The sequence below is a fragment of the Haliotis rubra genome, unplaced genomic scaffold (assembly GCF_003918875.1).
Source record: "Haliotis rubra isolate DU_JTF1 unplaced genomic scaffold, ASM391887v1 Scf225, whole genome shotgun sequence".
NCBI classification, from domain to species: Eukaryota; Metazoa; Mollusca; class Gastropoda; order Lepetellida; family Haliotidae; genus Haliotis; species Haliotis rubra.
The window spans coordinates 23,551-85,138 of NW_025766281.1; the positions used below are offsets into that span (position 1 = coordinate 23,551).

At 40.9% G+C, this 61,588-nt stretch overlaps 4 protein-coding genes and 1 long non-coding RNA gene across 7 annotated transcripts; 1 reads left to right on the top strand and 4 right to left on the bottom strand.

Moving 5' to 3' along the window:
• Window positions 1-7,613: 7,613 nt before the first annotated feature.
• On the bottom strand, window positions 7,614-24,122 carry LOC124277625. The gene is made up of 3 exons (XR_006898876.1): window positions 24,111-24,122; window positions 23,476-23,479; window positions 7,614-7,704 (listed from the first exon to the last, which is right to left on the bottom strand). It is a non-coding gene; the product is annotated as an uncharacterized LOC124277625 (long non-coding RNA).
• On the bottom strand, window positions 13,265-19,397 carry LOC124277624 (caspase-3-like). Of its 3 annotated transcripts, none has more exons than XM_046713346.1 (2): window positions 19,206-19,397; window positions 13,265-14,757 (listed from the first exon to the last, which is right to left on the bottom strand). In XM_046713346.1, the coding sequence occupies exon 2, from the start codon at window positions 14,678-14,680 to the stop codon at window positions 13,550-13,552; it is 1,131 nt and encodes a 376-aa protein (XP_046569302.1). In that variant the 5' UTR covers window positions 14,681-14,757; window positions 19,206-19,397; the 3' UTR covers window positions 13,265-13,549. The 3 variants fall into 3 exon arrangements, with proteins under 3 accessions (XP_046569302.1, XP_046569303.1, XP_046569304.1); XM_046713347.1 differs by lacking the exon at window positions 19,206-19,397 and adding an exon at window positions 17,117-17,234; XM_046713348.1 differs by lacking the exon at window positions 19,206-19,397 and adding an exon at window positions 17,107-17,227.
• Window positions 24,123-26,973: 2,851 nt separating the features above from the next.
• Window positions 26,974-33,488, bottom strand: LOC124277638 (39S ribosomal protein L19, mitochondrial-like). The gene is made up of 6 exons (XM_046713359.1): window positions 33,336-33,488; window positions 32,656-32,800; window positions 32,341-32,465; window positions 31,088-31,222; window positions 28,228-28,415; window positions 26,974-27,420 (listed from the first exon to the last, which is right to left on the bottom strand). The coding sequence occupies exons 1-6, from the start codon at window positions 33,418-33,420 to the stop codon at window positions 27,160-27,162; spliced, it is 939 nt and encodes a 312-aa protein (XP_046569315.1). The 5' UTR covers window positions 33,421-33,488; the 3' UTR covers window positions 26,974-27,159.
• LOC124277636 (serine/threonine-protein kinase 40-like) lies at window positions 33,460-59,761 on the top strand. The gene is given in 10 exon segments (XM_046713357.1): window positions 33,460-33,529; window positions 33,996-34,268; window positions 52,651-52,736; window positions 53,536-53,670; window positions 54,547-54,783; window positions 56,056-56,224; window positions 57,184-57,328; window positions 58,252-58,371; window positions 59,277-59,475; window positions 59,477-59,761. Coding segments are annotated over 9 exon segments (1,389 nt in total). The 5' UTR covers window positions 33,460-33,529; window positions 33,996-34,054; the 3' UTR covers window positions 59,561-59,761.
• Window positions 40,940-48,385, bottom strand: LOC124277637 (phytanoyl-CoA hydroxylase-interacting protein-like). The gene is made up of 5 exons (XM_046713358.1): window positions 48,194-48,385; window positions 46,311-46,611; window positions 45,083-45,159; window positions 43,740-44,022; window positions 40,940-42,456 (listed from the first exon to the last, which is right to left on the bottom strand). Exons 1-5 carry the CDS (start codon window positions 48,203-48,205, stop codon window positions 41,795-41,797), a joined length of 1,335 nt encoding a protein of 444 aa, XP_046569314.1. The 5' UTR covers window positions 48,206-48,385; the 3' UTR covers window positions 40,940-41,794.
• Window positions 59,762-61,588: the final 1,827 nt, after the last annotated feature.

A 61,588-nucleotide genomic window follows, 5' to 3' on the forward strand; every position in this document is an offset into this window, starting at 1 on the left:
CCCGCCAGACCTCAACCCATTTGGGCATGCCTCCGATAAACTCGGTCGATGTGTGTACACACCCAGCACCAGTGGATCTCCCAGGACTCCGCAGAGCTCTAGAAGAGGAATGGAATGAGAGTCCGCAAGTTTTCTTTATGAACTTGATAAGGAGCATGAGAACACGGTGCCCCTGTATCTTGGACGCGCGAGGAGGGTACACAAGATATTGAATGACCGAGTGCATCATGTTTGTCATTTTCATTTTGGGGGGTTGGTCTGCACAACTGTTTGAACTTTTTTGTCGGTATGTCACGATGTGTCACGTTTATCAACACATTAAACATTATGATGACACTATAGGTTCTATTATTTCTGCGAAACTTTTCATTACATGTGCTCTAAATCATTTGAACCTTCATTAATGACGCCTAGTATATTTAATATGTGTAGCAAAGTTGTATTTTGAACTGCTTCAGCGACTGTCTGCAGTTTGGCCGAGCTGTGTTGACGTTTGAAATGTCCGGGGTTCAAATTTATATTTTATTTTTCGGCAATTTAATTAGGCCACGCAAGAATTAGTACTGTTTGTCAAAACTGACGTCACTCCTTTCTGAAAAGGGTATAATTTGACGAGACTCAGTTGACACCTTCCAAGTACAAAGTTACCTGGAGTAATACGGCATGGCATTTCTACAAATGCAAATTTCATCCTGAATGGATATTGTGTTAAGACAAGATGTATCAAAGCGCACTAGGTGACCGGGAATAACTGCGAACGTTCAATCTATATTCATGAGGAATTTCAATCCCTTTGATATTATTTACTTTAGTGATTGTTACATAACCCACAGTTTAACGGCTGGGATGTTATACCGGTACAACCCACTGAGACTAACAGACAACAAGGTGATGCAGATGACATGAGACAAAAATTCAGGATCGTCTACTCCCAAGAAATATATATCAAATAAATATGAAATGTCAATCCGTCTCGACTATCCACCAAACCAGATTACAATTCGTATAAATGGAAAACTAGCAAAAAATATGAATGGATCACTCAAATTGTCCTACTGGAAGCACCTGTAGCAAGTAATGAAGCAGCGTAGGAGAGGTAAACTGAGTCCCACAATGGAAGTAGTATGTATTATTATGGGAAAAGAGGCTGTATGTCATACTGTCATCGTCCAGGTAACCAGGGAGAGAAAGGAAAGCGGATTGCGGCGTCTTTTTATTGAAAAAATATGGATGACGTTCAATGACCTCCAACGGGAACGTCTCATAGTGCAGTGGCTATGGGTGAAATCGTTACTTGCCGGGCTAAAGCATGAAACTTTGCAAAGAGCTGGGGAATATCATGATAAAACATATTTTTGGGGGGTGCCCGATTTTTGGGGCCCACTTTCCGAAAAATCCAAGATGACGTCCCAAGATAGCCGCCAAAAATCAAAGATTTTAAATTCTAACACTATTTGACTTTTCCCCGCTTGATTATAGTAGAAAACCTTGCACAGTGGTAGGGTACATCATGACAAAACATATTTTTGGTGTGTGCCCGATTTTTTGGGGCCTATTTTCCCAAAAATCCAAGACGGCTTCCCAAAATCAAAGAGTGCTGAAGAAACAGAAGAAGGCTGTATTAACGCGTGTCACCTCGGCCAGCCGTGACGGCAAAACGTCTCCTCATGGACAGGTGAACACTTTAGTCGGAAGTCGTCGCTATTGGACAACGGGTGCTTGCCGAAGTTCATGCAAGGCTTGGTGTTCATTCATTTAATGGCGCACTCGTCTTTCCAGCTCATCCCAGATGTGTCCGATCGGGTTCAAGTCTTGGGAACGGGAACACCTGACCGTGACAACAACACCGGCTTTATGTAAGAAGTTGCGCGTCGGAACAGTTGAGTGTTGCGTTGTCATGTTGAATGTCCGTCCGAGAACGTCAAAACGTGGTCCCATTACTGTATGGCAGTAAGATTCTCATCGACGACAATCAGTTTGGATCGACCGTTGGCACAAAGTGCTCCCCAAACCATTACACTGTCCCCTCAAAATCGGTCAATCTCACGAATCTCACGAGCGCAGTGTAGTCGATTCCTGATGGCCTTTGACGACACTCTACTTCTTAACAATTGGGGCGGTGGGGTAGCCTAGTGGTTAAAGCGTCCACTCGTCACGCTGAAGATCCGGGTTCGATTCCCCACATAGGTACAATGTGTGAAGCCCATTTCTGGTGTCCCCAGCCGTGATATTGCTGGAATATTGCTGCAGTCACAAATCTCTTGCAGAGATGACTTAATCTGATATGTACGTCATCTTCTTTTGACATCACACGGAGCTTTTCAGGCCTTGTGCAGATTGGCAGCGCCGCCCTTCTGTTGTCTTGGCCCTCAGACTATATTGTCTGTTGACAGCAGCCCAGGGTTCGTGTAACTGATACGGCGGATTACCAAGCAGTCTACTCTCAGTGGCACTCTCACGTTGCTGATGTTAGTGAGTCATGGCATGCTCGCATTTCTATTAAACTCACAATTTTGATGCGTTTTCCTGTTTAGGAATGTCTGTGCGCTTGCATTCTGGGACAATGCCGAGGTGAACACGTGATTGTTGTGTTTCGACAACGTTTTCAAGTCGGTCGCCAAGACTATGTTCAAATAGCCTACATATCATTGCAGTGTTTGTCACAATAAAGTTAAAAAGGATTACCATCCTCATTGTAATTACCAACAATATGGTAGTCAAGTTTCTATTTTTTGCTGAGTATATATACAGATCATGGTCTATGAATCTCGTGGATTTGTTATCTGCATTGGAAACATGCAACCAAGTGATATATCAGTATGTTTTTTATATGTCAACCTACTTATTTTGCTTCAAAATAAACGATATGTAATATATACTAAGCAGCAAAAGAAACGTCAGTTTGGAATTTTCCTTCGCAGAAACGGATAACTGTAAACTCATTTAATGTTTTGATTTTATATTTTTGACAACATATCCAACTGAACCTGAGCAAAGACATTCCGTCCCGAACTCAGAATGGAACCCAGGAAATGGTCTCAAAAACGCAACCTGATCTCGGAGATGGTACAGTGTTCTCCATGTTTTTCATGCAACTCATGCTGCACGTGCTGTTCACAAGGACTAGCCCTATAAAATTCACCCCCAAACATTTACATTACAACGTCAGCAGGATGGCGCGACTCACGAAAGCTCAGAGGAACCAGGCGCTAGAGAAGACTTGAAGCTGGCCACACTGCACAAGCCGTTGCCAATCACTTCCAGGTCAACGTTCGGACCATCTACAGGCTGCAGCAACGTTTCCGGGCCACGTCTTAACAGCGGGAACCTCCATTGCCGTAGACCTTACCGTGGACCTATCCTCACCCCTCGTCATCGGCGTGAACGTCTACAGTTTGCCCTACAACACCAAAACTGGCGATACAGGCAATGGAGAACTGTTCTGTTCACAGATGAGAGTCGGTACTGCGTATCAACTGCAGATGGCAAAACAAGAATATGGTGACGACGTGGCTAGCGTTACTCAGGCCAATGCGTTTTGGAAAGAGACTCATGGGGAGGTGCAAGCATCATGATATGGGGTGGAATAGGCCTGAACCAGAGAGTTGGTCCTGTGGTGTTCCAGAACCTTAGTCCAGGGAGAGTAGGCGGCATCACAGAGGTGCGCTACATCGACCAAGCTCTCAGACCCCACGTCATACCACATTTCGCACGTCACCTGAACAACATTTTCCGGCATGATAACGCCCGGGCCCATACTGCCAGAGCTACACGGGACTTCTTACAGCAGAAGGGTGTCAACATTATGCAGTGGCCAGCCCTTAGTCCTGATTGAAACCCAATTGAACATCTTAGGGATGAAATTCAGAGGAGACTGAATAATGTCATGCCAATGCCAATGGCCTTCATCAACTGATTGGTGCACTCCAGGCATAGACGCTATGCTGCAGTTATTGTCGCTCGTGGTGGTCACACTTGATACTGAAGTCAAGAGTCTGAATGAACTGCAAACGTTCACGTAATGTCTTGAAATTGTGCTGAGTTATTCATTGATGTGTCAAGATATTGTACACATTAAATGTTTTTGATCTGCTTATTATGTCCATTTCTGTAATGATTTGATTACAGTGCCTATCAAATTTCAACACCCTATCAACACCCAGCACCCAACACCCAAATTCCCAACACCCAACACCCAAATACCCAAATACCCAACGCCCAAATACCCAAATACCCAACACCTCTACACCCAACATCCGAATACCCCAACACCCAAACGACCAACACCCCAACACCCAACGACCAACACCCAACACCCAACACCCAACACCCAACACCCCAACACCTCAACACCTAGCGACCAACACCCTAACATCCAAATCCAAATACCCAATACCCAACACCTCAACACCCAACACCCAATACCCAACACCCACACCTAAATACCCAATACCCAAATACCCAACACCCCAATGCCCAAATGTCCATTAACCAAATACCCAACACCTCAACACCCAACACCCAAACACCCCAACGACCAACACCCAATACCAACACCCCAACACCCAACGACCAACACCCAACACCTCAACACCCAGCGACCAACACCCCAACACCCATCACCCCATCACCCCAACACCCAACACCTAACACCTAACACCTAACACCCCAACACCCAACACACCAACGACCACCCCCCAGCCCCGGATCCACGTATGCTGCAAACAGTGGTTCAGCGCGTGTACTGGTGCTAACATCTGGCTCACGTCTCAAGGTTTTTCCCATGAAATGAACTATCAGGAAGTCAAGCATTTTGCCGATGTCCGATTCTGCTGTGAAAAAAAACCGCTTTCTAATTTAATTTGAGCTTTTGTTCTGAGTTACGTTATGCCGATGACGTGATATTTCGGTTTTCTTTTGTTTACTCGTTGGGAATCGTTGTGGGTAAAGGGAAAAAGTCTAACATTCGTATGTGTGTAATGTTTTTCAGATTGTAATGTTAGATCTCAGTAGTCACATATGGCTTATGCTAAATGTCTTGAAATGTCTTCGGTAGAACCAACGGATGTTCTGTAAATAATGCGACTTCTGGATCTTTCATCTTTGTATTTTCTGCAGTTCAAAATGCGGTGAATCGATATATCCCCAGATTACAGTACTATTAGTGTGGTAAGAGTTAGTGAGTGAATGAGTAAGTTCAGTTTTGCGTCGCTTTAAGCAATATCAGCAGAAATGCTCTTCACACATTGTACCTATATGGGGAATAGAATTCGGGTCTTCGGCGTGACGAGCGAACGCTTTAATGTGGTAAGAACATATTGTCTTTTACGAGAGTGAGGTGTTAAAGAGTATTGCAGTTATATAGCAATGTGCGTGTACGTGTGTGTGCATGCACATGTGTGTGTAAGCGCATGCACGTGTGTGTGTGTGTGTGTGTCCTTGCGAACCAGCGTGCGCGTTTGAGCCTTCATATCGCTACTAGAACTAGCTCTGGTTTTATAGTACGGTCCCACCATGCTACCGTTTGTTTGTTTTGTTTGTTTTTGGACAAGACAATCCAGTGATCAGTATCATAAGCATCGATCTACGCAATTTGAATAGGATGACATGTGTCAGCCAAGCCAGCGAACCTGACCACCCAAACCCGTCAGTCGCCTCTTACGAGGAGCATGGGTTACTGAAGACCAACTCTAACCTGGATCTTCACGGGTCACCGTGATACCATTTTACACGACTCAAACTCTGTATATGGACTTTTAGCCGACTGGTGCTTCGTTTATCCCCGTTTAAGCCAGGGACACAACGAGTGCCATATATTGTATGTGGTATGACCTGGCATCGAACTCCCGAGCTTTCTTCGTACCGGTATAAGGGCGGTGGGGTAACCTAGCGGTTAAAGCGTTCGCTCGTCACGCCGAGGTCCCGGGTTCCATTCCCCACATAGGTACAGTGTGTGAAGCCCATTTCTGGTGTCCCCCGCCGTAATATTGCCGGAATATTGCTAAAAGCGGCCTAAAGCCATACTCACTCACACTCGTCACTGTATTTTTGTCAAATAACCCTTCACAGAAGAAAAGAAGAAAATTCATTTGCACTCAAAACTGGGGTGTCCCTTTTGTTTTCGCTGGCGGCCGACACGCCTGGCCTAGTGGTGTAGGGCGGCCCAGTTGACTGAGTGGGGTTGCATCTGAGTGTGGGTTCGAATCCCGTATTGACCCCATTATGTGTCAAGGTTTATCAACTCCATGCCAACGCTAGTTGTAACTCCACAGTGTAAACGCCTGAGACCTGTATGACTTTTTCCCACATTAAGCCGCCACGTTGTGACATAAATGGAATACTGTTAAAAATGGCGCTAAATCCACCACAGTGACACATGTCTACTATGGGTTCATTCAAAATACGTTCCAAACATATATTTTTTATGATTTCCTTTTCCCGCATGACTATTTTGAGATGAAGCTTGAGACAAAATGGGATATGTTGTCTTTAACACGAGCATCAGTTCCACCACCTATGGGTTGTGACAGACGTCCGCTGATGAAGAACACATGTATTCAACATTATGCCGGAAAAACAGCTGCGTTGAGTTGGGCTTCACGTCACATCGGCATTATTCCAGCCAAAAATGACGAGATCAAGTCTGTATTCATAAACATTTTAAGTACAAAGTCCAAATGAGTTTCATTTTAAAAACATATATATTCATATTATTATTTAAATATAATAATATATTAGATTATTATTCAAAATCAGCAAATGCCATAGCACCTAAATTCAAAATCAAGCAATTCACAGGTCATGATACAGGTCAACTTCTCACGACGCTGGAGCAGTGATGTTGTGGTGCAAACATATGCAGGCCTTAGTGTCGACGATTGATAAATTCAATCTTTGACCAGTGGGATTTCTGTGAGTAAACGAATGAATGTGGTTTTACGCTGCTTTGAGCAATATTCCGTCAACATCACGGCGGAGGACACCAGAAACTCATTGTTGATGAAAAAGAAGTCGCAAACATGTGTTTGTAAACGTTTGTAATAAAAATGAAAACGATACATGAAAAGTGCATACAGAAAAGATTTCAACCTGATGCACGTGCAATGTGTCTGACACATGAGTAAAGACATCGACTATGAAAGGCCAAACCAAATTATTCATTTCATTACGAAATTTACGACGTAAACGAAGATAAATATATGCCATGACTGAATGCTACTGACCTAAATATCGCCATTGGACGTGTGGAAGCATGGGAATCCCAGTCTGCCGTTGAAAGACACCTCAACATCCACCACAGCACCATATCCCTATTATGACATCGATATACCCGCTTCAGTTCGACCCAAGATCGTCCCAGAAGTGGAAGACCAAGAGTGACCACTCTTGCTCACAACCGATTCACCAGGGTGTTTCACCTACGTCACAGTTTTGCTACAACAACGGACACTGTAGGACAGGTGCCTGGTCTTCGAAGAATTTCCGACAAACCATCAGAAATCATCTGAGAGAAGTGGGAATTCGTGCATATCGACCAAATGTTGCACCTGCCCTGACACGACTACATCAACAACGACGTGTCAAATGGTGCAACAAGGTACAGGCATGGAACCTGGGGAACGCATGGAACGCGTTTGGTTCAGTGATGAATCGTGTTTCCTCCTGCAATGACGGGATGGGAGAAAACGTGTCTATCAACGTAAACTCGAGCGTTTGATTTGTTGGAGAAAGCGTCATGGTGTGGGGGATCTTGTCCTACACGGGTATATCAGAGTGGTGGTTCAAGGCAATTTTACAGCAAATCGCTACATCTACCACATCCTGCGACCTCACCTCTTCCCACTTTTCAACCTCCAGAACTCGTGTAACAGGTGCCTATCTCGCCAATGTGAGTAGTGGTACAGAAAGTAGTACATATGTCAGTCGAGACACAGAATCCGGTACATGTGTCAGTCGAGACATAGACTCCGGTACATGTGTCAGTCGAGACACAGACTCCGGTCTGGTACATTTGTCAATCGATACACAGAATCCGGTACATGTGTCAGTCGAGACACAGAATTCCCACTTTTCAACCGCCAGAACTCGTGTAGCAGGTGCCTATCTCGCCAATGTGAGTAGTGGTACAGAAACTAGTACATATGTCAGTCGAGACACAGAATCCGCTACATGTGTCTGTCAAGACACAGAATCCGGTACATGTGTCAGTCGAGACACAGAATCCGGTACATGTGTCAGTCGAGACACAGAATCCGGTACATGTGTCAGTCGAGTCACAGACTCCGGTACATATGTCAGTCGAGACACAGACTCCGGTACATATGTCAATCGTGGCCCTGAACTGAGTCATCACACAGCATATAGTACATCCTTGAACCGTGGCATAGAGCGTGATAAAGGTGACCAGACTTTACCCTATATTTACTGCTGTAACGCAACACTGTGATAATGCAATAAAGGTAACGTTATATCTCTTACAGCACGTTAAGTACACGTGCACAAGCTCGTGTGTATGGTGCAAGTTCTGTCTGTTGATGCCACGGAATCAGACTACTCAGTGCTCATTATGATTCATGGAGGCAGAAATCAACTACTGACATTTGAAAGGTGAGTCACCAAACTGGAAGTAATTTAACTTCCTGGTCTTGAAATCCACTGTCCACAAGAACATGATAAAAAGTGACAACAACGGAAAAGTGTCAGGGTCGGGTGAAAGTTGGTATTCTTGTATCGATTTACACAGTAAGAAAATTTAGGGTATCTTGAAATAAAAAAATTAATACGAAGTATGAGAATTATATAAAGTGATGACGCCAAACATGCTATATAAGAACGTTTATGTCCGTGAAGCTTCACACCAGAAAACACCCTATAGTTTTTACCTGTTTTTAAAGGAATTGAGACCCGTGAAGATCCGGGGTAGAATTGATCATCAGCAATCCATGCTTGCCACAAAAGGCGACTATGCTTGTCGTAAGAGGCGACTAACGGGATCGGGTGGTCAGGCTCGCTGACTTGGTTGACACATGTCATCGGTTCCCAACTGTACAGATCGATGCTCATGCTGTTGATCACTGGATTGTCTGGTCCAGACTCGATTATTTACAGACCGCTGCCATATAGCTGGAATATTGCTGAGTGCGGCATAAACCTAAACTCACTCACTCACTGAAGGAATTGACGTTGAGGTCAAGTTCGAAACCAGACACTAAACGACGAATATAGCACTATCCTCGGGCTACCGGAATGTGAGTTACGATTAGAAATCGTCGTCGGGTAGCACATCTCGATGCTTGACGGCCACATATTGTGTCGCCGATTGCAAATCGCCACCTTGCCAAGAGACGTTAAGGCTCCTTCACACCTATTTCGAATTGACAGGAATCAAGGAGAATCAACCAGAAGATATATTTTTCCAAAATTCGAACCGCATTCGGGAGAGAATGTCAAAATAAACTCTCTTTTTTAAGCTTTGTAAGACTGCCGTTGGAATACTTAGAATGCACTTCGAACCCGCCTCAAATGATTCTTGCTCATTCAGAGTATAATATATTTCGAATGCAGCTCGAATGAATCAGAATACAGTAGGAATATTTAGAATGCCGGAAGAATACACTCAGAATACTTACGAGTACGAGTCCGGTTCGATTGCTGCGTGAATATCATTCGAATTTCAGTTTGAAAGTACCTCAAATGCTGTACGAATGTACATAGAATGCATTCAGAAACCTCTTGGAATGACCCTCCCGAATATGGATATGTGAAAGAATCCATACATAATGCAGCTCGAATATTTCAAATGCCCTTTAAATGCACTTAGAATGTAACACGAATGTCCGAAATGCATCAAGAATGCTGCCGGAATGTTCCACGATGGGGTATAAAAACCTGTTCAATCTGGACTATTCATCAGTCTCTGCCCAACTCCTATACAGTATGGACCCCTTAGACCATGTTGCGTTGCTCCAGATGGCTGTCCTCCAGCAAGCCCTGATTGAAAGAGATGTGGAAGAGACAAGGTGAAGAAACAGGAGAAGACCCAGGAGATTCCAGACCAGACCATGGCTGACAAAGGAAAGGAGGAGGCTGTATGGACATTGCACAAGACTGATTGAGGAGCTCAGAGTTGAGGACACGCAGTCTTTCTTCAGCTACCTAAGGATGGAACCTGCCATGTTTGATGAGTTGGTGCAGAGGATGGGGCCAAGCATACAGAAGCAGGATACCTATACGGATGAGAAAGGCGCTACCTCCAGGCTTGAAGCTAACCATCACATTGACGTTCCTGGCTTCAGGTGATAGGTACCCCAGGATCATGCACAGTTTTCGCTTGACAAGAAACACAATCAGCCTAATCATCCCAGAAGTATGTAAGGCCATTGTGGAGGAATATAAGGATGGCCACTCCAGAAGAATGGGCACCCACTGAAGAGGTCTTCAGAAACAAGTGGAATATTCTGTGTTGTGTCGTTTGTATTAAGCGTGTGGGTCGACATGAGGTCTGTCAGGACGACGACGTCCATATTCACCATACACGAATCGTCATTGCTCATCTTCAGCAGCACAACAATCAACAAACACACTGTGGCTAGAATTGATACCAGACCTGTCCCACACTCACCATATCTGGGACATGACTGAACGTGGGTAGGCGCGGCAAAAGTAAAAACAGACTGCCTCAAACGCAAGTGGGAGACTTGTAGTTTGTCTCGTCAAGTAACTGATCCGGGAAACTCGAGGATAAACATGCTTGCCGCTTCTACAGATTGTAGCTGCTCATATTCATCTCACATCCTTCTACCCAAATGTTCATCTCAGACCCTTCTACTCCTGAATTCGTCTCAAACCCTTCTACCCAAGGGTTCATCTCAGACCCTTCTACTCCTGAATTCGTCTCAAACCTTTCTACCCAAGGGTTCATCTCAGACCCTTCTACTCCTGAATTCGTCTCAAACCTTTCTACCCAAGGGTTCATCTCAGACCCTTCTACTCCTGAATTCGTCTCAAACCTTTCTACCCAAGGGTTCATCTCAGACCCTTCTACTCCTGAGTTCATCTCACATCTTTCATTATGTGAGTGAGTGAGTTTTACGCCGGTTTTAGCAATATTCCACGGCGGGGGACACCAGAAATGGGCTTCACACATTGTATCCATGTGGGGAATCGAACCGGGGTAACGAGAACACGCTTACACACGAGGCTACCCAATCATCCTAAGTCTGGACATTCCACTGACAACAGCATGAACACCGATTTACGAACTTGGGTTAACTCTAATTATACAATAAACCCCTTCTGGAAACTGCAATTCGTTGTCATCGTTTGCGGTTCAAGTCCGGCCACCACAATACCTGATAATTGTTACCAGGATTGTAGGATTGTGCAATCATTGACATCTGCTAGAAATACCTTTTCTCTTTGTGTTTAGGTGAATGAGTATCTCCCGAAAAGCATTCAAAAACCCACGTGCAAGGAACGCAAGTCTGCATAGAAACATTCAATTTTTTACACTTTGGTATTAATCTCTCTCTCTCTCTCTCTCTCTCTCTCTCTCTCTCTCTCTCTCTCTCTCTCTCTCTCTCTCTCTCTCTCTCTCTCTGCTACTTTGCTTTCATTCATAACCCAACCAGTTGAAGGGAGCTAACTCCAGACCAGTGACTTGCTTGACAGTATCTTTAGAAGTGTCATAAAATACTTCTATAGCGCCATATCCTCTTCTGTCTTTAATCTTCTTTCGATTTCTGTTGTGGTTGAGGTGTTTTCGTTTTGGTTCGTGTTTTGATGTTGCTGTTGTAGTTTTTGTGCTGACTTTGAAACCCGCACCACTCTGCTATTGCTGACGGTATCTTTTTCTAGTGTTCGAATCTCACCTTGCCACATGTCCCGATACAACCACTTCATTTCATGACCTCATGTTTGCCTCTTGAACGGAGAGAACCCGTGAAGTTCTTATCGTGAAAGGCGACGAACTAGATCGTGAGGTGTGATAACATTCCACTTCAACAATGTAGGTCGATTCTAACACCACGACTCACTGGTTTGCCTGGTCCAATTTCTGTCCACTTCTGTTGGTTGCCGTCTTGTATAGCTAAATTTACTGTTTTCAATCTCATAAATACTTAATATCGTCAATGAAACCCCAAATTCCTGACAATCATTGCTTGGCATGACTGGGTGCAGGCAACTACGCTTATAACCAACTTAAAGGGACTACTAATTATAGTTCGTCCAATTCCAACCTATTTGTTGATTTTTACTAGTGATGAAAGCTTGGAATTGACATTTCTTAACAATTTTGAGGTTTTTGGAGGCCATCTTGGATTTAGCCTCGTTCTGAGCCTGATCTACCAAACTGAGATGTCCATTACACATTTTTATATAGAGAGACATAAAGGAGTTGTATCAATATGGTATAAATTGTCGGCTCCTTGCTCATGGCCTAAATATATAATTCGTTAGAGCCGTCAGTCCGTTATAAGATTGTTCGTTAGAAAAGTAGTTCACTCTATGTAGAAATGAACATGTTTGTTTAACAACCACAATCAGGTAATCAATAACAAATATAGAATCACATGAGAACTGGGGCGGTGGGGTAGCCTACTGGTTTAAGTGTTCGATCGTCACGCCGAAGACCCGAGTTCGATTTCAGGCATGGGTAGTATGTGTGAAGCCCACTTCTAGTGTCCCCGCTGTGCTATTGCTTGAATATTGTTAAACCTTACTCGCTCACTCATTCACTCCCAATTACGTAGATCGATGCTCATGCTGTTGATCACTGGATTGTCTGGCCCAGCTTTGATTATTTACGGACCGCTGCCATATATCTGGAATACTGTTGAGTGCGGCGTAAAACTAAATTCACTCACTCACTCATTCCGGTGGTTGATCCCTGGATTGTCTAGTCCCGACTCGATTATTTACGGACTGCCGCCATAAAGTTCGAATACTGCTGGGTGCGGCGTAAAATTGAACTCGCTCACTCATTCTAGTGGTTGATATTGTGAGCAAGAAGCCACGCCGTCGGGGTAAGTTGACACGCCATCAACAAACTCGCAGAGCCTCACCACCCAATCTTATGACATACACAGAGTACGACAGACCAGGTATAACCATGAATCCCCTCACGGTCTGGTGAATAACAAAACAACAAAATTGTGATTTGTCCTGTTTCAGTCGACATGTCCTTTCAGTTGTGACAATGCAAATAATTCAAATTATATTTATTCCGTACAAATATAGATAACTTTGTATCCTCTGGGCAGTTTGCATTAGAGTCAGAAATTTACTCTCTTGGAACATACTCTCGACTTTACATTTGACATGGGCAGTCTCGTTGTGAAATTTTATTCATTTTAACCCATTCGTACGGAAGCAGAAACATCATCATTACTTTCCCATCAATGCATATCAACACAATATTATGTACAGCTGTTCATGAGTGCAATTTCAGTGTCTTTCAATAGGCAGTGTCAAAGCTACTATTATGATAAACCCAACTCATTCACTCACTCACTCACTCCATCATTGCAACACATCCAGGAGTACCGTGTTAGGCATTCACATAATGATTACACTGGTTGAAAATCAGCGTCTTTCTGAGCGTCGAGGTAAACCAGGGCACCTGCTTCCTGTTATTGTCGAATGTCTGATCGGACACCTCGTTACACACATCAGTGAGAATGTCCACAAGGCTTCTGTTAGCCGAGACATCGAGCTGCTTCACCAGAGAGTTGACGAAGTAGGAGCCAGTGCTCGTGTGACGGAATGATTCATATCCAGGCTCCGTAGAACATGCGATGAGGAAGTCCGACCCATCTGGCAGAACCTTCGTGAACTCCTCGTCCAGTATGACGTCAGACTGGACAACCCCCCGCTGGGGTCTCTCGCCCTGACACGCCTGGATGAAGAACAGCTTTGGTTTGCCGGCCAAAGAAGGACAACCTCTGTTTCTGAAGGTGGATGTGATTTCCAGAATCGGAACCTCTGAGTTGTTTACTCCAAGTACGGAACCATTCTTGCCATGAGACAAAATACAACAGATGAAAATATCATAGTCTGAATGGTCTTTTAGAGATATCTTCTTTGTCTCCTTAATGATATCACAGTCACTGAGATCCACATACATCTTAACCTCCATAGCGAAGCTCTGGAACAATTTCTTCAGGTTTTTAGCATCAATATCAGACCCCATCCTGTAGGGTAAATAATCATTCCCGTTGGCATCCTCAAATGTTTTGTTGTTGATAATCACACACAGTCCTCTGGGTCTGGCGTCCATCCTGTACAACCGATCCCTGTCCGCAAGATCCCCAAGGACAACGTGCTTCCGGACCAGGGCTGGGATAGAGAAGCACAGCTTTCTGAGGGTGTTCACGTGAAGGATCTCCTTCCTACCGTTGGTGACTGTCAGGACTTTCATCCCGCTGTCTCGCTGCCTCTTCTCGGGGAAAACCATGATGCTCACGTGACACCTCCCGTCCGATTCGTGGACACCGAGCTGTTTGAAGGACTTGATGCCGATGAATTTCATTTTGAAGGAATGGTTCCTGATGTTGACTCCGGATACCTCAATGGTCTCGATGTTCTGGGGGTTGCACGAGTTGTCATTTTTAAAGTTGTTGGAGACCAGGTATCGGAGAAGATCAGTTTCTGTGTAGACATGGATGAGCTTGTCCTCCATTGATATCGGTCAGGGAGGTTATGTTTTCGAGTGTTTGTGCACACGCTCCACTGGGGCTTGTCATTCCAGATCCGGGCCTGAAACAAGAATTGAATAAATACTATCAGCAGAGGGCTAAACTTGATTGTGTGTTCGAATCCTAGTTTGTCAGCGACATATATTCACGAGTTTCAGGAGATGTGGACCTAGACTAACGCTAAGTCCCTGAATATATATGATATTGATAGTAACAAATAAACCCATTTAAATATTGAAAAGGAGCCCTCGTGAGCTGGGAGATTCAGAATTCCTGAACCTGGGGACATCTAGACATGCTTTATTAGGACTTTAGCATTGCAGGGAGGGCTGGGTGGAAGGGGAGATAATCTGGTTCAGGACTGGGAGACTGATCAATGGGGACGATCCGCGCAACGTTACCGTCACATTTAACTGACACGGGGTTATATACTACTCACGCTTTGCTAAGGATCACAAAAATTCTTTACTTAAACGTAGATTTATAATTTGAAACTGTATCCATTTAAAACTGGATAAATAATAATATGGTAACACCTCTTTAGGAAAACAGCCACTTTAATCTAACCTTATGCACCTGATTCATGAGTAACCATAAAAATGGTTTTCAAGGCACCAATCAACCATTTTCCAAATCATGGAACGAGTCATTCACAAATAAACAACACATATCAATAGCAGGTATGGGATCCAAAAGATACTGAAACCAGGGATCCATGCTTACAATAAGCTTCGATATTTAAACCAAATTTGACCCCACATAATAGTTCTCTGTTGAATCTATGATTTGATCCTTAGCAAAGTGTGAATAGTATATAACGTAAATGAATGCACTGGCAAGGTTAGTCCTGCAGGCGAAGAAACTCGACACTTAGCTCAGCTTAACAAAGAGATGACATAAGGAAATATTACATGGTGTTGAGCATGGCATATTATATATGTCAATGTTTAGAAACTAGGACAAATCCACATAATGAAACAAAAACTGAAAATCACACACAACTGCCTTGTCCGGGTGGACATCACCAGACATTCTTATTTAAGTAATCGGCAGGTAGTTACAGAGTGGTGTCTGAAAAAGCAATCAGAAAATGGTTGTGATCCTCGTGTATCGAGCGGGGAATGGGATCGGCAAGTTGAAGTGGGTGACCGCGTAAGGCGTGTAAGGGTTGGCGCCACGGAGGTGAAGGGCAAGGGTGAAAGTAGACGAATGTTGACTGTGATCGACCTGCTAAGGAGTGACTAGGTGATTGGGCTGGGTGTACCGCCCTGTTATCGGCGTGTTTACATTAGGCGAATTGTGTTGGACATGTTTAAGAACCACTTGCGAACGAAAGGCCGAGTTTTGAATGGAAAAGGAGATATTCGTTTTGTGGAAAATGTTTTTAAGAAATATAAAAAATATATTAATTTTCAACATAGTGATACCTTTGTGCAAAGTGTCATATTCTCTAATACCGTTGTGAATGGATTATGTCAGTCTGTTTCAACTTTATTGTATTTTTAACGGTGAAATATTCGTTCTAGTTAACATAACTGTATGTTGTAAAGTGTTTGGATAGGGAATGAAAATGTATTGTGCGAATACACTTTTCAACCATATGTGAATTGTCGTGTGCAGTTTGTAACTGTTCTTGCTCAAACAATCTTTATAAATCATTGTTGATCATTTCATCATTGTTCATATAATAATCTATAATACCTTCAAATGATTATAAACGTTGGAGTAACCAAGGTCTTGTTTTAATGTGAGGGTTGGTTATGCACAGTGGCACTCTCGCATAGCGAATTAAAATCTAACTTTGGTTTAATAGCAAATACATACATGATTATTAGACATGACATAGACACGGTGTTCACAAAGCTATAAAACCTCACGACTCAGGTAGTTTCAAAAGTCATGTTAGGAATACCCATCCAGCCATTTTAAACAAACACATAGGGGCATACCTAATCCAGAGGTGAGGTGAAATTGGGTTTAACGTCGTGCTTGAGAATATTTCGCTCATATGGCGACGTGCATGCGTGTGTATGTGTATGTGCGGCTGCTTGTACTAGCCCAGACTAAAGCTGGTTTTATAGTGCTAGCCCACTGAGATACTATGCCGCAGTGAAGCATGAATACCCCACTCAGACACATTATACTGACTCCGAGCCGACCAGTCCTTGTTGTACCCATTAATGCCGAGCGCCATGCAGGGACCAACAAGTACCATATTTTAACGTCTTTTGGTATGACGCGGTCGGGGATCGAACCCGCGACCTTCCGCTCTCCGGGCGGACGCTCTAACCACTACACCACGGAGGCGGTCCTAATCTAATCCTTATAAATCGATAACTTATTTAGAAACTAATACAAATTAAATATAATATAACATAAAATTCAAGTACTTATGCATTGTAAAACACACCATCATTTACCAGAACGGGCTGTGCTCCCTACAGACATCTACACAGACATGTATTCAGGGTCCGAAACATGAAAATCTTCCACCTCTCGCTGAAGTGATACTTATAGCCATGCCATGGCGGAAGTAGAATGTACGTTGCGTGAAGTCCAGGAATAGCCTGGGGTCGTTGTGATATACGGAAGGGTAGCCTGGGCTCCGCTCTGCTGGTTATGAATGACAGAGAGAAGGGAGATATGTCGACGTGGGGGTGGGGGGATGTCCCACAGGCCAACCGCCCACGCCTCTGCTGAATGGGTTGATCTGACCCACCAGCCATAGTCTTGTAAACCAATACACCATCTCCATGATACATGCCAACCGTGATCGTGATAAGCTTCGACCAGAGAACATGTACAAATTCCTGGAGATCATGTACAGATTCCAGGAGAACACGTATAGATTCTGTGGTTATAAAGGGGGCTTGATTCCTTGGAGTATTTTCCACTATGCTGGATAACCCCGCCTATATGGAATTTGAGATTTAGATGATTTTTTCTCATTTACAAGTGGCTCCACGAACGAAAGGGACCGGTAATTTATTATAGGGCTGGGGTCGAGGGGTCGGGAGGAATAAGGTCCATATTATATTTTGAAATTTTAAAAAATTCATGGAAATGGGAACATTAGTGCATTAATGAACATCAGAACATTAATGCATAAGAAACTATGAAAACCCTGAGCCACCAATTACATGAACTTTTAGTTTTAGTCATGTACTTGAGAATTTTCATAGCGCAAAGTTCCAGTTGCCGGAGATACACGGAAAATACCGAGGAGGCTAGTGGTATCTGATGAATAGCCTTGAAAACGTCACAATAAGCCGGAAATCGTGATTTAGCATTCTCGTCATTCATGCCGATTGCGGCCTACAGATTAAATGGCCCGAGATTCGTCTGACCTCATTAAACACCACGCTGTTCATCTGTATCACGCCTCCACAAATATGAAAATTTGGACCGTTTTTTTTGTGTTGCGTATAATTGTAAACGAACACCTGAATAGTGTATTGGGACAGAGCTGCTTAGAACGCTAGAAATATACGCAGTACTAAAAGGTTTTATTTAAACTTTAAAAATTAAAAATTATCATATTTGACAAGAAATACTCAAGCCAGATTTTGATGGCATTTGCACCTTAACAGAAGACAATAATGGGTTATATATTCGATACAGGTGCTTCTTGATTTTATAACAAATTATACATTCATGATTATCAATTCTAATGTGAAGCTCACGTCTTTGTGAATAATATTCTATACTGGACAAACTTAAGTACCAGCTGATGCAGTAATGTGAAGCACAGGGCCATGTAACTAATATTCTATCATAACAAATTAAATTACCACTTGTTGCAGTAAAAACAAACAGAGGGTCATGCAACTAATATTCTAAACTAACAAACGTAATTATCAATTGCAGGAATAGATTATAACAAAGGGTCATGTAACTAATATACTATATTAACCAACTTAATTATCATTTGTTGCAGTAAATACAAGCACAGGGCCATGCAACTAATATTCTAAACTAACAAACTTAATTATCAATTGCAGGAATAAATTATAACAAAGGGTCATGTAACTAATATACTATATTAACCAACTTAATTATCATTTGTTGCAGTAAATACAAGCACAGGGCCATGCAACTAATATTCTAAACTAACAAACTTAATTATCAATTGCAGGAATAAATTATAACAAAGCGTCATGTAACTAATATTTTGTGCTAACAAACTCAGTTATCAGTTGTTGTTGTTGTTGCAGTAATTCAAAGCGCTAGTCCGCTTTGTTGGTACTGAGTACTAGTTATATTGTCCTTGAATATGTCGCCTGGTAGCAAGTAAAAGGCAGTGTGAATATAGGGAATATAGTTGGAGCACGTCTTTAAGAAGATCCCTGGTATACATAGGTTATATAATTGCTACAGGTCAACTAGTTTGCCGAGTGTGTCAGTTCGATTCAACTTGTACGTTATGAATCTTAATATTAAACTGCAGCATATTGCACACTGCATATAACTTTGTAAAAACATATAGATTGAATAACAACCTGGACTTACCTGTAGTTAGAGGGTGTACCTGAGATTTCCACCTGGCTGCGTTCTGTTCATCCAGTGACTCAGGTGTAATAGGAAACTAGAGATTCACGCTGTAGAGATTTATCGCCAGTTTCATAATGTAAATATCTCATTCACATTGCCTCGTTCATGGCCGGATGTAGCTACCTCGCTATGCCCCTGTTGCCATGCTTACCATTCACCCTGGGTCAGGAGACGCACGCTCTGGGGGATTGGCCGGGCGGGGGATGGGCCAAGGAGGACTGTGTCACCGCTAAAACTGCTGGAGTACAATTGCGTGGATTTGAAAGTAGCAGTGTAACTGTCAGAGGGGCAACATGTGTGCCAAGTTGCAAGTGCTTTTGTGTAAATTGTGACGCGACCCCTGACCAATATATGACAGTAATGGGGAAGATTGTATTTTTAAGAATGAATGAATCGGTTAAGGATATATGCACATGTGTTGCTGTAGGCAATATGAAAAGAATGTGTATTCTGGAATCCCGTTTCCCGACACACTGAAGACGCTATATGTGAACTGTGCAATTTCGTTTCTTCACACGAAAAGTTCTCCATTTGAGCGAGTGAATGAGTGAGTGAGTTGAGTTTTACGCCGCACTCAGCAATATTCCAGGTATATGGCAGCGGTCTGTAAATAATCGAGGCTGAGCCAGACAATCCAGTGATCAACAGCATGAGCATCGTTCTACGCAATTGGGAGTGAATGAGTGAGCGAGTAAGGTTTAACAATATTCAAGCAATAGCACAACTGGGACACTAGAAGTGGGCTTCACACATACTACCAATGCCTGAAATCGAACTCGGGTCTTCGGCGTGACGATCGAACACTTTAACCACTAGGCTACCCCACCGCCCCAGTTCTCATGTGATTCTATATTTGTTATGGATTACCTCATTGTGGTTGTTAAACAAACATGTTCATTTCTACATAGAGTGAACTACTTTTCTAACAAACAATCTTATAACGGCCTGACGGCTCTAACGAATTATATATTTAGGCCATGAGCAAGGAGCCGACTATTTATACCATATTAATACCACTCAGAGGGACCAATCGTTTGAGGGTTTTTTATATTCCTTTATGTTTCTCTATATAAAAAAGTATAATGGACATTTCAGATTGGAAGCTCAGACTCAGAACGAGGCTAAATCCGAGATGGCCTCCAGAAACCCCAACATTTTAAAGAAATGTCAATTCCAAGCTTTCACCATGATTAAAGTTCAACAAATAGGTTGGAATTGGTCTCTGCCATTTGTCTGCACGTTTTAGACGAAACGCATACATATCGAACTACGGTTATAACGAACTATAATTAGTAGTCCTTTTAAGTTGGTTATAACGAACTATAATAAGTAGTCCCTTTAAGTTGGTTATAACGAACTATAATTAGTAGTCCCTTTAAGTTGGTTATAAACGCAGTTGCCTGCACCCAGTCATGCCAAGCAATGATTGTCAGGAATTTGGGGTTTCATTGACGATATTAAGTATTTATAAGATTAAAAACAGTAAATTTAGCTATACAAGACGTCAACCAACAGAAGTGGACAGAAATTGGACCAGGCAAACCAGTGAGTCGTGGTGTTAGAATCGACCTACATTGTTGAAGTGGAATGTTATCACACCTCACGCATGCTCAGAGACCTTAACATAACTTATATCATAGCCTCTGGTAAGAGACACGTGAAGATCAGGGTTAGAATTGATCTTCAGTAACCATGCTTGTCGTAAGAGGGATTGGGCGGTCAGGCTCGCTGACTTGGTTGACACATGTCATCGTACCCCAATTGCGTTGATTGATGCTCATGCTGTAGATCACTGAATTGCTGAAGACCAATTGTAACAAAGTATAACAAAACTATTATCATTCATTCATGCTCCGTTCAAGAGTGAGTGTGTGAATTTAGTTTTACGCCTTACTCCAGTGATCACCCACTAGAATGAATGAGTGTTTGGGGCTTGCTTATTAACAAGCCGCTGTAACACTACTGGCATATTGTTGAGTATGTCTTTAAACAATAAACACTCATAATGCACTTCATGATTAAATGAAAATATTACACCCTGTGTCTTTTCGTGAAGAATTAGTGCAGCTGCTCTTAAGCTGTTTGATCAGGGTTACAATATCCAAGGCCTCAGTAAAAAGTACAAAATATTTCAAAATAGATATTCACTGTGACACGTGTGTTAGTCAGAGGAGATTGACAATTTTGACCCTAGCCGGGTTTGTGTTTCTATTGCTTAGCTGGTTATCTCCCAGTGGAACAGTCCTGAAGCACAAGTGTTGACATGCGAATTCAGCGTTATCGATAATCGCCCACTCTCTCGCTGCACATCACAGAGTTGACTGAAGTTAAGCATTTTTTTTTTTTTATTTTTTTTTTTTTTTTTTTTTCATTATTATTATTTTTATTTTATTTTTATTTATTTTTTTAAATTTTAGGGTGGGGGTGTCTAAAAATGTAGTTTACTAAATGATCAACCGTACTGCTGCTTAGTGACTGAGTGTTTTTCAACAAATCAAATTGTAGACGACAAGATTGGAAATTCATGGATGGATTTCCTGGCTCATAGTATCAATGGTTCAACTTGTGACAACAGTTCTCCGAAACAATGCGACTATAACGGAAATGGTATTTGGTGTCAAAAACGATTTCTTGGTCCAGATTCCTGTAGTGTTCGAAAGCTACGTGTCCACGAAATACTGGGCGAATGTACATGTATAAATAACTCTTGTGAACACCTGTTCTTCTCTTCTCAGCACTCGGGGCGGTGGGGTAGCCTAGTGGTTAAAACGTTCGCTCGTCACGCCGAAAACCCGGGTTGGATTCACCACATGGGTACAATGTGTGAACCCATTTCTTGTGTCCCCCACCGTGATATTGTTGGAATATTGCTAAAGACGGCGTAAATATAAACTCACTCGCGCACTCGGATCTGTTCCTCAAAGCTTCATAACATTCATGGGGCCTTATAGCCAGCACTATGCGCCTCTATTCGGTGTCATTATCAGTCAACAAGGGAAGTTTAGATAGATTTGTCTACTCAGAGCACATTGACTTCAGGCTACCGTTGTCGCTGCAAGTACAAACCACTGTCTAGTGACCGGGATGTCCGATACAGGTCCCTATTCGGACTATATGTTCTCCTCATTTTTTCCGGGGGAAGGCGGGGTGGGTGTGAATAATTGACTTACCTCTGCATGGTTTTGTGACGGATGCCATAAGTACAGTAGGATACACTCGCCGTTTCGAGAACACCACGACTCCTTCATGGTGATTCATAAATACATGCTTATATAACTCCTACCCGTGAAGGTCCGTATTAGAATTCATATTCAGTAACCCATGCTTGTCGTAAGAGGCGACTAACATCGTATCGATCCCAGTTGTGTAGATCGATGTTCATGCTGTCGATCCCTGGATTGTCTGGTCCAGACTCGATTATTTACAGACCGCCGCCAAATAGCTGGAATATTGCTGAGTGCGGCGTAAAGCTAAACTAACTCACTCACTTATAACTCCTTGAAGTGGCACCTCTGCTTTTATACATGGACATGGCTTCATGTAGACTAACGCTTAGTCTCTGAATATATATAATTTTGATAGTAACAAACAAACCCATATAAACAGAAATGGAGCCCCAGTAGGGAGACCAGAGATTTAGATCCTGAACCTGAGGAAATCTAGACTTGCTTTATTTAGGGCTTTAGCATTGCAGAGAGGGTTTGGCAGCAGGGGAAATAATGTGGTTCAGGGACTGTGAGACAGACTAGGCTTCATGCAGTGGTTGCATATAAATTAGACTATTAGTAAGTTATGTTGAATAACTTAAGCACTGAAAAGTTATTGTATATTGTATATTCAAGAGAGAGAGCGTGTGTGTGTTTGTGTGTGTGTGTGTGTATGGGGGGGGTGCTTGTGCGTGCGTGCGCGTGCATGTGAGCGTGTGTGCGTGTGTTCGCGCGCGTGCATGTGAGCGTGTGTTCGCGCGCGTGTGTGTGTGTGTGTCTGGGCGCGCGTGCGTGTGCATGCATGTCTATGTATGTGTGCGTGCGTCAATCCAGTGATCAGGATACGATGACAAGCATTCCACCACGTCACCAAGCCTACCCGTTTAGTTACGTCACCGCTTACGACCAGCATCGACTGCTCATAAATATTTAAGCAAAAGAGTGTAGGTAAAGATCCAGCTGACTGATCCATTAGATGGATATCAGCTGCACCAACAAAAGCTTGTAATCCGTAGAATAACCACGCTGTCAGCAAATCCGCCAACACAGACCACTAGGTCACGCTGGTAACATTATCCGTGTTATGTTTGACCTGCATGGATATGCATTGCGAGATAGGACAAGTTGACAATGAATGCCTTTCAATTCAAGTGACCTTATTATGTGGCACGGCGTGTTTATATCGCCGCGAACATTTTCCACATCACTGAAACTCGCAGGCATGTGGAGCTGAAACTTAACAAATATGACCACAGGTGTCATTCGTGACCAACTCGTGTTATTCCGGGACAAGCCGAATAGCTTGCAGGTTATGACTGCTGACTGACTGAGTTTAGTTTTAAGCCGCTTTTAGCAATATTCCAGCAATATCACGGAGGGGGACACCAGAAATAGGCTTAACACATTGTGCCCATGTGGGGAATCGAACCCGGGTCTTCGCCGTGACGAGCCAACGCTTTAACCACTAGGCTACCCCACCGCCCCTTGCAGGTTATGGAAAGGGGCGAGTGGTGACGAATGCACAGGTGCCTCTGACACTGCTTAGAGTATTCAGGCTGGAGTAAACATATTGAAAATGGTATTTTTTGTCATTTCTCAAACAGTTCCGCACACCATGAAGTTTGATTAATAAATTCCAGATAATGTAGTGTTTTACGCTGTTTTACGCTGCTTTTATCACTATTCAAGCAATATCAGAGCGGGGAACACCAGAAACGGGATTAACACATTGTACCCATGTGGGGAATCGAACCCGGGTCTTCGGCATAACGAGTGAACGCTTGAACCCCACCGCCCCTTGTCATGTGAAAAATCTGTCCATGTGAGCTGCCAGTAGTTGCAATCGTTTTCATAGTTAAGGGGTTTGAAGAGACTTGTAACAGCGACCTAGGTTAGGGCATGTGATGTCATGATTTCAAATGACAGTGTGAAGTAGATACTCCTATGTAGATACATTTTCCCAAAAGGTAGGGCATCCTGAAAAAAAAAAAACCTGTTACGATCAGTCGTCAGAAGAAAAACGTCAGCCTTGAAATATGACCGCTGACTTGCTTGATGCATGAGGTGGAGTAGATCAATGCTCATGATATCAGTTACATGAATGCCTGGTTCAGACTTGATTTGAGACCGCTGTAATGAGGTGTGGTGTTAAAGGCACAATGCCACACATTTTCGACAATATTTCGGCCTATATTATATATCGGGGCATATGCACTTCCCATTGATGCAATTAAAGATTTATTATCCCTGACGACAATTGATCAATAACGGAAACCTCAAGGAAAACAGCTTCCAAACAGAGAACACTTGCCCTGTACGGAATGTAAACAATTGCTCTGAACATGGAAAACTGTCGCACGCGGTGTCGTCAGTGTTTGCTGAATTGGTTTCAATCACAAGTTGTGCGTGTGATATTCGTAAAGAGCGCTCCAAGGCACATAACTATTGAGTTCACCTGAAAAAAATGTTCGGCCAGTAGTGGGCGCTAGAGTCCATTTAATGCAACATTGCATTAATTCATTCAAACTTTTTAATTGAATATTGTCATCTAAATACGTAATTTGTTTTTGAAAAAGTACAGGGTAGCTTCACTGAGGGCTGATAGTTAGTATTATTGAGAGAAATGCATTATTATTTATAAGAGAAGTGTGGTGTGATATAGTACCTTTAAACAATAAACAAACACAATTGTTTAAGCAAGAATGTCAGGGTCAACGGAGAGTAGCTGACAACGCGAGTAATGTTAATCAAAATGAGTAATGTTAATCAAAATGAGTAATGTTAATCAAAATGAGTAATGTTAATCAAAATGAGTAATGTTAATCAAAATGAGTAATGTTAATCAAAATGAGGAAGCAAAACATGTTCAGCCAGATGGCTCTACTTCCTTATTGCATGAGATTTCCCAACAGGGTAGGTGTCCTTCAGAGAAATAAAAATTATGGTACAAAAACTGCTGTCATCTGACATCACCTCAGCTTTTGGGCACATTGATGGCCTCAGGAAGGTTTTTAAACAAACCTTCCACATGGCACTTCGACCCTTCCACTGAAACTTGCTGCACAGTGACATTCATTATCAATATTTCCTGCATTAAGTGAGAGGGAGTGCCTTTCTGTGTCAACATGTCCGCTTCAGTTTGGAGAATTACAAATACAAAAAGTATGGGGGCGGTGAGGTACAATGTGTGAAGCCCATTTCTGGTATCCATCACCATGATATTGCTGGAATATTGCTAAAAGCAGTGTAAAACCATACTCTCTCACTCACTACAAAAAGTATGATTAAGACTAATAATGATTTAATCATTACTGAAAAGTAATAATGCTAAACTCATACCAATGACACATGCAAAATGACATTTTGGGGCGGATTCAGTATTTTGGAGAAGGGGGTGCACATAAATCATGAAGTCCAAAAGTTAGGGGGAATTGCTCCTCACGAAAATTCAGTTCACACATGCAAGCACTCACACACGCACACACACACACTTTATTCTTGCTCATCCATGAAGACAGCACTCAAGGCTCTTTCAAGACATTCCACAATGACATTTGTGAATGCATGGCCACGTTACTGGGCCTGCCATCTGGCTGCAGCCAATTCTTTGAGCAATCGTTTGTTATTTTTAACCTAAAGTGTGTGTTCCATATAATTTGTTAATTACTCATTGACCTAGTGTGGTCATCTATTAATTTGATCTGAGGTGAGGTGAAATTGGGTTTAACGTCGTGCTTGAGAATATTTCGCTCATATGACGACGTGCATGCGTGTGTATGTGCGGCTGCTTGTACTAGCCCAGACTTAACCTGGTTTTATAGCTCTAGCCCACCGAGATACCATGCTGCAGTGAAGCATGAATACCCCACTCAGACACATTATACTGACTCCGAGCCGACCAGTCCTTGTTGTACACATTAATGCCGAGCACCATGCAGGGACCAACAAGTACCATATTTTAACGTCTTTTGGTATGACGCGGTCGGGGATCGAACCCGCGACCTTCCGCTCTCCGGGCGGACGCTCAAGATTTGATCTGAACAATGCTTTGAATGGATGTCTGTAATGTTACACTGCATCAGCCTGGATGAAATCATATACCAGCATGCACTGTGAACACTGTTTCAGTAAGACGTCAAAATGTCTTCTTCAATGGCTTCATATATAGTCACAGCTTTCTGGGTCAGTGGTTTAGAGGTTTTTCAGGGGCTGAACAGTCTCAATGGGGCCAGAGTGAGCATTGGTTGACTTTGTATCATACATGAAGAGAGAAAATGAGTACAGTACCATATAAGTTCATACTCATGGTGTCACAACATGTCATTGGTTCCCAATTGCGAAGATCGATGCTCATGCTGTTGATCACCGGATTGTCTGGTCCAGACTCGATTATTTACAGACCGCCACCATATAGCTGGAATATTGCTGAGTGTGGCGTAAAACTAACCTCACTCACTCATGGTGTCACAGATCAAACTGCTTGCTGTTCAAAGTCCAACACCAGAAAACAACAACAAGAGTTGAATGTCAATTCAGTATTTATTTCTAATCCACCCATAACACATATATACAAAGTCCAGGTTCGCAGCTTCTGGAGATTGTCCAGGTCATCTCCTCCAGCCAAACCCCGTCCACTCTGTCCAGAATCACCACAGAATGAACACATTAGTCTGTCCTCAGAATGTTGCATGTCACACCTTTCAGTGTCACCGCTTACGAAGAACCCTCTTGGTGCTGGACCATTCCTGATCTATCTTCTGCTTCCTGAGGAACACCTCCTTCATCAACGTTCGTGACTCCACCTCGTTAATGCTCTCCCTGTAGTGTTTCATCAGGTCATATTTCTCCCATGGTTTCGCTACTGCTGCCGCCTTCCGTTGCCTCTTCTCAGACACATGGAACTCCTCCACCCCCATCAAGTCCATCCTCTCCCACCTCTCATGCCACGGAGGGGGATTCAGCTTCACCTACAAAACAGACAAACCATCAGTTCCTCACAAACGGACACACATTCTCTCCCTCCTCTCCCTGCAGGGGTAGGTTTGTCTCAGCTTCACCAGCAACACAAGGTAACAGAAAGGGATCACACGTCAAGATCCTTCCACTCTTCAGCGGATTATCTCAAAGTATGGCTACCTCACTTGTTTTCTTTAAATTAGAGTAAGTTGGAGAAAAATGTTTCTTGGAAATACACTTGTACACATTCCTAAGAGAAGATTTTGTCTTACCAGGTGATAGTGATGGCCAAAACAGTCATTTAATCTTGTAAAGAGTATTTCCAAGTTTACTTGGAACTTGTTCTGTCACATAATGTCAACCGTCCCTAAAAGGGAGAGAGTGAGTATGATGTTACGCTGCTTTTAGAAATATTCCAGCAAAACATCACAGCGGGGGACACCAGAAATGGGCTTCACACATTGTACCCATGTGGAAAATGGAACCTGGACCTTCGGCGTGACGAGCGAACACTTTAACCACTAGGCTACTCCACAGCTCCTCCCTAAAAGGGACGTGGATAGTGCTACTATTGGGCAGAGTTGATGATAATAAGGCAGGGGTGTGGCCTACGAGGGGGGGTGGCCTTAGGATAGAGTGCTTAGTCTAACCTTCATTGTGTTGATAGGCATGGAGCTGCCCTTAGACAGGGCATGGCCTACAAAGGGGTGTGGCCTTAGTAAGATGTTGTGTCTAAATTGACCATAATTATGTTGATGGCGACTGAACTACTGGAAGACAGGGGTGTGGCCTTAGTGGGATGTTGTACTTAGTCTGACCTTCATTGTGTTGACTGACACAGAGCTGCCTTTAGGAAGGGGTGTGGCCTCCATGTCCATGGGGAAGGTGGAGTACTCGGGGGGACAGTCACGCAGGTACATGAGATCTTCGTCGAGGCGTTTCTCCAGCCTCAGGACCTCCATCTTCTGCACTACAGGGTTGTACATCTCATACATGATCTCCACACCTGCCAACACATAAGGTTCCATTTACACAATAAGAACCGAGCAAGATAAACCAGTGGTTGATAGTATCACAACATCGTACACCTCATGGGTTCTGATAACATCCAGTAACGCTTCAACACTGAAGGTACAAAAAGATTGTGCAACAAACCAGGGCCCTCGTTCCTCAAAGCGATCGTAGCTACAATCAGTAAGCCCTATGATCAACTTTACAATTATCGTAAATAACAATTTATTGTTGTTCCTCAAAGCTATTGTAAGGGAATTGTAAGTCTTGTGATTGTAAATCTTTCGATCGTAAATTACAATCGTGATCTTCTGCACGAAAGTTAGAAATAATGCGTTTACATTACATCTGGTTGGCGAGAGTTGCTTCCCCTTTCCAAGCTCAGAGAAAAATCCACCCTTAGCAAGATATCGCAAAGTAATTAAAAGCTTGCTTTCTACAGATAGTGCATGTAAACGCTGGGTGTCCTAGAACAACCCAGGTTCTAGCAAGCTTCCCAGTTTCAGAATGGAGCCCCCCGTCATTCTGTACCTTGAAAATATTTCAGCATCATTGTAAACTTCCAGAACACGACTATGGTCTTGAAATATCCTATCGGGGCCAAATTTCTGTCTCCTTTGTTTATGAATTACAACAAACACTGCCATCTTGTTCATACACAACAATCGATCGTAAGTAACTTACAGACTTAAGCAACTTACGGAAGTGGTTGCAACTTACAACTATTGTCACTTACAATTGCTTTGAGGAAAAAGTTAAAGTTACAATTGGATTGTAGTAATTTACAACTATCGTAGTGTTACAATCACTTTGAGGAACGGGGCCCAGAGCATGGACATTGTTAACAATGGTAGAATATATCAACGTCAATTAAATGTTGAAAACTTCTTAAAATCCTGATGTCAATGTAAGCACTTTATTGTTGTAAGGGGCTTAATTTGCTGATGACAAGATTGATCAGAGATCAGCAGCATTTGTTATCGTAACAGCAATGTACTTGGAAACACATCAAAAGGTGAGAGTTTAGTTATACGTTGCTCTTAGCAATATTCCAGCAATATCACAGCAGGGTAGACCAGAAATGGGCTTCACACATTGTACACGTGGGGAATCGAACCCGGTTTTTCGGCATGATGAGTGAACACTTTAACCACTAGGCTACCCCACATCAAAAGGTGATTTTCAATTAAAATTAAAATACTTTACCGGTACATGAAGAGTAAGATAAGAGACCTTAGACACATACATTGCAAAAACAAATAGAGAATAAGTAAACTTTACATTCACTTCGCTCAATTCTGATGCTACCAAGAAACAAAATGTCAATAACAATTTGAGATTTATCATAAATCATATGTATATGTTACAGATTGTGAAATCAGTCATAAAAAATTCAGTTATTTCGTGAAATGACTAAGAGGATCAGCCATTTCGTTATTGGCTATATAAATAGGTTTGGACGATTCCATCAAATTTGATGTAAATGTGCTTGATAACGATTGCCAATGTTCGCGATGCACAAAACAAATCGCCAAAACGCATTTTGTGGCCCCGACTCTCTGAAACACGAAACACATGTCTTAGTCAGATACATGGGAAAGATAAATGGCCTGTCCAACACTACAACATCACTGCACATAATGTCACACAGAGAGGTGACGTGAGGTGAAATTGGGTTTAACATCGTGCTTGAGAATATGATGACGTGCATGCGTGTGTATGTGTATGTGCGGCTGCTTGTACTAGCCCAGACTTAAGCTGGTTTTAAAGTGCTAGACCACTGAGATACCATGCCGCAGTGAAGCATGAATACCCCACTCAGACACATTATACTGACTCCGAGTCGACCAGTCCTTGATGTACCCATTTATGCCGAGCGCCAGGCAGGGACCAATAAGTACCATATTTTAACGTCTTTTGGAATGACGCGGTCGGGGATCGAACCCCCGACCTTCCGCTCTCCGGGCGGATGCTCTAACCACTACACCATGGAGGTGGTCCACACAGAGAGAATGCCAAGGTTAACCCAGGAAGAAAGAGAACAAGCAGTAGGGATAGTTGAATGGCTGACCCTCTTAGATATTTCACGAAATGACTGAAATATTTGTCATTTCACAAAATGACTGAAATATTTGTCATTTCACAAAATGACTGAAATATTTGTCATTTCACAAAATGACTGATTCCACAATCTGACTGTAACATATATAATGCAAGACAATAAAACATCAGTAACAGTGACTGGCTACAAAGACACAAACAAGGATGAAAGGGAGACAACTCTTTTCAGAGTCCCCATTCCAATCAAGTTCATATTCATAAACCCTGCTCATGATCATTTTAAAATACAATTCACATTAATCCTAACACTAAACTCTATCAGCAAGGACACCTATCCATATTTAATGTGGATTATCTAACCTGACAAACCTTGTACATCCACCACATTCCTGCTTTGGTGATCAGGAAATGTACCTGTCTTAGTCCCCGGTGGATTATCTCCCTTGTCTCCCTTGGATTATCTAACCTTGTCCATCCACCACATTCCACCGACGGTTATCTGTATTGTTCCCTACAGATTATCTCCCCTGACTAACTCTGTCCATCCACCACATTCAGGCTATGATTATCTGTATTATTCCCTACAGATTATCTCCCCTGACTTACCTTGTCCATCCACCACATTCCTCAGAATGAAGCAGGCTCGGAGTCCATGGCCATTACGACGAGTACAGATACCAACGAAGCGGTTTGTCTTCCCAGCTGTATATTTGTCTGCCACTGTCACAGCCAGAACACTGCCTGAAGTCAAACAGGGAAACATTGAATTTGTATGTTATATTATATATTTAATATTTAACAGAATTACTCGGGCAGCACTTCAACACAAAAGTAACCCTAACAGGAGTTATTCAGCTCACTACCATTGTTTCACAATCACAGCTACAAGTGAGTGAACTTAGTTTTACAAAGCTTTTAGCAATATTCCAGCAATATCACGGCGGGGGGACACCAGAAATGGGCTTCACACGTTGTACACATGTGGGGAATCAAACCCGGGTCTATGGTGTAACCACTTGGCGACAAAGCAAGACAATATCATAATCTTACCGTATGTTTCTATTTCGACTAGACCAATAACCAGATGTGGAATGTCTCGATTAAAAGAAGCAACACTTTGAATAGACTTCAAACTACTTGATAACCAAGATGCTACATTTTCTTTATCTTTGGCTCAAAAAATGTTGGTCCTTTGATTACTATTCTGTAAACTGGCATATTGTGTAAATTAAGCAGAAATCTGGTTTCGCTGTTTGGCTGCAAACTTCAAACAAATAGACAAACATTCTTCACATTTGGCACCTATATCCTAGTTCACACTGACACACACTTGAGTGCTAATATGACTGACAAAAATAATGAGCTCATCCACTGACTACCTGTAAGTGAGTCAGAATAGTTTTACGTTTCTTTTAGCCATGTTCCAGCAATAACATGGTGTCAGGACACGAGCAATGAGCTCAACATATTGAGGAATCAAAGCCAGGTCTTCTCAATGACAAGCAAACACTTTAACCTCTAGGCTAAACCACCACATCCTAACTACAGAATTGTACAAACTTGTCAAAACATTCAGTGAGAAAGATTCTCAGCACTTTCAGTAATACTTTGATCCTAACTCAGAAGAGGCATGGTCAAAATTATAAGCTTCACAACTTGTATCCATCAATCAATCCATGTGTATAACTTGTTATAACTAACATGACAAGACTAACTCGTATAAGAAATCCTATTGTTAAGGTTTAATGAACCGTAACACACCGATACAAATTAGAGAACAAAAGTTTTATCTGTAGATGGACTAGGTTTTATCAACAAGAGAACTCACTAATTAAAGTATGCCATATCAAACAACCTACCAACATAAAACTCTGGGATTTCAATTTGTTCTCGGCGTCGGTACATGTCCTCCCTCTCTAGCAGTTCTCGGACTCGGTCTCGGTGCTCCACATGTGGTGATGGGAGGAACTCGGGCATCACATTGCTGTAACACAACGTTGAGTGAGTGAGTTTAGTTTTTACGCCGCTTTTAGCAATATTCCAGCAATATCACAGAAGGGGACACCAGAAATGGGCTTCACACATTATACCCATATGGGGAATCGAACCCGGGTCTTCGTCATGATGATCAAACGCTTTAACCACTTGGCTACCCTAATGCACAATGGCCTGACCTGAAGTCTGGAGGCAGTTCCACATGGCGCCGCACGACTACGTTCTCAATGTCCTTTACATCAGGGTGCTGGGACAGTGGTGTTCGCCGATGACGCTCCACCTTCTCATTGTCTAGGTAGTTGATCACTCTGATGTCATTGCGACCTGAAGCAAGTAACCTCAACAAATGAAAAGCTGGTCACTATTCAGCACAAAATTAGGTCTATATGGTACACACACCTATCCTTGCCAGGGTGATGAGTACATGTATATGGAAATAAAGTATGCCTGTCATCTGGAACAAACAACACCCAAAACCCTGAAGTGATTATTATGGTGTATTAATACATTAGCTGTCCAAAACCAAGAATCTGAATGATTCATCTTTCATCTTTCTAACTGCACAGGCAATAAAGAACATGGCAAAACTATTTGAATTTGAATAGGATATTTGCACTTTCAAATTAAATGTCCACACATTAAGGCTTATCATTCGTGGCAATAAATTGTTATATTAAACTCATCGTACATGTACATGGAATAAACGTTATATTACACCCATCGTACATATTCACAGAATAAACTGTCTCGTATTACCTGTTTCATATTGTATCAGTTTACTCGTCTTTAGCATTGCGATTTATTGCACTTCAAATAATAACTGCGGTATTTTATTTATATCTATTATAACTGGGATTACCTGATACCACTGATCTTTTGCAGAAATTATCATACGTCCTGACTGACAGTCTCAATGACCTCAACTTTCTTGCTAAGGATGCCATGCTTTTGCTCCCATGACTGTAATGCGTCGGCGCAGAACACTTCCGCTTCCGGTAGAAACGGGGCACCTGTCTTGGATGTAAACATGATTATTTCTTGAGATATTCAACAGTAAGTTTTACTTTATGAGCTTTTTCTTTTAAATGTTGTTTTTCAATAAGGATAAGAATTTGACCAGAATATTTAATCATCTGTGAATTTGAATATCTTGACTTAACGACCGAATGTGCATCTTGTTTTGTTATTGGTTCAGTTTTCGATCACCTGCTTCCACAGACGTGTTATGTTGTAGAACAGCATTTCCCAAAGGCAATTTTTACAGTTACAGTTTGCACATAGTTGCCTAGTTCTGTGGAGATGCTGAACTTGTTTGCCCGGGCAAGTGCATTACTCTGCGGCCTTTACTCTCCCTGCGACAGACAGATCGCAGGTGCCTCTTCGATCTTACGTCAGTTACTGTTTGTTGCATTGGTGTAGTTTACCGCTGACTATGTATACTTTGAACATGTCACTATATATTTCAAACATAAGTTGAATATATCACTGTGTCTACATGTCACTGACATGTTCTTCCCAGATGACTTTGACCTGTAGACATCCCTCCTGACTGAATGGTCGCCAGCTACTACTGACACAATGAAGAGAGGGCCAAGTCCTTCATCCAGTGATGCCACTTCTCCAGGCAGTTGTGGCCCCTCCCCAAAGATCCCCCGCCTTGGTTCATCTGTCACAAGACAATGGTTCCGTCATCCCCCAGGTGGGCGTGGTGCCAGCAAAGGTTCAGACTTAGGGAAGGGTTCTTCGGGCTTCGTCAAGCCAGGCACCAAGACAGCAGGACCCTACATGCTGGGTAGGTGACTGCAGAGTTCCAAACCATGTTCATGTTGGACTTTCTTTCAAACTTGATTTACCAATCCACTGATTCAAAAAACATTTTTTCTTACAGTGAAAGCAGTAGGTAGTTTATGCCACCAATAAAAGATCTGTAATCCAAAATAGACAATAGATAAGACATTCAAAATATGTTGTAATTTTTGTTCCATATTTGTGTTAAGTAGGATAAATATTGACAATGCTTACTGCAATGTTTGACAAGTACACTTGCCAGATAGAGACCTGCTAGAAAACAACATTCAGCAACAGTAATTCTAAAACGTGGTCTGACAAGCTCGATGTATATAAAATGTTCACTTCCTGGTTTGGTATCCTTTAAAAAATGGAATAATTGACAGAATATTTGTAATAGAAAGGTGTGAAATATTATTATTAAGCTAGTCAGTGGAAGCAGAGATTTAGTTGTTGCACCTTTCCTGCTACAGCCTGATTGGCTACCTGACACTTGATGACAACTGCTGATGGTCTCACTCACTCACTCACTGTTGACCATGGTAACAATATAAATTTTAACTAATCCTGCACTACTTACTTCCTGCACTTATTGCTTACGGCTCGAAAAGCGTGGCTTGCCAGACGTTGTTAAAAGACGTAGAACTGCAATCACTTCATGGTCTCGGCTGCTGCTCGTCTGCGTATGTGTCACCGGAAGGTGACGTCAGCCACCTCAGATTATATTTCGAACCATAAGCAATAAGTGCAGGAAGTAAGTAGTGCAGGATAAGTATACAAATATAAAAAATATTTAGATTTTACTAATATCAATATGGAGTGGTTGGAATAATGTTTATTTCAGTTGGTATTGGTAGTGTACAAAATAGGTATAATAGTATGGAAAAATTAAACTCAAATAAACCAATAACTGCACAATTTTTAAAGTGTACTGGTAAGTAGTAAATACCAATATTTTACAGAAATCATTGTCATGACTATAGCAATAACAGCAGTTAAGGCATCTTGTAATATTTCATGTATGTATTGACAATAGTGAGTACTTTATAAAATTATAAAATTATTGTAAGAGGTACAACCTTATGCAGACATGGCAAGTATTGTGATACCATGGCAGCTCTATCATGGTACCATGTTTTCACATGTTTTGGGTCCTTGAGTATAATGCACACCATTCATTCTTGGGTACAAGTTCTTGGAGGAGGAGATACTTTACATATAGAGTGCAGTCAACTATGTCATATTGCTTCAGTTGAACGAACAAGAAAACCAACTTTGTAAATGAAAATATAAACATTCTAATCAAACATGGTGCTACTATTTTAGTTGTATATCCTGGGAGATATGCATTGTTTTACAGGCAGAGATTAAGATTATTGTTGGTATTTGTAATGAAAATGAGCCAGAATCAATGATCTGTTGCTAGGGGTGGGCGATAATACCGGTTAACCAGTATATTGCAATTCAAACTTCACAATAAGATGTATTGCGGTACACTTTTTGCGAACCCGTTCACCCGATATGATCAGCAATTTCCGTGACCATGATCAGTAATTGTTGTGATGTAGTCAAAAATACTAATAACATTTGTATTTCCTTTATAATAATATACAATAATAGTTTTGAGAATGTTTATTGGTTACATACTTGCATTTGCGTGACTTTTAAACCATATAAATAGAAAAAATAGATTGGTACCGGCACTCGGTGTAGGAATAAACAAACCAAATGGCAGAAGCTGCTGCAGACGCTTTTTTAAACTTTAAAGCGAAGTCATCAATTTGGAAACATTTTCAATTGATCTCTTGTATAATCACATCTGAGCCCTGACAGTGGACAGTGGAATTGTTTTAAAAGAAAGGAAACAGTAATTTCATTACCTTAACCCATGTGTTACACTTTCACAAGATATTGCAATACATATTGCAATACGCTAACACATACCGCAATTTATCATCTAATGGAGGTTGTTATCGGTGCAGTAAAGCAATCTGATACACTTGGTATCCAAATCTGATAACTATGCAAATTACGTCAATCCACGAACTACTTTTGCAAAACTCCATACACACCATGCGAATCCTAAAACATCATTGATGACGTTGTCATGAGTTTACATTGTTTGTAAACAAACATGGCTGCCCCCATTCTCAAAATTGGTGATTCTGTAAGAATTGATGACTGAGGTTCTGGAGTCGTTACTGCAGTAATTGACTTTGGAAAACATGAAACGGAGTACTTCGTTCACATTGAAGGTACGGATTATGAGGTACGACTGAAAGGCAATTGTCTAAGAAAGGTACCAACCAAGGATTTCGATCTATCGATCACAATACAGACGACGAATCGATTCTGTCATGTATCAGAAACTGATATTGATGGAGGGGCGGTGGGGTAGCCTAGTGGTTAAAGCGTTGTCTCGTCACACCGAAGACACGGGTTCGAATCCCCACATGGGTACAATGTGTGAAGCCCATTTCTGGTGTTCCCTGCCGTGATGTTGCTGGAATATTGCTAAAAGCGGCATAAAACCAAACTCATGTAAAGGTTCAGTGAGTGACTCATCACAGAAAACTATCACAGTACTTTATCATTTGTGGGGTAACTATGGCAACACTATCACAGTATTTGATCATTTGTTGGGTAACTATGGCAACACTATCACAGTACTTTATCATTTGCGGGATAACTATGGCATTGGCAAGACAATCAGAGTTCTTTATCATTTGTGGGGTAACTATGGCAATACTATCACAGTACTTTATCATTTGCAGGAAAAAATATTAATGATATCGATATGAAAATCGTGTTATAAATAGTATTGTGCATTAACTTTTGGGATGATTAAGTTTAATATTCTGTCGAAATACAAATTTAGGACTTTATTCATGGTCTGCTTCTAAATTATGTTCAAGATGCTGTTTGTTAATAATCCATGCAAAAACATGTCACCACTCACCAGTGACGTGAAATATATTAATTTCTTTCAGAAATTTTTGTTAAAAAATAACTGCGATTTTTATCAATAATGGATTTATATGTAGTTATCCACAATTATCAATGTCTATGATCTATATCGATTGATTTGTTTTAAACATATTTTATTCAGTGAAGAAAGGGATGAGGAACAAGTTATCCAACTTAGGTAACCATCTCTCCAGTATTTACAACATGATAAATATACAACAACATACATGTAATATAGAAAGAAATATAGTACAGAAATGGTAGAGACCTATGTATGGAGATACTTATTAAGACATATGAAAATAGTTACAGTATTCAAGAAAAACGCTTGCTATTTGATATATAATGCTGAACCGCTTTAAATACTGCATGATTTTCAGTATATGATAAGTTCTTGCTGCCATTTAATAATAAATCTAAATTTAAACCATCATCATGTACTTGTAATTATAAAAGGTTTAACATTTTCGTTCTGTGTTCGTTATATAGTGAACACTCAAACATGAAGTGACAAACATTTTCTCGTAAATTCCCACATTCACATTTTGAGTCTGACCTAATGCCAACATTAAATAAATCGTTATTCAATTCACTAACATGATATCTTAAACGAGTATGAATAATATTTTGTTTGCGGATACCTGTAGAAAAATATGCTGGTGCCATGACAATAGGTTTCTTCAAATATGATTTAAACGTCTCTGTTGATAGTAACATTCGCTTTTCTAATGGGATATTATTCCATAATACTGTCATTGATGGGATAAAAGATTGACATGAGTGTTAAGTCTATATGATGGTCTTACAAAATTTTCAGAGTTTCTAAGGTCATAAGTTCTAGAGTCACGAATAGTCTGAAGAAGTAAATCTATCAGATAAGAAGGTGCATTACCACATTTCATTTTATGATATAATGTTAACTTTCTTCTTTCTCTACGTACTGATAATTTTTCCCACCCAGTTTCAAAATAGAGATATTTAAGTGGTGTATATTTTGGTAAACAGTGACAATATGGGCTGCTTCCAGTTGTAGTTGTTCTAATCTCAATGTCTGTTCAGAATTACACCCATCCCAAACCTCGCAGGCATATTCAAAATGTGGTCTGATAAACATAATATGAATCTTATTCAAAATTTGCCTACTTAGTAAGAATTTTAATTTACGTATGGAGTTTATCATCTTAGAACTTGATATTACTATTTGGTCAATATGCTTATTCCATTTCCCATCTGCCGAAAACGTTAGACCTAAGTGTTTATGTTCGTTCACATTACTAATTTCACATTCATCAAAGTATAAAGTTATGTTATCACTTTGTTTTCTAAGGGTAAAAATGATAGCTTCTTTTTTATTTGGATTATATTTAACCAGCCTAAGTTTTCCCCAAGAGCTCAGCTTCTGTAGGTTGGTGTTTATAGTAGACTCAAGCAGTCTATGATCAATTGATGAAAATCCAAGTGATGTATCATCAGCAAACAGCCTTATCAAACAATTTAGTTCATCAGCAATGTCATTTATGAAAACAATAAAAAGAAATGGACCCAATAATGATCCTTGGGGAACACCAGCTGTCAACTATACCGGCTTGATAATGCTCCATTCACAAATTGCCAGATTGACTACGATTGCTTACATAACTTGATAACCACTGGAGCATGCCTCCTGTTAAACCATACATTTCCAATTTACACATAAGCCCCCTATGCCAGACACTATCGAAGGCTTTGGAAACATCACAAAACACCATACAAAATATTTCCTTATTATCCAAAGATAGACATATTTGATTATACAATTCAAGTAATTGATGTACAGTTGAGTGGCCTTTTTGAAAACCAGCTTGATACTTATAAAGTAAATTATTACAATTAAAATAATTATACAAATTGTTATAGACTACTCTCTCAAATACTTTTGCCACACAACTTATGAGAGATATTGGTCTGTAATTTGAAACAATGGAGTGGTCATCTTTTTCAAATAATGGCAAAACGTGTGCTACTTTCCAATTACTGGGATAAGTAGAGGATTGCATTGAGTAATTGACTAAGACACATAAAACTTTACTTATTAAATCAACTGTTTTCTTACCGTCCGTTTTCTTGTTGAATTTTTAAATAAACAACATAATTAGCATTGGAAAGTCAACTGGACACCGGTACAGTGCAATATACAAGTTTGCTTGCCCGACAGAAAAAAACACTGGACTCGGATGTCGGGCAATGGGTTATTTGCACCCCTGTACAGATTTGAAATATTCATTCAACTTGGTAGCTATGTCAAAATCAGTGAATAAGGATGGCCCTTCTTCATTGTCATTGTTATTTAGAGGTGATATGTCTGACGTTACTTCTGACTTTCTAACTACATGACGTAGAATTTTCCAGTATGATGATTTTTTAACAGTGTATAACTCTGTGAGTAATTCATCTAAATTTCCATAAAAAATTTCTTTGGCATAATACTTCATATTGTTTACTCTGTTTCTCTGTTTCTTGTAGGCTAGGGTTTCATTTTCCTTTCCAGTTCTTTTGCTTGCTTTCCTAATCTATCTCGACATCTACATTCACGTCTAAGTTCTGAATCAAACCATGGTTTGTCGTTTGGTCTTATAGTAACTATTTTAGTTGGAATACACTTTCTAATCACCTCATCTAGTCTCTCATCTATATCCATAACCCCATATAGCTGGAATATTGCTGAGTGTGGCGTAAAACTAAACTCACTCACTCACTATATCGATAACCAGCTCTAGTAACTATGGCAATCCTATTACAGCATTATAACAGTTCTGTAGCTATGGCAACACTATTACCATACTATATTAATAGTTATGCAACACTCCTAATACTATATCACTTGTGTGTGACCATGGCAATTCTTTAACAATGATATAACAGTTGTGATATAACTGGCAATGTTACAAATACTGTATCAAGTGAAGTTTTAACTGTGTCAGTTTTGCTTGTTCGTTGTGAAACGCCACACTCAGCATTATTCCAGCTATATGATGGCAGTCTGTAAATAATCAAGTCTGGACCAGACAATCCAGTGATTGTCATCATGAGTATCTACACAGTTGGGATACAATGATTACATGCATCCCAGTCAGACACCCGGTCTTGTTAGTCGCCTCTTACGACATGCATGTGTTGTTGAAGACCAATTCTAACCCGAATCTGTATGGTTTGGAATTAGGAGCACACCTGTCAGTCAGGTCAGCATGACCTCTTGATCCAGGGGTGTTGGAACGGTTTTCAGAGCAGGGGGGGCTAATTTATAAAAAAGTATTGAAAATCAAAATGAAATTGTAGTTATGGTAAGGTAGATATGGTTTTGTCTTGAAAAAAGTTGGGGGGCCTAAGCCCCCCCTGTTCCTACGCCCCTGTGATCCCAATATTTGCCACTTACAAGAAGCATGGGTTGCTGAAGATCGTGATCAGTCAGAGACGTAATGTGTATGCAAAACTGCCTATCGTCTCTTGTATGCAAGACGGGTGCACTCTGTGATACCAAGTGAAGCTCTTGACCCTAATTAAATCAATCTCCAACCAACTTGATTGGGTGCAAATGATGAATGAGCTTTTAGAAAATACTAAACATAAGTTGCTGAAAAATATCCACATAGGTGAAATTTGCTGATAAATATCATCAAATTTAGCTTAAATTTTGCACATTTTTGTCATAATTTGACTATTTCATTTTTGCCTTTTATGTTTTCATTCATTGTCATTCAATAACTTGAACAACTATCAATGACTGTTCCAATTTTGTTTCATTATTAAGTAAATAACACTTTTAGATGCATTTTAGTGTGACATGCAGAATTTCACCGTTAGTGGTCAGGCAGTCACACAGATGAGTGATCCCTTCTCAGGTAGTCACTTGTATGTGTAACGGAAGACCATCTCGCGTACACATTATGTCCTCTACCAGTTCTCCATGAGAATAACTGTGACAATCAGTGTTCGAAATTAACTTGTTTAAGAAGTAGCAGGTACTTGCTACCTGGTTTAAGAATAGGTAGCAAAATCCCTTACCTGGTAGCAGCATTTTTTCGTATTGCGTAAAATACATCATATAATCAGTTCATAGCATCTTAAGTACCTCTGCATACTGGTGGTATATTATTTATCAAGTTATGCAAAACTGATACCTTTACTTGTACTAGCAGACGACGTTATATCGCCCTTACGCTTCAGGAACTGATGAAAGTCCATTATCAAACATTGGAAGCAGTATTGTAATACTTCTGTGCATGCCAGTCGACTGGTTCTATGTCGCAAATATGCGAGTTTTGCGATGCGTAAGTGACCAAGAAAAGCTACGATGAGCATTTTTGGGAAAATGAAAACGCAGTATCGGTAAGTTTACGAGTGAAAGTGCACAAGTGGAGATCTTTCCTTTGAAAATGATGGCTAATTGATGAACGTGAGTGGTTTCAGTAAAAAATACCAGGTAGCAAGTTGTTGCTACTGTGTGGGTTTTTTCAGGTCGCAAAATAGGATTTTGAATAGCAAATTTGCTACCTCAAAGCGTCAATTTCAAACCCTGGACAATGATCACAAGTTACAAATGACACAACGTTTGTTCTTCGGTAGGCCATGTTTAGTGCTCTGCCCACTTCCAAGAGCCCTTGTGTTGGAGAAGCATACTCTCTCTGTTCCATACTGCTCCTGCAGGGCTGTGATGTTCACGTCCTCCGTATACAACACCTCAACATGGAGGGCCCGGGTCGTGTGTACCGTCAGTCCCTCTCTGTAAAGGAACGGATTGTCGCAGGGGTCCAGCTGGAGCAGGGTTGCCTCACAGAATCTGTCTGTGTCTGAATCTTTTATTGTCATGACAACTGTCACGTAATGAGCGCTATAGGTGCAATAAAAATCGGTGAAATATATATTTGTGTTTTGTGTGAAGAGCCCTTCAACTGGTACATCCAGTCTCCGGTTGCCATAATACGAGAAAGTAGGAATATTTAAAGTCCCTCTGTCAAGAGAGACGCTGAAAAAGAGGCCATCAATGTTGTTGTTGATTGGGGAGTGTGCATCCCCATTCCTGTCTTTGATGTATTTCTTCATCAGTCCAGCCTTGTTTTCCATGATGTCGTCCATTTTCTCCCGCGGCTTGTTCCGGAACATGACCTTGACCTCATGTGTAGATTGATGTCTCAGCATGAATAACTCTGCTTTTGCCTTCAGTCTCTCCAAATCGTCCTTAGTCATCACTGTTAACATAAATATTACATGTTATTCAGAGGTATCTGTATGTGGCAGTGTTATTCATTGTGAAACAGTGTTGTATTTGTATTACATTGCTTCTGTTGAGATTCAGTAGAGGGTAGTGGTGTGGTGTGTATCAGTAAAGACTGACTGACTGACTGGTTTTACACCGCTTTTAGCAATATTCCAGCAACATCACGGTGGGGGACACCAGAAATGGGCTTCACACATTGTACCCATGTGGGGATTCGAACCCGGGTCTTTGGCGTGACGAGCCAACGCTTTAACCACTAGGCTACCCCACCGCCCCCGTATCAGTAAAGACTGGTCTGGAATCTAATAAGGACAATCAGAATACTGTAGCATTGTCTAACCCAGCCAAAACATTCAGGAGTGAGTGAGTTTTGTTTTACATAGCTTTTAGCAATATTCCAGCAATATCATGGTGGGAGACACCAGAAATGGGCTTCACACATTGTAACCATGTGGGGAATCGAACCCGGGTGTTCCTCGTGACAAGTGAATGCTTTAACCACTAGGCTACCCCACCGCCCCAGAACTTTCAGGAGCTTTATATACATGTATGTACAAAGGGGCACACTCTTGTCTTTGTGATCCCACAGTATCTCACATTACACAAAGACCAGCAGTTGCACGAAAATCACTTTTTAACCGAGGCCTTTTTCAGAAGCTTGACCACTGTTCAAGAGTATTAATCACATTCTTTATTGTTATTACTAGTATTACAGCTTGTATTCCATGTGTACATGGTACCATTCTTTTTTGTACTGCCATGGTATTCCTTTGCTATTGTTATTTTGACTTGTAAACTTGGTTTATAAATACAGGGTAAACTTATTGTTTCAACATGGAATTCGACATGTTACAGATACAATGTTGACTTCTACCTAATGTCATAGTCATGGCTGAAATGTCACTAGTTCACAAGCAAAAATATGTTCATTTAAAGTTATCTGTCGTATATCAAAGGCTCATATCAATGTGGATCGGGCCCCTGGTCATTAGTGTCTGGACATCCAGGAGTCAGTGGATCACTTATTAACAGATCTGTCAATTAGTTACTGGTTATTTAGGGACTGGTCATTTATAATAGGGTTTGGTCATTTAGTGACCACCGGGGGATCAGTTAGGGCCTGGTTATTTTTGTATTTGTCAGGCTACTGTGAGATGTGATTCAGTATGAATGAAAAGCATCTTATGAACAATGAGAAGCTTTCTTTGCTGATTGTATCAAGTAATCTATTGAATCCAATAATTTGTTTTGCACCTGAATTCAGGGTAAAACCTTTCGATTTTCGCTGACATTGGTACTTTATGTGTCCATGGTGATCTGTCCTTGTTGTCTGCAGGACGATTCCATTATAAGCTTGTCTGGGGGGTAGTGGGAATGGGACCTTCACCCCCAAGGCAGGCATAGGGGTCTCAAGGAGATACTGGGTGTCGTCACGGTGCAGGTATATGAGAGTGGTGCTAGCATCAGGGAGGCTCTGTTCAGTCAGTATCTTGTAGTCTGCTGGTGGGGTGTATCGTGTGGAAACTTCAAAATCCTCCTGTTGAACATAACTTTTAATTACATATTACATGTAATTATATAGTACATGTAATTACATATTACATGGCTTTTGTTGTCTGATGAATATTCAGAGGTTTGTCTAGGATTATAAAATGACTGCCTTTAAAATGCACATTGATTTGACTTATGTTCTTATGTATTTTAGCATGGCATTTGATAAATTAGTGGCAAAAATGTGAAATTAATCATTGAAGCTCCTTTAACGTTCTTGGTTCTGTTATCAGTAAAATACAAAACACCTTGACAAAACATAACTTAGGGAATATTGTCTAATTTTCACAATTTAATGACAGTTGCTGCCAATTTGGTACCAGATAATAGACTATGATGATAGTGATGATTATTATGATGATTCTTATAAGAAGGAACAAAACTTCTGTAGCACATCCTCCAAGTTTGTAGTTAACCTTCAAGCATGTTAAGATCCAAGGAAACAATGTACTATGGTCTGCTGTGGTGCTGCTACGACATGTGACCTTACTGATTGTGCGTCCTCATGTTCCAAACGGCAGGGATCTCTGCTCATTCTTTTAGCCACTGGTTTGACTGGACACGACATGATACATTCCTGCCTCCTTGATAGAGGTGTACATATATGCAGGTTCTGGATCAATATCAGTGTGAACTTCATTCCTGGCTGTGTACCCGTGAAGATCAGGGTTAGAATTGGTCTTCAGCAACCCATGCTTCTTGTAAGAGGCGACCTAGTGTTCAGGCTCGCTGACTTGGTTGACACATGTCATTGTATCCCAGTTCGTAGATTGATGCTCTTGGATTGTCTGGTCCAGTCTCAGTTATTTACACACACCTTTATCATATAGCGGGAATATTGCTGATTAAACATACAAATCCTGGCTGTAATATCTTGTGATGGGATCTGAATCACGTCCCAAATGAACTTAGATGGGCGGACTTATTCAGAACCCCCATCACCTATACTATTTGGAATTCTGTTGATTGTAAAATATTATTAACTCACATGTTCTAAGCACAGTGACAGAAATGTCCTCCTTCTTAGGGAAGACATCCCCACTTACCATAGCCATCTTGGTATACACCAAACTGGTTGTGAGCGGAGTTTTACTGTTGTTGAGTGTTACGGACACTTCTGGTCCTGTAACAAAAAATGTTTTGGTTTCATAACAATATATGGTATGGATTTGAACTTCTTTATTATTTACAACATGAAAATCAAGCATCTGATGTTTGGGTTTGGTTTTTTTACAGCTTCTTGTTTCTCGGCATCTTGTGTTTTAAATTCCATCATGAATTCCTCCTCAACAGTTGGGAAAGCATGATCACAGGGTAAAGCATGATCACAGGGTAAAGCAGAGATTAATGTTCACAGGAACTGGACATAAAGGAATTGTTTAGTGTTTTGGCTTCCAAGGGAAGTAACTCTAATCTGAAGTCATAATGCTAACCAACACACAAAATTCTGAAATTGTTATAACTCCAGATGTCTGACACTGAGGATATAGTTGTTCCTATGAACACATAAAACTGGTAAATTGATAATTATCCATTCTTTCATTTAATGAAAGTGTGGAGGTATGATCTATGTGCATTAAACTATGTTTATAATGAACTTACAGATATAACACACTGTTCTTTTTGTCACTGCCTCTTGTTTAATATTTTAGTCGAAAAGCATGTAACAAGCTAAGGGTATCATGAATTAAAATTAGTGTTCATTTTGAGTTCATGATAACCACAGAAAACTCATATACTCCCCATCAAAAGTCTAGACACACTAATGTAAATGTAGCCACTTACTTAAGTCAACTGTTCTAAACTAGATTTTGCAAAATTTTCCATACTGTTTGAAGGTACTGTTTACACATGAACTGATGTATTGTAAACAAATTTGTAATGTTGGAAAGATTATTGTCATTGGTTAAAAAAAATGATGAAACTGAGTGAAAATTGGCAAATTTTTAACAAAATTTACACCACAACACAGCTGTTCACATGCACGATATTTGCAGATGCTTTTAGCAATTTAATGCATGATCCTCGTGCAATTCATCTGCATAAAGTTTGCAGTTGGTTCCCCAAAGTTAGTTGAGAAATTCATCTTCGATGTAACCACACATATATACATAACATATAGTGAGTGCTTTAAGTGAGTCTAAACTTTTGATGGGTAGTATATTTCAGGTTGCATCCAATATGATATTTAGTACTGCAGATGTACACAGAACAACACTTCAGTATTAGACTTAAGTACATTTGCATTTAATAAGTTTTAAGGAAAATATCAACCTGTAAATATGCCGACTGTGACACTGCCAGAGTTCAGCACTTGAAACATGCGTAGACTTTGTTGGACAGTCGGCACTATCTTCACCCCATACACCAACACAGTAGGTCCACCGTCATCTGTTGGATCCAGTGTCAGTTCTTCTGGGTCCAGGTCCTCAGTCTCAATAAGGTACATGGCATGATACGAACCAAGTGGTTTGTACACCACCACAAAGAGATGTGTAACTTCATCATCGCTCCAGGACAGTGTCACGTTTACATCGTTGGTTTCAGTCCTTAATGAAAGTGCGAAAGATTTAAACTGAAAGAGAAATCAAAACACTTGACACTAGGGCTGGCTATCAATAGAGATCGATAATCATTAACTAAATATCTACTGATTGTCGATAAATATCGGAGAGCAAAAATGTCTGAAAGAAATAGAGATATCTCAAATCACTGGTGAGTGGTGACATGTTTTTCCAAGGATTCTTAACCAAACAGCATCCTGAACATTATTATCCCCGCCCTTCGCTTAAGCTCGAAGCGGGGGATATAGTATTAGGCTCCGTCTGTCCGTACGTACGTATGTACGTACGAATTGGAATATCTTAAGAACCGTTGACTAGATTCTTTTCATATTTGGTACCTAGTTTCATCACAGTATAAGAGAGGTCAAACTCAGGTTTGGTGACCTTGACCTTCATTTCAAGGTCCCAAGGGGACTTTAACATTTTACCTGCATGTTAAGCTATATCAAGAACCATTCTCTGGATTTTCTTCATATTCAATTATAAGCTTTATCTAGGGAAGGCACAGGGCCCAGTCAATTTTGGTGACCTTCACTTAATTTTCAAGGTCATGGCGACACTTTGAAGATTTCAGCATGTAAACCTGCATGTTAAGATAGTCAGCAAGATATCGCAAAAAAATATTCACTGGATTTTCTTCATATTTGACGCCAAGCTTCATCTAGGGTAGCCCAGGGCCCAGTCAATTTTGGTGACCATCACATAATGTTTAGGGTCACGATGACACTTTGAAGATTTCAGGTTGTTAACCTTAATTGTCAGCAAGATATTTTAAGAACGGTTCACTGGATTTTCTTCATAGACTTTTAAGACTTCTCTTGAATGTTTTTCAATAAGCAATTTCTTTAGTACTAGTTTTGCATATTTCATACACTATGACATTCATGTCAAGGTCAAAGTCAGTCTTGAAAATATGTGTGTGTTTGAACAACTAAAGAGCCAGATATCAAGAGAGTTTGATTAGTCATGTTTTTGTTGACATTTAACTTCATCTTAAACTTTCAACTTTCATAGTTTGATTTGATAATTTGCAGTGGGGGATTATGTCACCTTAGTGACAATGCTTGTTTAGAAGCAGATCATGACTTAAGTCCTGAATTTGTATATTGTGTGAGAAAATTAAATCTTTTTCCTAACACAAAAGTTAATGAATGATATTATCGATAACACAATTTTTTTATTGATAATCATTAATCATCTTTCTTATCGACCAAATTTCCAATTATTGATAATTTTCACCAGCCTAACTTGACAGGTCGCCTTGACACTGCTTACATGGAGTACTGCTTGGCATACTCCCAGCTTAAGTCCTCCTTCTGTTGTGCATTTATTGACATTTGATAACTATTGATTATACATTGATTATTGATCAGTGTAATTTAACGCAAATCAAACAGTGATTTTGTTTCTGATGACACACAATTGAATTTTGTTCAAGGTAAATTGATTTTGCAGGCATCATATGATTATTGAACAATGAGTATACACTTGATAGTAATAATTGATTTTAGGTTCACAAATTATTTACATCCAACTCAAACACTCGCCCAGCAGAGAGTCCTCATTTATTAGTTATAGAAGCATTCTACTTACATTGCTAGCCATACTGAATCACCAATGTGAGCAAGTCCCTCGACCAATGTTACACTGCCATATGCATATCCAAGTCTGTGTGTAGCAGATCCAAAAGGAGGGAGATATAATGCTGCTACCAGTCCAATCGTGTATGAACAATGTTGGATTGTCAAGTAAGCCACTGTTATACCTTTCCTGGAAAGATATTTTGTTTCCGAGATTTGTATTTATAGCTCCAGCTCATCGCAAACAGAAAGTTAACAATCGATCAGCATGTCAAAGTCTATTGTTATGAATGTGGTAATTGTGCAGTATTAACAAAACTGTCGTGGATGCCAGTTTATGCATGTTGTTTCCTAGTAGTTTATAATGAGTTCAGTCCTATAGCAAACTGAAAGTGAAAGTACAGATTATTGACTGAGAAACAGCTACTCAAGCTATCTGTCTCTGCTGATATGGATGTGATTTTTGTTTTATCTGACAGACCAAGTCGATTGTTATGGGGGTGGTATAATGTAACACATAATACCATCACTGTCTGTGCAAATCTTTTTCTTTTTTTTTTTCTTTTTTTTATGTTTTAACTGTTCACAGATTTTTCCAACACTAAACGTGTAAAAAGTGACAGTGGTTATGTCACCATGAAAGCCATTTAAAAAATATGAAATGTCATATTTTCCCATTATAGTCTGTCAACCCAACTTTTGGGACACCCCCTTTGTCAAATATCTTCCAAATAACACCAAGTGACCACATGCCATTAACATATATCTTAATGATCCCCTTTGACGTAATAAGAAAAAATAGTTTTAACTTTGTTAGTCACTTGGGGGAAAAGTTACTTAGGTAACTATCATTAAAATTATCCTCAAACTACAATACTTTTTTCTGTAAGTGTATCATGCGCGATTTATTGTATTGTTTTGGTTAGACCAAAATGTTTGCTATGTCAATATGGATATTTCACTATATTACTTTTTGTATGATGACACTTTATGAAAATCAAATGTAACATGTGTCGGGTTCGGGACTACACCTTCTTAGTACTCGATGCATATGTCATGCTTGTCTACTGTTTCATCAAATTATATTCATATGCCATCTTGTATGCTTCACTGAAATGCTTGTCTACTAGTGTTTCATCAAATTATATTCATATGCCATCTTGTATGCTTCACTGAAATGAATAAAAATATTAAAAACAAAAACATAAAACTAACATTAAAATTTCTGTTTGTTTTGGTGTCAAGAGTCAGGGTTGCAGTAGTGAGTGAGTGAGTGAGTTTAGTTTTACGCCGCTTTTAGCAATATTCCAGCAATATCATGGCGGGGGACACCAGAAATGGGCTTAACACATTGTACCCACGTGGGGAATCGAACCCGGGTCTTCGGCGTGACGAGCAAACGCTTTAACCACTAGGCTACCCCACCGCCCCCAGGGTTGCAGTAAACGTAACAGCTTACGAGTTAGGTCAGCGCACACTTCATGTACATGACCTCAGGTCACAGTGGCGTGGACTTCAGGTTCACATGTCTATATCAGGGGAACATCTCAAAAGCATTTAAGAATAATAACACTTACGTTAGTCACCGTCAGACAATCCTGCTTCAAAATCAGAGCTACCAGTGTCAGTGTCGTCACCAAAGTCTAGATTGATCAAGATTGGTTGGACACGTTTCCTTTGTAGACCATCTTCAACCCAGTATTCTTCTTCCACTTTGATCACATGATTGACACATTGCTGCCATAATTCTGATGATAGTGTTGCTATTTCTTCGTTGACAATTTGTTTCACGTCTTTGAGTTTGAAAGAAACATTTTTTCATGCAGCTGAATCCTTTAAATTGCCCCCAGATCAGTTCAATTGGATTACGGTCACAGTGATAGGGCGGCAAACATAGAACTTCATGACCATGCTTTTTCAACATGGTGTCAATCAACAGGGGGTGGTTTGCGAGCTAGTATGATATCATACAGTTTAGTTTTAGTAGTTTTAGCTTGAACCAAAAGTCGATACCATGCCTGGACAACCAAGAAGTCATCTCATGTTTCCTGGAAGCGGAGGTAGGAGTCTTCTCCAGGGGATCTCTAACACTGTGGTATGGTGCGTTGTCCATCCCCACCAAACCAGGGGCGGATACAGCTTTTTGAGAAAGGAGGGGTGCACACTATTGAGAAAGGTGGGGTGCACACTTCATTTTCACGAGAGTTTCAATGGTCATTTAATAAAATTTCAGGACAAAAGAGAGGGTGCGCACCCCTGCGCACCCCCTCTGGATCCGCCTATGCAAACACTTGTCAGGTAGAGCAGGAAGTAGCTGCTCTGTGACGTATTCTGTGAACACTGTGGAGTTCATCTCTGTGTGATAGTCACGACCATCAGTATAGCTTTTAGGAAATGTATTATTTATCATTACCTCACTGTTTCTTCTTGTACAGTTACGAAATATAGTTTCCAAGAGGTGAGGTGAGGTGAAATTGGGTTTTACGTTGGCTTGAGAATATTTCGCTCATATGACGACGTGCATGTGTGTGTATGTGTATGTGTGGCTGCTTGTACTAGCCCAGACTTAAGCTGGTTTTATAGTGCTAGCCCACTGAGATACCATACCACAGTGAAGCATGAATACCCCACTCAGACACATTATACTGACTCCGAGCAGACCAGTCCTTGTTGTACCCATTAATACCGAGCACCAGGCAGGGACCAACAAGTACCATATTTTTACGTCTTTTGGTATGATGCGGTCAGGGATCGACCCTGCGGCCTTCCGCTCTCCGGGCGGATGCTCTAACCACTACACCACGGAGGCAGAATAGCATGTTTTGTTTGATTGTTTGTTGTTTAACACGGCAGTTATGAATAATCGAGTCTAGACCAAACAATCCAGTGATCATGAACGTTAGTTTTAATCTATGCAATTTTGATATGATGACGTGTCAACCTGGCCACCTGATCACCCGTTGAACTTCTTATGACAGGCATGGGTAGCTGAAGACCAATTCTATACCGGATCTTCACAGGTGGAATAACATGTAATATGTTTTAGGTATATCTTAGTGATGATCCACCTTCGACATTATGATAATCCCCTGTACCCATCACCCATTTTGCCCTGTTTATACTGAACTTTCATCTCCTCTTAAACCTGTCATTACTTAAGTTTTCTCCTCAAATTCTACCACAGTTGGTCATGTTACGTATCAAAATATATAAAAAAACTATCCAAAAATGTTCAGAGAACCAGAAATATACATATGAAAATCCACTGCATGATATCCGAATGGCTATAATTTGCACAAATTGGCTGCTCCAGCACACCCCACCACTCAGTTTTATATCAGTTGATAAAGGTGAGCTTCTGTACCTCTAGTACTATTGTGCACATGATTGGTAGAGCTGCAAGACTGATGTGACTGTTGAACAGTTACACTGATCATATTGCCACATATCCAGATAACCTTTTGTTAACAGTAGATGTTAAGTCATATCTGGACATGATTCAGTTTATTTGTGTTTTTTGTCGTGAAGCTGGAAACTAGCTGTTCTTTTTCAGTTATTGTTGTGGTGGGGTAGCCTAGTGGTTAAAGCGCTGGCTTGTCACGCCAAATATCCGGGTTCATTTCCCCATGTGGGTACAAAGTGTGAAGCCCATTTCTGGTGTCCCCTGCCGTGATATTGCTGGAATATTGCTAAAAGTGACTTAAAACCATACTCACTCACTCACTATTGTTGTGCAATACTGTGTAATTATATGTTTAATTATAGATAAACAATTACAAACCAATGTCTTGGAAACACCCATAGACTCCCAAGTGAAAGAACTAGGTGAATCTAAATAATTTGCTGTGGAGAGTTACTTCCCTTGAACATGAAAGGATCATGGGATCATGGGCTCTATATCTCTTATTGTCTGTAACCATCAGTTCCGGCCTCTGTCCATGTATGGCCTAACATAACTGACATACTGACTCTGATACCTTGTAAGGATTGCATGACACAATAGATCCCAGTATTGTCATGCTGGTCATCAAAGACCTCTAAAAAGATGATCAGGTTCACTCACTGTTATCTTGGAGATGGTGGGGTAGCGTAGTGGTTATAGTGTTTGCTCGTCACACCGAAGACCCTGGTTTGATCCCCATATGGATGCAATACAATTTCTGGTGTCCCCCACCGTGATATTACTGGAATATTGCTGAAGTGGCATAGTAAATTACCTCACTCACTCGCTCGCTCGCTCACTCACCCGCTCACTGTTCATAATGCTGGTGCAAAGTGTAACTTACTAAAGAACTTATACTCAAGGCTGGTTGCTTGTCATTTTACACCTATGAAAAGCTACTTTGCTTGTAGTCGGATGTTTGTCAAGTTCAGGCATGACTGTATACCAGACACAGCTGGGATATTGCTGCCTGAAGCATTAAACAACATTTACCCAATCACTCAAGATGACACAACTTCTAATCGCAGGTCCCCGACTTGGATCTTCGCCAGTACGGAGCATCGTCCAATGCCTGGCCAGGAAGGAAGGTACTGACGAGTTCTACACCATCAAGGTCAGGGTCATTTCTTATGGTGTGCCAGCAATAGAAGTAACTAGAAACATCCAAGGCAGAATATTTGTGTCTGTGGGCTTGTGCTCACTTCAAGGATACAATGACTTGTGTCAACCAAGTCAGCGAGTCTGATCTGGACAAGCGTAGGTTGCTGAAGGCAAATTCTAACCCAAAACATATGGGTGCATATGTGTGAAGATTCGCTAATTTGAAGGGCTGTGTATTGGCAATAAATTGTTTTGCAATATATTACAATTCTGGTACCTGTATTCTGATATGCATTGCGATCGGGAGCTTCAGTGTTTGGCAGTGAGGGACATTGATTGTTCTGGCAGAACCTATTTTCTACATACTAAACCCTCAAAAATTAATTTTATGGTTGTGATAACAGAAATGTCGAAATAAGATTTGATTTTGAGAGATTGTATTTTTTTGTTAAATTATTAAATTTATTGGATGTAAAGTAAGCTGTTTTGTCATTACAGTGGAAAACTTCAGTGTGAATGAAAGTCTGTGTATATATTAACTTTAACCATAGAGACTTTAATCATCAAATATTATTATTCCACAATATAGCAGTTCTGAGATAAACATTGCAATATGTATCGTTTGAAAGGCGTATTGCGATATACCGGTATATATGACATGTAACAAAACTGATATACAATTGTCATTTGTACACTTCCATAAAACATGCTAGGAATGCCATCCACCTTCGCCTCTGTTCAACTCTGGTGATAAATCTTTCATATATTTCTTTTATATATTTTTATGTTATGATACCGTTTGTATTTTCCAGATCCTGACAATGGAGGACCCTGAGAAGGAGAGCCAGGATGACCGGCAGGGGAAGATGTTGATGCACACGGAGTACTCCCTCTTGTCCCTGCTGCATCAGCAGGATGGGGTCGTTCACCACCACGGGCTCTTCAAGGTATTCTCTCCTACCTCAGACTCCAACATCACACTGATAAACAAAACTTATCTCCAACAGTTAGTTATCTAACATGTTATATCTCCATTCTGCACTTCAGGAGATAGTATGACCTTGGGTCAACTTGACAAGGTCATTTCCTTCTTCCTTTTGTTTTTTTTATATCAACAAAAACCCTGAAGTATTTTCTCCTACTTATTAACCATAACAAATTAATTCAAGTCGTTAAATTAATCTTTTCTTTAAAGAAATATAAACTTGAATTTATTTGTTATGGTTAATAAGTAGGAGAAAATACTTCAGGATTTTTTTTTGTTGTTTTTGGGGTTTGGTTTTTTTTGTTGTTTTTTTCCAGTCAGTACTTGGTGAGGTAGACAAGTGAGGACCCTGAAACTGTGTATGCATCTCACATGTTATAAAGGAACAGAACATGAATAATGCTTTGACTTCATTATGTGGCACTTTAGAAGTTAGTATGATGAAGAAAAACAAGTTTTATGAATTGAATTGTTTTTATTGCAATACATGTGACATGACAGTGTAGATGCTAACACAGTTATCAAGCAAGTCACAATTACCAATTTTGACTTTAGCATACCATCTCAAAAATATTTGTAAATGTCTTGTGCCATAGAAACTTCCCTCCCACGTCTAAAAACTCAGGAAAACATCTTTTGATGTTAACCAGTCTGATTTGTTTAGATATTACCATAGAGGGCTCTATGAGACAAGGTCTTATATGCAGATCAAAACATGCATTTGGATGAGAAAAGTAATTTTCATCCCAGAAGTGAGATGCATTTTGAGCTACTTCTATCATAAGAGATTTAGCCCCAGTTCTACCACTTCTCCATTCCTCTTCCTCTTGTCCTTCAGGATGAGTGCCTGGAGGAGACCCAGTCTGTGGACAACAACGGCCTGGTAGAGTACACAGGACGCCGCCGAAAACGTCTGTGTCTGGTCCTCGACTGTCTGATTCCTCACGATTTCAGCACCATGACGGCAGACCTCATCAACCTCCAGCACTACGTCATCAAGGAGAAAAAGCTCACCGAGAAGGAAGCCATTGTCATCTTCTACGACATAGTTCGTGTGGTTGACAGTCTTCATAAGGTCAGTTTGGACATGATTCACACAAGCCAGCCTGGTGATTTGTCAACTGTAGAATCATTTCTTTCTTTAAGCTTTCTAGAAACCTATGATTGGTCTAATTCCCTTTCGCCCAGATTATATTTCTTGTCATGGCCGTACCTGTGCTGGTGGGTTTCTCAAAGTGGTAAATGTGTACGACCTTCACCATTAGACCTACTAGAGTCTGAAGCAGTGTGAAGGAGTTTAGTTTTACAACGCTGTTAGCAAAATTCCAGCAATATCATGGCGGGGGACACCAGAAATGGGCTTCACACATTGTACCCATGTGGGGAATCGAACCTGGGTCTTCGGCGTGACGAGTGAACACTTTAACCACTAGGCTACCCCACCACCCCAAGAGTCTGAAACAGACAGGTCACTTGATATTGTTGGCAACTTCTCACACTGAGGCTGCCTGGAGCCTATTGTGATCTAGTCCTCCCACATGGTTCAGTATAGGGCTGCAACGAATCCACTATAAGGTGAATGTGATACATATCACAAATAGTGGGTAACGACTACAATAAGAAATCAGCAGTAGATACATTATTCATTATATTATATAAAGCAATTGAAAAATCAGTTTTTACCAGTTTTTACCCTGTTGACAGTATTAAACTACACAACAATAACCAGTGACCCTATTACAGTCAAATAAAGTGTAAACTATTATCATGATTATCATACTTGGCTTGCATATATTCATTTTTAACGGAAACCCGGAAAGATCAAGGTCAGATTTTGTCTTCAGCTACCCTTGCCTGTCGTAAGAGGCCACTAATGGGATCGGGTGGTTAAGTTGGTTGACTTGGTTGACACGTGTCATCTTATCCTAATTGTGTAGATCGATGCTCTTGCTGTTGATCACTGGATTGTCTGGTCCAGACTCAATTATTTACTGACCACTGCCATATATCTGGAATATTCCTGGGTTCGGCATTAAACAACAACCAACCAATCATTTTGTACATCTCACTTTGATAAATAACACCCAAATTAGAGCAAAATACCCCTTTTTATCAAATTCATCAGTATTTGATACTAATAAGAACGAATAACGAATTGAATTCATGATAGGATATAGTTTGATTCACCAAATACCTGAGTGAATCGTAACAGCCCTAGTTAAGAAGGACACTGACTGTAGCAATGCTGCATATGTTGTTTGTTTGTTGTTTAACACTGCACACATGTTGTTTGTTGTTGTTTGAAATACCCCAGCTATATGCGATGCTGAATGTTAATGGTTTACAGAAGAACATCGTCCATCGTGACCTGAAGCTGGGTAACATGATGCTCAACATGCGGACCCGGCGCATCACCATCACCAACTTCTGTCTCGGCAAACACCTGGTGTCGGAGAGCGACCTCCTGCGTGATCAGCGAGGCAGCCCTGCCTATATCAGCCCTGATGTTCTCAGTGGTAGGTCGTGCTAAAAGTATAGTGTGTATTTTGTGAACAATCAACTGGGTTATTATCATTACTGCCCAGAGCATAGGGCTTTGAGGGGCTCTTTGCTTTTAAGGAACTTTGATCAGTGGTCTGTTACTCAGAGTGAAGCGCATTTCTGGTGTCCCCCACCATGATATTGCTGGGATATTGCTAAAAGCAACATAAAACCATACTCACTCACTGTTACACATTTCCAGCATTAATAAACTCTGTCCATTGTGTCTTCTGCCACAATTTTGTTGCAAATACCAGAGATAACATAAATCTCCATTTTAAAATATAATAGCACCAATAACAGAGATGCCAACCTTGAATCTAATGACAGTGGAGTCATAACTGGCTGGAAGTCAGGCCCAAGCACCAAATCTGCGAGTTAGGGGTGAGCACATGGTCGGCTCCACCATTTTGTTTCACTTATACATGGGCTATGACATGCATTCGGAAAAACTTGTGAATCTTCGCCATCAATAACACTCAATATACACAATCGAGACCCAAAAGATCACACGCTAAGCTTCTGAATGCTTTTACCAGTGTTGATTCAAATAAATCACCAAAAATTGTATACCATAAAAAATATTCAGATTTTTTTTCTGAAAAATTGGAGTTTTTAATGATAAATAGGAGAGCAGAATTTGTATTAGAAAATCGGAGTAACTTCGCCAGAATCGGAGTGGTTGGCATCTCTGCAATAAAATAAGTTCCTGATGCATGAAGAACAATTATAATCTTCATGAGCTAAATTAATTTTTAACAACAAACTTAAACAAAGTCTTGGAAATTGATGTAAAATTGAAGCTGTAATTCATCGAAGTTTTCTATTTCTCCTTGGATTCTCAATGTACACCTATGTACACTTTCAATCTGATTTGACTGTTACTGATGAATGTATGTATATGTCATTTACAATGTTTGTTTCCTCTCGTCAGGCAAGCCGTACCTGGGCAAGCCAAGTGACATGTGGGCCCTTGGGGTGGTGCTGTTCACCATGTTGTACGGCCAGTTCCCTTTCTACGACAGTCTGCCAACAGAACTCTTCAGGAAGATCAAGTCTGCAGAGTACAGCATACCTAAGTGAGTCCCTGGATTTGGTACCCGTGAAGATCTGGTTATAATAGGTCATCACAAACCTTTGTTTGACGCAAGAGGCGACTAATGGAATCGGCTGGTCAGGCTTGCTGACTTGGTTGACACATGTCATCGTATCTCAGTTGGGTAGATCATTGCTCTTGCTGTTGATCACTGGATTGTCTGGTCCAGACTATATACAGACTGCTGCCATATAACCGAAATACTGCTGAGTGCAGCGTCAACAACCGATGAACCAACCCTGGATTTGGTGAGAGGTTTTAGCTCTGGCCTGTTGGCCACCTGTGAACAGGACGCCACAGCGGCTGAATGGGTTAGATTGCTGACCTTGTGTACCTTGATGGGACTCAACAATCTGTACTAGAATCTGTACTTTACTGAGAAAATGTAATACCAAATATAACATATGTTACATGTACCATGATTCCCAGACCAGAATGGGATTCCGCAGGGATTGACCATTATACTTTCTGGCTGGTTCCTGGGATTTGTGTTATAAAGAAACATTTTGCCTCAGTTTTAACCTTTGAAAATAGGTCACTGGAAGTAGTAAGAAAATGTCTTCTCAGATGCCAGTTCATCTATCAAAGACAAAAAAGCATACATGTTACAGTGACAAAGCGAATTCTATCTCAGCCTGAAGTACTCAAAAGCCTGCTTCATCCTTTTGCAATCCTACCAGGTAGGATTATACCTCCTTCTTCCCTTGTATATACTCAATTTACAGATCTGGCTTCCTGAACATCTATATATATATTTGTCTTGTATTACTACACCAACTTCTAAATGCCATTGAAGAATTTCCCTACCATGTATCATCAGGCAACTTTATGTGTTTGCTGGAAATGTAATGTGATTGTTCTTAAGACTGGACTTCGACTAACCCCCAGTGTTGTGTTTGTTGTCAGTGATGGTCGTGTGAGCAAGGCCACAGTGCTGGTGATCCAGAGACTACTGGTGCTGGAACCACAGACTCGGATGACCGCAGGTCAAGTCCTGGATGACCTTGGGACAATCATTGCCACGTGGTATGTACAGGACATGGCACTGCTGTACAATCATTACCAACATTCAATCCCTACCTGTACAATCATTACCAACATTCAATCCCTACCTGTACAATCATCAAGATTCAATCACTACCTGTACAATCATCAAGATTAAATCTCTAACTGTAGAATTATCAATTCCTTTTCAATAGTCATAAGAAAAATTGAGAACATTCTTTCTATTTGAAAATGAATAAGTTCTAAATTTATAAATTTCTTAGGAAATGTTCGCATATTATAGGTGAGGTGGATTGAGTGTCATGAAAGAATGTAAATTATTTGAAGGCCCGTGAAGAATGGTAAACAAATGGGGGTAAGGGAGAGTGAGTGAGTGATTTTTTAGTTTTACGCTGCACTCAGCAATATTCCAGCTATATGGCGGCGGTCTGTAAATAATTGAGTCTGGACCAGACACCCCAGTGATCAACAGCATGAGCATCGATCTGCTCAATTGGGAACCGATGACATGTGTCAACCAAGTCTGACCAACCTGACCACCCGAACCTGTTAGTCGCCTCTTACGACAAGCATGGGTTACTGAAGATCAATATTCTAAACCGGACTTTCACAGGTCGGTAAGGGAGAGTATTTCAGCAAAATATGATAGTCCAAAGAGCAATCCAAGCCAAACCCCCAATCCTCCACCCCTATGAATTAAGCCAATCATGATTAGTCTTTTCTTGTACATTTATACACAAACTAAATCACAAACTGTGCTATAATTTGTTTTTCATGCACATGGACAGTTCTATCTACCTTGTATTCCATATGAGCCCCAAGGGCTTAAATGTGTTAAGCATTCCATCCTTAGGAGAGCCCTGTCAACGACTAATGTGTTGCACCCCCTTAATCTATGTAACATGATTGTTACTTTCCCTTCCAAGGAGAGCCTTGTCTGTCAGTGGACCAAATCAACAAGTGCCAGACCACCCACCTTCCAAGCCTGACCACCCTCCTGCCCTGCCTGTCCTAACCCAACCAAGTGACCTTGAGGTCAAGCTGCATCAGCTACAGTCAGACTCCCAGAATGATGCCAAGGCTCAGAAGGTTCACGTTGTAAGGAAAAGGCCGACCAATTCTCAGCCCCTCAGTGAGGAGAATGAATGTTGATGCTATGCCTTTAACAGCAGATGAACTCCGTGCTCACCAACACCTTCTCCCAAAATGAGTGATAAGTGGATGTCTTATCTTCAAGGGACTGTTCCACAAAGGAATCTTAGTTCTAAGTTGAACGTACGCCCATACTTTAACATTGGCTTACCATTGTCGCATTACTGAGATCATTTTGTGGGACAGGGCCCAGTCTGTTGTCAGCAGCAGGCTGTGGGGATGTAACCAACCAGAGGCAGTTCTGCACAGTGAGTTGGTGAGGTTTTAACCAACCAGAGTCAGTTCTGCACAGTGAGCTGGTGGGGATTTAACCAACCAGAGGCAGTTCTGCACAGTTAGCTGGTGGGGATTTAACCAACCAGAGGCAGTTCTGCACAGTTAGCTGGTGGGAGCTGACAAACCAGAGACAGTTCAGCAGTGAGTTGGTGGGGATGTAACCAACAGAGGCAGTTTTGCACAGGTAGCTGGTGGGATCTGACTGTTATTGAGAGGTATTTTCTTCAGGGTCTTTTTGAATGCATATTTGGTATGACATTCTGTTGTGTAATTCATCAATGACACAATTTCATTGCATGTCATATTTACATCCATTAATAATCATGATGTTTGGACAATATAAATCCTCAAACTGCTACATGAAAGTATTGAAATGAGTGCAGGGATTGGGAAAGGCAGGGGCCATGGGCCATTTTGCACATTAGAATAAAAAATGGCCCATTAAAATTTGAAAGTTATTATTGATAGAAGGGCAGTGGCCCATTCTAAATTCAGAAAATTGCTAATAATCCTGAAAATGGCCCATTGTCAAAGTTCTCTATCTCAGTCCCTGTGAGTGTCACATGAACAAAGTGCTGAGTGAGTGAATTTAGTTTTACACCACACTCAGCAATATTCCAGCTATATCAACAGCATGAACATCAATCTACGCAACTGAGATATGATGAAATGTGTCAACCAAGTAGAGAGCCTGACCACCCAAACCTGTTAATCGCCTCTTACGACATGCATGGATTACTGAAGATCAATTCTAACCCGGATCTACACAGGTTACAAAGTGCTGACCTGCATGAAGATAATCATGTTCACTGTAAAGTAATGTGATGTTTCATTTGAGACATCTGCATGAACAATCTACAATATGGAGTATTTTGTCATGACATCTTGTGAAAAATGCTTTTGTACAGATGTATATAGTAAATCATAAATCTATAATAAACTGTGAAGTATGTAAATGTATTGTCATTTGTTGGCAGGCCAAGACGCGATCTAGTCTGTTAACTGGAATATCTAGTTTACCGGACTACAGCAATTGAGAACATAGATGCTTGTGTCATATCTTGAAGCTACATACACAAGCATACTGACATCCACACAGATGATTCTGGGCCTAGATTTTCTAAACTCTCTTAGAGCCAAGATAGTCGTAGTGCCATACCTTTAACATTAATTTTATGATTATCTTAGTGTTAAAGAGAGCTTTGAAAATCTAGGCTTTGGAATTTAACCAGCCAGAGGCAGTTCTGTACAGTGCGTTGGTGGGGGATTTAACCAACCAGAGGCAGTTCTGCACAACAAGTGCGTTGGTGGAGGATTTAACCAACCAGAGGCAGTTCTGCACAGTGCTGGTGAGGATTTAACCAACCAGAGGGAGTTCTGCACAACAAGCAGAGGATTTAACCAACCAGAGTCAGTTCTGCACAGTGGTTTGGTGGGGATTTAACCAACCAGAGGCAGTTCTGCACAGTGCGTTGGTGAGGATTTAAACAACCAGAAGCAGTTCTGCACAGTTAGCTGGTGGGGATGTAACCAACCAGAGTCAGTTCTGCACAGTGGTTTGGTGGGGATTAAACCAAACCAGAGGCAGTTCTGCACAGTGCGCTTGGTGAGATTTAAACAACCAGAAGCAGTTCTGCACAGTTAGCTGGTGGGATGTAACCAACCAGAGTCAGTTCTGCACAGTGCTGGTGGGGATTTAACCAACCAGAGTCAGTTCTGCACAGTGCTGCGTGGTGGGATTTGAACCAACCAGAGGCAGTTCTGCACAGTGCGTTGGTGAGGATTTAACCAACCAGAGGCAGTTCTGCAC

Coding starts and splice junctions, on each gene's coding strand:
- LOC124277624 (XM_046713346.1), bottom strand. CDS start 14,680: ATGGAGGACAAGCTCATCCATGTCTACACAGAAACTGATCTTCTCCGA.
- LOC124277638 (XM_046713359.1), bottom strand. CDS start 33,420: ATGGCATCCTTAGCAAGAAAGTTGAGGTCATTGAGACTGTCAGTCAGG. Junction 32,466..32,655: donor GAACTGCCTCCAGACTTCAG/GTCAGGCCATTG, acceptor GTTGTGTTACAG/CAATGTGATGCCCGAGTTCC. Junction 31,223..32,340: donor AATCCCAGAGTTTTATGTTG/GTAGGTTGTTTG, acceptor GTTTGACTTCAG/GCAGTGTTCTGGCTGTGACA.
- LOC124277637 (XM_046713358.1), bottom strand. Junction 45,160..46,310: donor CACAGTCGGCATATTTACAG/GTTGATATTTTC, acceptor TTTTTGTTACAG/GACCAGAAGTGTCCGTAACA. Junction 44,023..45,082: donor TGTATACCAAGATGGCTATG/GTAAGTGGGGAT, acceptor TATGTTCAACAG/GAGGATTTTGAAGTTTCCAC.